The sequence below is a fragment of the Rousettus aegyptiacus genome, unplaced genomic scaffold, assembly GCF_014176215.1.
Source record: "Rousettus aegyptiacus isolate mRouAeg1 unplaced genomic scaffold, mRouAeg1.p scaffold_m13_p_4, whole genome shotgun sequence".
Taxonomy (NCBI): Eukaryota; Metazoa; Chordata; class Mammalia; order Chiroptera; family Pteropodidae; genus Rousettus; species Rousettus aegyptiacus.
Genome location: NW_023416307.1, coordinates 527,207 through 588,154, shown reverse-complemented (window position 1 = coordinate 588,154; position 60,948 = coordinate 527,207). Strand labels below are relative to the sequence as shown.

At 60.4% G+C, this 60,948-nt stretch overlaps 2 protein-coding genes across 4 annotated transcripts; one reads left to right on the top strand and one right to left on the bottom strand.

Moving 5' to 3' along the window:
• Window positions 1-2,088: 2,088 nt before the first annotated feature.
• Window positions 2,089-47,633, bottom strand: C2CD2 (C2 calcium dependent domain containing 2). Its single transcript, XM_016143437.2, has 14 exons — window positions 47,026-47,633; window positions 38,632-38,730; window positions 28,907-29,026; window positions 26,293-26,397; window positions 24,289-24,411; window positions 21,286-21,409; window positions 20,600-20,708; window positions 19,699-19,763; window positions 17,567-17,691; window positions 16,969-17,137; window positions 16,039-16,152; window positions 13,969-14,096; window positions 11,988-12,267; window positions 2,089-5,821 (listed from the first exon to the last, which is right to left on the bottom strand). Exons 1-14 carry the CDS (start codon window positions 47,299-47,301, stop codon window positions 5,610-5,612), a joined length of 2,049 nt encoding a protein of 682 aa, XP_015998923.2. The 5' UTR covers window positions 47,302-47,633; the 3' UTR covers window positions 2,089-5,609.
• A 6,130-nt stretch (window positions 47,634-53,763) lies between these two features.
• Window positions 53,764-57,246, top strand: LOC118601575. 3 transcript variants are annotated; one of them, XM_036218578.1, is made up of 4 exons: window positions 53,764-54,056; window positions 54,300-54,507; window positions 55,710-55,838; window positions 56,919-57,246. In XM_036218578.1, the coding sequence occupies exons 1-4, from the start codon at window positions 53,864-53,866 to the stop codon at window positions 57,019-57,021; spliced, it is 633 nt and encodes a 210-aa protein (XP_036074471.1). In that variant the 5' UTR covers window positions 53,764-53,863; the 3' UTR covers window positions 57,022-57,246. The 3 variants fall into 3 exon arrangements, with proteins under 3 accessions (XP_036074471.1, XP_036074472.1, XP_036074473.1); XM_036218579.1 differs by lacking the exon at window positions 56,919-57,246 and adding an exon at window positions 54,795-54,931 and having other exon boundaries at window positions 55,710-56,422; XM_036218580.1 differs by lacking the exons at window positions 53,764-54,056; window positions 54,300-54,507 and adding an exon at window positions 54,625-54,931.
• Window positions 57,247-60,948: the final 3,702 nt, after the last annotated feature.

Genomic DNA, 60,948 nt, shown 5'->3' with positions numbered 1-60,948 from the left:
AATCATTTAATTCCTACTAAGTGCAAAGCATTGCATGTCATTCTTACCTACAACAGGAAGTATCACACTCGAAGCTCAGAAAAGACATGAGGCATTTGGCGCGAAGTAGTAGAGGCCGTGGCTTTGAGCATGGGGTCGCCAGCCAGCCAGCCTGCCTGGGCTCAAGTTCTGTTCTGCCACTTAACAGCTGTGTGGTCTTGGGCAAGTTATTCAACTGCTGTGCCTCAGTTTCCCAATCTGTAATGCTGGGCTAGATCATAACTCATGGGGTTATCTCAAAAAGTACAGGAGTCACTCTATATAAAGCACTTGGAAAAATTCCCGGCACATAGAAAGTGCTCAATTTGTATTAGTGTCTCTGTGGTCTCGTCTTTTTCTAGCTTTCGTATAAAATACCAAGTAGTTGAAGGCGCCTAAGCACCTGACTTTACTTCGTCAGTGTTGATGACGTCAATGTCATCAGTGGTTCTGAATGTCTGGCACCTCCAGCCCACAACGTGGCAATTGGCACCGTGGACAGTAAGGAACGGCGCCGAGGCGAGCTCGGGTCCCTGTGATGGATGCTTCTAGGTCACGGTGGGAAGAGGGCTGGCCTGCCGCTCTCTCTCCAGAGAGGGCGCTACGGCAGGCCATGCGGCCGGCGTCCAGCCCTCTGCGGAGAGGGATGCACCTGCTCTTTTTGATCCACCGTCTATTGACAAACATGCAGCACCCTGGATTTGTAAAGGTGACTAAAGTAAAAAACAAACAAACAAAACCAGCGTGTTTTCTGCCACGTGCCTCCCCTCTGTGTCAGGCTCTGCCCCCCGACCCCGCGCCTCATGAGTGGGAGAGGGCGGGTGTAAGCTGTGGGTTCTCACGATGCCGTCCGCTGGTGCCCGTCAGGTGGCTCCACCCGAAGCCCAGGAGGATGCCGGCACTTCCACCGGGGAGCCAGCACAGGAGAGAGAGAGGAGGGCCCCAGTTACAAGGCCCAAAGGATGCTGACGGTGCCCTGGGCCATCCTTGGTGGCCACAGCCACTTCATGGCGAAGGCAGGGCTTGAGGAAAGTGAGGGGGGCGCTGGGGGTAATGGGGGACGGCGCACGTTCCAGGATGACCAGGTGGCTGGGGTAGGTTAATGTGGGCAGTGCAGACGGGATTGGCAAGAACGGTGTCCACCGGGAGGGGACCGGCAGGTCAGCTTAGGAAAGCTGGTTAATCAGGACAAGTGTGGCCTTCCAGCAAGCGCGCCCAGTCTCCGCCTGGAGTGTCAGCACAAAGCAGACCCCAGGGTCAAGTCCCTGGCCAGGGCTTTCCGGAGGCACTCGTCCTCTGAAATGCAAAGCTGCCAATCAGTCTGGGCTTCCGAGTGACCCCCCGAACACACACACCTGGAAGGTTGTTAGGTGGGGTCAGGGCAGCTGCTGAGAGGAAGCCCGGGGGATCTGGAGGCGTCTGCTCATTCCCTGAGTGCTCCAGGCCCCCCGACGCCCCCAAGCTTGGCCACGGCAGGTGGCATGAAGCTGAAGGAAACGCAGAGACCGCTGACCAGGGAGGAGGACGTGGCAGGGGCTGTGAGGCCCGTGCGAGCGGCGGACGCCACCCGTCCTGGGCCGTGCTGGGCGCCCGCTCCCGACTCCTTGCTCTGCGCCCACCCATGGGCCACCCCGCAGTGACAATGGGGGCTGAGAGGTGGATAAAAGCTTCCATCTCCAAAGGGCCCTCACCCCTCAGAAGGTCCCTGGGGATCATGCAGGGTCCCAGGGCCACCTGGTGCCAGGCTATGCGGCTGGGGACCAGACCAAGCAGATCCTGACTGGTAGCCCCCATGATTTGCCATGACCCCACAGTTCACTGCAAACATGGACTTCCTAGTAAACGCTGTAGCCCCAGGCCTAAGACAGGGTGCTGAGCGACTTAAAAATCAGGTAAGAAGAATGGCAGGAGGGAGGTCTTTTGCCAAGAGCCAAGCAGGTGGGAAGCCTCTCGCTGGCCCTGTGCCGTGACCGCTGAGGCACGGGACAAAAGGAAGATGAAGGTTCTGAGACCCTCAGAGAAACTCCGGACCTTGGGGCCAGCGGGGGACTCAGCAAAGACAACTCAGCATTTAGTGTTCCATGTGCACATTTATTCCTTGAAAGACCACTCATGTTCCGGCCACCTCGTCCTCAAATGAACCCACCACATGGGGGTGGGGGGTGGGGGGGGCTGGTGCAGGACTGCCATTGGCTTTTAAAGTGCTACTGAGAAATACAATCATTGTCATGTAAATTCATCACTTGATCACAAGCCAAACCTCTCCACATACCTAGAAAACCTTTCATTTTCTTTTTTTAAAATGCAGCCTTGATGTGACATTAGGCAAAAAAAAATAAAAACGACAAGGCTAAACTCTAAACGGTACGTTGCTGACCAGTTGGAAGCTGCGTAAACGGCAGGTGAATGCCTCCTTCCAGGTGGAGCGGGGATGCTGAGGGGAAGGAACCCCGCCGAGGCAACCTGAGTGTCCCTTGTAGGGGTTGGCGGTGCACGGCCGCTTGCTTTGGTGATAGCGCCTTGGCAGGTCTGGGGCAGCGGCGGGAGGGCCTGGCCTCGAGGTCCACGCCAGCGCCGAGACTGATGTCCCAGTGGCTGGAACAAGCATTCTGACCTCCAGCTCGTACTCGGAGGCTGCACGAGCCGCGAGTACTACCCAGGAAACGCGCGCGTCCGGTGGCAGCCATGCCGATCCATCCTTCTCGCTTGCTCAAGAGAAAACGTTTGCAACGTCCTTCTGTCGATGTGGCGGCAGAACCACTCGGAAAACCTAGACGGGCCCCTAATTTAGGATTGGTTAGCAGTGACCGGCCAGGCAGCCATCGCAGGAGTCAAGGGCGGGTCTTGAACTCAAACTTGAGACTCGATATAAAGCGCTCTGTCTAAGCCTTCTGCCTCGCAGCAGGTTTTCAGCCAGAACGACGGGACGCCACGTTGGAATGCGCTCGCACGCGAAGCCCCGCTGCCCTCCTCCACGGAGCACACGCACGTCCGGACACACGCGCAGGGCGGAAGCATTGCACGCCCATCGAAACCGACGGGCGCCTGGGTCCAGACAGACACGTGTCAACATTAGTGTTCGTAAGGAACCACTTGTAAAAGATACCACGCCACAAAAAGTTCAAGACCAAAAAAAAAAAAAAAAAAAAAAAAACCCCAAAAAACAACCACCAAAACCATAAACACAAAAAGCCTTCAAGCCACTTAAAGTGGGTGGCGGAAGCAAGGGACTAAATGATCTACGAATTAGGGTGTTGCGCCTTTGGTGCATAATCTTTATGATACTTAGCCTTACCGACCCTGACTTTCCACAAACCCCACGCCGCTAAAGCGCAAACCTGGACAAACGGCGTGGAAGAGAAACGTTCACAGTATCGACACCACCCACTGCCTCCCTGTGCCACGCCGATGCCCCCTCCTCGTCCTTTTCCTTCTCGTCCCCTGCTACGTGAGCACCCTCTTTCGGCAAAGGCCACCACGGAGACCAAGCGTGTGTGTCTGGGGGACGGGCTCCTGGACTGTTCTCAAATGTCCAATGTCCACAACAGACACAAAGAAACCTGGGTTTCCTTGACAACACTCTGCCTCCCCGAACCCACCTGCTTCACACCCGCGGGAGAGATAGCCCACCTGGACCCTGGAGAGGTTTTAAGTCACCAGGAAGCTGAGGAAGTCGGCCCTTGATGAGGTGTTAAACAGTGAATAGCTAAAAAAATTTTTTTTTTTTTTGGAGAGTGAGGAAACTCAATCTAAAACCCTGGAATAAATTGAGTCCATCTGAATTTCAAAATCAAACAAAGAAAAAAGTACTAAGAACTTCTGATCAGCGTCTGACATTTGGACACATGATATCCTCTTAGAACCTTAATTCGTATGTGTCTGTCACACGCCCCGCCCACCACGGGAACGAACTTCTTCAAGTAAAACAGAACATTAAAAGGACCATCAGTCCCCAAGAGACTAGAATGGATTGCTAACCTTAGTATTGATATAGTTTGTAATGCCAGACGCTATTTTACAATGATTAAAATTGGAATAGAATCTTTCAAAACAAAGTATGGTGAATAAGTTGCTCTACAGTCACTTGTAATTACTGGGATACGTAAGAATTTTTTAATGTGCATTGTAAAGTAGAATTCTTAATGTAGTTTTCTAAATTCTCCCTCTAAAAAAGGAAAAAAAAATCTATAATTTTGATTTTTATAAAGCTTTTTGTTCACCAATGGCTCTATTACCCCCTGAAATATGTTAAAGGATTAACAAAAGCACCAGTAGGAGAGAGCTCGCCCAATTTCACGTCCACGACAAAAGCCAAGTTTTCACGAGCGCCTTTGAAATCTTGTTGGAGAAAATGAATCCTCTTAAACCATCGGAACCTTTCGTCCTAAGGACAACTACATTTTAACAAGCAGATCTCCTAAAAGGGGCACTTTCAGGAGAGGACCGAAGGGACAATTTTGTTGCGCTGACGTGGAAGGTAATTTGAAAGACATTTGGGGGATGTTAAAACTGTACATCGAGTTTATCTTTTTTTTTTTTTTCCCGTCGCAAATCAAAACAGAGCCACGTCAAAAGGTGTGAAGCGTTGACGGTAGAATTTTCAAGGGCCCAGAAAGGACTCTGAGCACACGTGTGCCCCTGGCTGGTAATCTCCCATTCCTAAGGCTCTCACCGGAGACGTAAAAGTTTCCTCTTCCGCCCTAACAGTGCTTTGTTTCGGCCACTGGCAACACTTGGCAAACCGACCTTGGCCTAGAGAAAACCCCGGTCTGTGTGGGCACCGCATTCCCGTAGGTGCGTTCACCGGAGAGGCTCCCTGCACTCTCATTTCAAAAGTGTGTCAGATGGGGAGAAAAAATCCGAGTGTTGAACTGCTACACCGTATTATTAGAGCTTTTGACACTATAGAGAAAAATGTAAAAACCACATTAAGAATTTATATATCTCCCACTTGCAAATAGGCTCAAAGTAAACTTAGAAAAGTGTTCAGCATAATATGCATAGGATATACTCGGTATTTGCATAATTTTTCGAGTTCTATGGCTAATAGCAAAGGCAGATGTCTTCCCACGTTTGTCATAGTGTTTCCATTCCCGTGGTAGTTTCTCTACCCAAATGCGCCCATGTCCCACCCCTCTGCACTCAGGGCCAGCTGCGCGGCTTCATCCGGAGCTGCGACTTCGGAGGGGTGGCCTGTGCACTGTTCCCAGCCTCCGAGTGCTGCAGCCCAGGTGTGGACTCTGGGTAATGCCCGTCAGAGCACGGGGCGGGGGGGCGAGCCCGAGCCCCCGGACCCGCCGCATCCACAGCGCGTGGTGCCTTCCTTCACAGTGTCGACCCTCGTCCCATCTTGAGCTCCAGCCCGCGGACGTGGTGGACGGGGCCGTCTGCCCCGCGTCTGGCGCTGGGTGGGCTCTGCCAGCTGGAGACTCAGGTCGTCTTCCCCTGGAAAAGCTGGCACGAGGCACCAGGCGGCAGCGGCCTGCCCGCCGCACCCCCGCTCTGTCCTGGTGGGGCGCGGCACGGGGTCGGGCGTGGGGTCGGATGCGGGGCGGGGCTGGGCGCGGGGCAGGGCGCGGGGCTGCCGCGGCCTAGGCGCAGGGCTCCCCGTTCACCGCGCTCTTGCTTCTGTGCCTGGACAGCAGCCTCTTGTTGAGGAGCCTGGTGAGCGTCGCCCCCTTCCTCCGCGCCCCCTCGGGCTGCTGCAGGAACACGAGGTCGTTGTGGGACTGGCTCAGGCCGGGGTCCTTCTGCTGCTGCCGCCGGCGGAAGAACAGCTTGGCGCCTCTCCTCAGAAGGCCGCCTGGAAGGGCAAAGCACGGGGGCTGGTCAGGGGGCCGCGAGGCCGAGTGGAAAAGGGAAAAGGGAGTCGCGGTGACTGCCAAGGAGCGGCGTGTCACCCCGCGGAGCCATCGCTGCCGGCGTGGGAAAAACAGCCGGATCTGGCCTGTGCGAAGCCCTGGAGTGTGCGAGATGAAATGAACATGATGAGCAGCAGCGAGCCGGGCTGCCGTTCGGGGCCCGCGCCCCGGGCAGAGCCGGTCAAGCCAGGTGCCGGCAGGCCGCCCTCACCTGGGCCCCTCGCCCCCTCCGGCCCCTGCCCCCAAGTCCCCTTTACTAGGCAGGTGTAAGTGGCAAAGCAGTACCATGGACCCCACAAAAAGATGGCCATGTCGTTAAAACCAAATTAAAGACTTACGACAAGTGCGGTACTGTAGGAAAGCTAAACAGTATTTACTCTTTGGGGCAGCAAGATTTTTTATGGCTCCAGATCCCAGCGTGTACATATCAGGCTGAGTCACGGGAGACGTCGGTAACGTGACTGTCTGACCCGCCAGGCCCCCGTTTCGCAGGTCGGACCAGTCTGCAGGTGGGGTCAGGTAGAGGGACAGAGAACGGGAAGGAGCGAAGCAGCAGCAGCCGGTTTCCGCAGCAAGGATTGCGTCGAGGTCGAATGCGAGCTAACGCGGCCGCGGGGTGAGGGCCCGCCCACCGGTCTGCTGCCACCTCCGGCCCGGCTGGCCATCGCGCTCGGCGGCAGGGGCGGCGGGCGGGGGCGGAGGGCGGGGGCGGCGGGCCTGACTGGAAGAGCTGCGCTGCCAACGTGGCGATCCGTCCCTTCCCCGCCAGACCCCACGGGTCCTTCCACAGGCGGGGCGCCCACAAACCCCGCCACGGCCGTCGGGGGTGGGGCCGTGCGAGCCGCAGCAGCTGCACCGCGTCCGCAGCCGCACAAACCCCCGCAGGAGGCGGCGCGCGGCGGCTGACCGCCAGGTGGGGTGTGTTGGGGCGCAGGACCCGCACCAGCCGCCCGCGGGGTGCCTGCAGGGGCGCCCACTGGTCAGTCACCGGGTGAACCAGATGCCTGGGTGCCGCGAGGGGCTGACCAGGCGACCTCGGGCTGGGGGCCTAGGAGGCATTTCTGATCTCGGGGCGCCTGCTTTTGGTTGGGGCGACGTCCCCCATGGACACAGGACGTGGGGCTCTCACACTGGAGTGGGGGGCAGGAGGGGCTGAGGGGTCCGCCCGGTTGACTTGGACTCTCCGTGCCCCGACTCGAGTCTCCTGGGAGGGAAGGAGCCCGTGGACGTGGGCAGACCCGCCGCCCGCAGGCCAGCTGCCGGCCGGGGGCGGAGCCAGCGGTCAGGCGGTCTCTCCTGGAGGCCCCGTCGCCAAGGCCCTAATGCCAAGGCCACGTCAAGCGCGCCCCTGCGCTGATGGCGCTGGGGGCGGAGCCAGGGCCCAGGGCGCGAGCAGGGGCAGTGCTGTGGGCTGAGCTGCGTCCCTGCAAAATTCACATGGCTGGTCCTAACCTCCAGGTACAACGGAACGTGGCCTTAGAGGTGGGGTCAACGCACAGGGGACTCAGCTATAGGGAAGCGACTCGGGTGGCCCTGTTCTGGTCACTGGTGACCTTATGAAAAGACGAACTGGACCCAGACACACACAGGGAGGCACCACGTCAAGGTCAAGACAGCTCGGGGTGAGGCTCCTCCAGGCCGGGGAACCTCAAGACTACCAGCAACCACCAGAGCCTGGGGGCACCTGGGACAGCCCCTCCCTCACGGCCTTGGGAGGAGCCAACTCATCACGCCTGGTTTCCCTGACTTGACTCATCATGGCTTTCACGGGGTCAGCATCAGCTTCTTGGACAGAGGACAGTCACGTGAGGGGAGGTCTGCGATTCTACAGGCTGGAGTCCTGGACACGTCTCCCGGTGACCTCAGAGGGACCTGGCCCTGGCTAGCAAACGCGGAAGCCTCGCTAACATGGGCACAGGCTGGTAGGCCGCGTCCTTGTGCCCAGCTCGCCTGTGCTGGCAAGGGCGGCCTCGGCGCTGGAAGGGGCCAGACCCGGCCCTGAGGAGCGGCCGGCAGGTGTCCGGTGACATCACAGCAGAGCCCTGCGCCCTGCGTGGACCCGGACGGGCTTCCGGAACGACATGACTCTCTCTCGAGAGGCAAGCTGGTGACGTGGGCAGGACAGGACGCCGTGCGCCCGTCTCCGGGGCCCACAGGGAAGCTCCTCAAACGTGAAGAGCGACTGGCACCCAGAGAGGCGACTCTGCTGTCGTTTCTGAACAAAAAATGTTAACGTCTGCTTAAAAGCGGCCGCTGCGTCACAGAAGGTGCGGGGTGAGCGTGGCCACCGGCCGGAGTGGTCGCGGCCCACACAGGAAGTGAAGCTAACGCGGCTGCCTTGACCGGCGACAGCCGTGTGGTCGGCTTTCTGCGGCCACTGGGCTGGGGCGCCCTGTGACAAATGCTGACCCGGGCACTGCTGGGAAGGCACCTGCTGGAGGAGGGGAAGACCAGCCAGCAGCTGCCGTGACCCACAGCAGGTGGCCCTGGATATGCGGATGGGCTGCATCCAATCCCTAAACGCCTGAAGCACAAAAGCCGGGGCTTCCTGGAGGAGGCGGTGACCTGCCTCGAGGCCCAGCCGCCCCACCGCCAGCCAGCCCTGCAGTCTCCGGCTCCTCAGCCCCCAGAGTCACAGGAGCCAGGTCCTTAAGACACGGAGCCTCCTGGTCTGGTTCTCGGGAGAACCCTGACTGACACCAGGACTAACGGTCTGGCCTGTGCCGTGGGACCGGCCGGCTAGCTGACGGGGACGCTCACGGCAGTGGGGCGGGGCCGCCGGGCTTCACGAGCCTGACGTGTGTGTCCCGGCCCCCCCCCACCCACACCAGCGGGCACGGAGCAAGACTCAGGCCCCCGGAACCTCAAAAGTTCCCCCACAGTGAGACTGGGAGACAGGTTCTGTGAAATTCGAGGCAAATAAAATTGTAAATGGGGAACAGGGAGGAGGAAATAAATCGTTACTTGGTTCTAGCTAAGTTTTTTTAAAAAATCACGAGAAGGCTAAAGGATAAACAATACGTAAAGGAATTAAAAATAATCATTCTAAATTACAGCTTGAATAGATTCGTTCCCTTGTCTTCAGGGACATAAACCGCTCACTGGGGAAGCCGTCTTACTGTCCCACGGGCAGGACAACATCAACCAGAAGTGACCTCAGAAAGTGTAGTGTCCTGCCCCGGGGGCAGCTTCAGGTGTGGAGCAGAACCACGGAAGGGCCGTTTATAAAAGCGGCTGCTCCTCGGAACCGAACAGAGTGAAGGGGGCGCTGCCCGGACGTCCCGGCGAGCGGCTCCGTCCCCTCGGGTCACAGAGGCCGAGTCGAACCTGCCCGAGGAAGCTGGCCGCGGCGTTTCTTAGGAGGAAAATGGGAACACTGGCACCCTAGGGAGGCACAACTACGAAGGGACCGGGGGCCGGGGGTCGGGGGAGGAAGGGGAGGGGACCGGGTCCTCCTCGTCCTGGGATGTGCTTTTCTCGCAGCGAGGCTTTACTAAATTTTGTAAGAAATATAAGACGAAAATAACTTACTGTGCAGGCAATTAATGCTGGCTGGCACAGCGACTCTCTTACGTGCGAGGGACGAGCCCGAGGTGAAGAGGGGAGGCAGCGCGTGTGCGGGAGCAAAGCGAGAACGAGAGACCGTGAGAGCCGCGACGCTTCAGCAGACGCGAAGCCGCTGTGTCCGTGAGGCTTTTTTTTTTCCCCCTTAACGTTTCTCCATCGCTACTTTCGTTCTTAATTGTGATCAGACACACGTAACGTGAACGCCACCATCCGAGCCACCGCGCGGCGCACAGCCCGGCCGCGGGAAGCACATTCCCAGCGACGGGCGGCCACGTCGCTGTTTTGTTACGTTAAAAATAAACCCAAATTTGGGGAGCAGGTTTCCCGCATTGGCTGCGGCGTTACCGCACGCACGTTTGTGAACAGCAACGTTCCAGGATGCTACATATGCAGCCGCTCCGGGAAACGTGGTTAAAACGCCTTGCTACAACAGAAGGCACAGGGAGAATTCAGGCCAAAAAAGAAAAAAAAAAAAAAAGCTTTAGTTAAAAAACGAGAGAAGACTCCGGGAAGCCGCTCCCCATATCATCAATTTTAAAAATTGGGGGCAGGAAATGAAAAACTATTTGGCTCCCACAACACGTGATTGCGGGAGGCTCCGACGCTACCTCGCAGAGAGGCTGAGCGCGACCTCTCAGAAACGCTGGCGAGGAGGAGACGTTGTAAAACACTGTCCGATCCGTCCCTTCCGAAGCCTCGGGCCTGAGCCCGGCCGGGAGAGGAGGGGAGGCGGCCGGACGTCCTCGTGATGGCCTCACACGCCACGCCCCGGAGCGTGAGCCAGGCGAGGCCTCCCACGCCTGCCTGACACCTCGGTGCCCCGAGGCGCCTGTTTTGAGGGGTGTCACCCGCTTGGCCGGTGACAAGAAAGGAGCGGGACGGCCATGACACAGCGAGGAAGGAAGGCGGAGGAAAGAACTCTCCAGAAGGAAAGCAGAGAGGGGAGGAGGTGGTGGGATGCATGGGCCTGGGGTCGGCGAGCGCGGCCTCGGAGCACGAACCGGGAGGGTGGGGTCCGGGCGCCGCGAGGAGGAGAGGCCGCACGCGTTGATGCTGGAAGAAGGGAGGGAGGGGCACCCCGCCCTGCGCCCCGACTTGCTTTCTACCTTGCCCGGCACCCACCTGCCTGCCTCAGGCCCGGGAGAGCTCCCTGGGGCTTGCCCGGCCCCCAGACCAAGTCCAGGCCAGAGCGGGTACCGCCCTGCGGGCCGTCCGTCCCATAACCTGGGCCGAGCCTCACAGACAGGAGCACCATGGAGGTCCCTGTGCAGGCCACAGCTCGCATCCCAAGCAGCTCCCGGTCCCCAGGCTCACTCCACGGGATGATCCGCCCAAGACCCCCATGAGGGGCCGGATGGCGGCCTGCGGTCCCGTCTTCGATGCGCGGGCCGGGGATGGTTCCCAGGGATCCTCCTTTCTGTCTCTCCCCGTCTTTCGACTCCTGCCCCCTCTGTCCCCACTCTGCTCTGGCCAGTGGATGGGTCGCGGGGGAGGGACGCAGAGCAAGCAGGACAAGGTGAGCGAGGAGGGATGGGGGCCCTCTACGGTGGGGTCCCGGACCTGGGAACGGGGCCACGTAATGCTGCACGGGGGTCTCCCGGGCACCGGGCAGTGCTGGGTGGCACCCCGGCTCTACCCGCCACACCCCGCTCGCAGCTGTGACCCTGGAACCTTTCCCCGGACACACGGTGTGCCCTGGGGCACAATCGCCCTGAGAACCACCGGTCTCCAGCACGAAGAACGAAGGCTCAGAGAGGCCACGGCGACGGCCGACCAGGGCTCCGAACAGCCCGGGGGCGCCCGGGGCTGCCTGATGTCTACACTCGCGGGGAGCGAGGACTCAGCACCAGCCACACCTGTCACGCTCTGTGTGGCTCAGGCTCCTGCCTGCGGCTCCCACCCTGACGTCTGCCCTGGGGGCCCCTTACTGCCTGGCGGGAGGCGGGCACGTCCCCACTGAGAGAGAGAACGCCGAGGCTCGGCGAGTCTTGGGGCCTCGCCTCTGCCCCCCGGTCCCTAGCCTCCAGGTCACTCTCATCCAAAGCACCGACATGGAGAAGAAATCACAGATTTAAAGCTCCGGTTTAGAGCTGGCGGAAAACTAGGCGTTTCTCTGATGAAAGGGGCCCCTCGTCAGCACACACACGCGAGCGTAACCTGCTGACTTTCTGGAGGGCTTGTCTCCCCCGTGGTCCCATTGGGTCCCAGCTGGGGTTTGCTCTTAGCCAGAGGGAGAGTCTGAGGCACAGTGAGCAGAGGCGCCAATGTCCCAGCAGGGGGGGACCCGGCCTCCACCTGGCTTTGCTCGGACAGAGGAGGCATGCACCCCAAAGGCAGAGGTGACCCCAGCACTCGCACTCGGAAGGACTCCGAAGGCCCCCTTCCCGACCGGGCTCAGACCTTGGGCGCAGGTGCGTTGGGGGGTTGAGGGGAGAGGCTGAGGGCGGGATGGCCAGGGGAGAAAGCAGACTGGGAACCCGGCCCGGAAGGCAGCGTGGAGCAAGGCCGTCGCTGGGGGTTTGGGCTGCGGGGGGCAGGTACCTTTATGCTTCTTGGCGGCGCCTGGCTCCGAGACGCTCAGGGAGCTCTCAGACAGCTCATCTGTGTCGAGTTCCCGTGGCGCCGCCTCCAAGTCCCAGGGGGCCGGCTCGCAGTCCTGGGGCTCCAGGGCTGGCGGGGCCCCAGCCGAGGCGTCCTCCTCTGGGGGAGCGGAGGCTGCGGGTGCCTCTGGCTGCAACGGGGCCTCCTCTCCACGGACGCTGTCCATGGAGGCCGCATAGTCCAGCATCAGGCCAGCATCGCTGTCCTGACACAGTGAGGTCTGTCGGGAGAGAGGGCCAGCGTGAGGGACGCTCCAGGGACACCCCGCCCAGACCCCCGATGGGTGAGTGCTGTGACGGAGGAGGCCCCGGCCCCCAGGGGCCGGAGGGCTGAACTGTGGAGCGGGTCAGGGCTGAGCTCGTGGTCTGGAGGGTGTCACGGAGGCTGGGGACCCCCCCACCAGCAGTTGGCCCGGCTGCAGGAGCTGTGGGGGGCCCGGAGGTGAGGCGGGAGAGTGAGTACCTCCTTTTCAGGCGGAGGGGTGACAGGGAGGTGAGCGTGGAGCTCCCGGTCCAGCTCCTCTGAGCCTCTGTGCCTACGGCATCTTAAACCAACAGGCCCACGCTTTGCACCCAAAGGGTTTTGCTCGTGTGATAAGCTATGCCGAGGGGCGGGGAGCGGCCGCAGCGGGCACAGAGCGGGCATGTGCCGGTCTGCCGTGTGCTTCCCTGACTAAGGAGCCCGCGGACTTGGAAGGGACCATCATGAAGCGCCGGTAGAAGGAATAACGACTGAGAGTCGGGGGCGTTTAACGCTAACATCCACGCGTTCCTGACGATGCTGAGACGAAGCCTCAGAGAAAGCCTCAAGGAGATGGGCTGCAAGTCTCACATTCGTCCAGGACCACGACACAGCAACTAAACACTAAAGCCTGGGGTCCCGGCTCTCCCGGAGGTGCCAGCGCTGCCTGCTGGATGCTGGAGGGCACGGGACGCCCTGAGAGGCACCGCCCAGCTCCCGGGTGACCCCGGGAGCACCCGCTCAAGGCCACCAGCCAGCTGCGCCTGTGGGGCCCGAGTGCTGGCCCCCCGCACCGGGTGAAGTGGCAGCAGTGGTGGCTCACCCCGGCCCCCCTCCCGCAGCTGGGAGGTGGGTTCTCAGTGCGCCTGCCAGGCCCACCCCAGGGTGCCCTCGAGGTGTCAACGAGCCCTCCTCCTCCCGGTCCCCTCCTGCCATCGAATCTGCCAAGGTCCCGCCTGCTCACACCTCCTTGCTCAGTCTGAAACGTTAAGGAGGAGCAAGGGACTGTCCCGTGGCCTCTCCAGCAGCCCGGCCCGCTTGGTGCACAGTCGGGCTGGCCACGCCCCCACCGCCTGCTCGGGACAAACGTCACTGAGCAGGAGGAGGCAGGCGTGGGATCGGACACGTTCAAAAACAAGCCTCATTTCTAACTGCAAAAGGCAAACACGTTCACTGCAAAAAAAGTCAGAACGGTGTGGAAATGCGTAATGTGGAAAGTGAAAGTCGCTGTCGCTGTCCGAGGACCCGGGGTGGTGGGGCGGGGTCCGTCCCAGAGGGCCGCCCCAGTGGTCCTTGGGTCTCTCTCTTTCAGTAACTTTTCTTTGAATGATTCACCGACCTCTCAACAACCAAAGCACCCCCATCCCTCCCCCACCCCCCTCGGAAAAGTTCACGCTTCCTTTGTAAACAGGATGGGCTTTGTGAATGAAATGCCACCAGTCGGCCCCGCTGGGCAAGGGACAGGGACTTCTAATTCTAGACGGGGCTTTCTGGAGCTGGATCACAAGCCGGGGCCAGCTTCTCCGGGCAGGGCGGGGTGGGGGGTGGTCCGGGCAGGGGCAGGGCTCACCTTGGAGACCCTGATATGATGGTGGTGCTCGGGCGGGGTGGGGGGGGAGATCCGGGCAGGGCAGAGGGGTGGGGGGGGGCGCAGGGGGTGACGGGGACAGACGCGGCTCACCTTGGAGACCCCCGATATGATGATGGTGCTCTTCTTCCGTGGTGGCCTGAGCTTCAGCTTCGAGGACTCGCTGAGCTGCCGGATGGCGACCTCGGCCACAGGATCCGAGCCGTTTAGCACCAACAGTTCTGCGGGGGAGGCGGCGTGGACATGTCAGCCAAAGCCAGGAACTCCGCTCGCGGACCCTGGTCCACAGCGGACGCCCTGCGTGGTCACGCGACACGCACTGCCGAGTGCACACGGGGTCCGCGCGAGTCTGTGTGTGCGAGGTGCGCCCCGACAGAGCTGACGAAAAACTGAGCTGACCAGAGCAGGTCGACACGCAAACGACCTCCGACCCTGGGGAGGCCTGTGAACTGCGAGAGGCAAGTGGGTGGCCACCCGCGGCAGGGCTCAGGCCGCGAGGGGCCGGGCGCCAGGGCGGCGCGCTCCCGTGGCTCTCGGCACACGCCAGCGTCGGGACCCCCGGGCCGTGCAGAGGGCTCTGCGCGCCTGACTGCACCCAGGCGCCCCCCGACCCCGAGGCGGGCGCTCTCCGAGGCCTCCTCTGGGACATGGGGGCACGGCCCGGCAGCCTGGCCGGAGGCAGAGCTGGGATGCCCGCCAGGGGCCCGGGACACAGAGCGGCCGCCCAGGACGCACAGTCCCGCCAAAGTCGAGCCGAAGGGACACGGAGGAGGAACAGCACTGCACGGCACCTGCCACTCAGGCCCGGTGGCCCAGGGAGGGGGACGCCGCGGCCCCGGGGGGGCGGTGACAGGGCCCGGCGGCGGCCCAGGGAAGGGGACGCCGCGGCCCCGGGGGGCGGTGACGGGGCCCGGTGGCGGCCCAGGGAGGGGGACGCCGCGGCCCTGGGGGGCGGTGACAGGGCCCGGCGGGGGCCCAGGGACGGGGACGCCGCGGCCCCGGGGGGCGGTGACGGGGCCCGGTGGCGGCCCAGGGAGGGGGACGCCGCGGCCCTGGGGGGCGGTGACAGGGCCCGGCGGGGGCGCCCGCTGGGTCGTGACCCGCGATGAGGAGAAGGGTCGCGGGGAAGGGGTCACGGGGACAGCTGCGCCGCGCCTCCCGCGCCTCCGAGGGACGGGCATGTGTGTGGCTCCTCTGCCCGGCCAAGGGGCCGGGGTGCCCGCGAAAGCCACTCAGCCCCGCTGCACAGAGGGGGCCGGCGCCCGGGGCCGGCACCCGAGCCCTGACGACGAGCCTGCAGCGGGAACCTCGGCCTGGGGTCTTTGCAAAGGGGCCCGGCCCAGGCGAGGGGACCCCCGCAGTACAGGGCGGCGGACGTACTGCCGGGCGGAAGCTGAGACGGAGCCCCGTGTGCAGGAGTCACGCCTGGGGGGCCCTGCAGCGCAGCGGGGGGAGGCCGTTTCCCGCCCCGCCGGGCAGAGAGGGCGCGGCACACCCCAGACAGCACGGCCGGCTGAGCCCGCGGCCCCGCCCGCTACTCCCGGCCCGTCCTCGGCCTTGGCGACAGCGGAACCAGGCCCAGCGGGTGCGGGGCGGCCAGACAGAAGCCGCCGACCTGCCCTGCCCGTGACGTGGGTCCCACGTGCCAGGGGGCACATTAAACCCCGAAATGCACACTAACTACGCTGTGATTCAGAGAGACATCACGACATCTCATTAAAGATAGTTATTGCCTGAAAATGACCATGAAAATGGGAAACTGGCACCTGGAGTCCTTGGCGGCGGGGGGATGCCTCCTGTTAAACAGGCTTCGCGAGGGCAGGTGGACAGAAAAATCAAGCTGCCTTTCTGACCATGTCGCCCGAGTCCTACCTACTCCACGACAGTCGTGTAACCGGCGTGTTGAACACGAGAAACGGTAACGTGCCGACGGCTTACAAAGCGCGGCGCGAGCCGGGCGGCGTGTGTGACGCGTCCCCCACAACGACGGCAGGGCCCGAAACACCCCTCCCGGCGTTCGGCCAGCTCCGACTCCCCTTTACGCCCTCTAGCTCTCCACTCGCTCCTCGAAAACGCTTCCCGAACCGCCAAGGGGGAACCCGGGCTTCTCGTCGGGTGGGGGGGGGGGCGGGGAGGGCGCAGGACGGGCCGGGGACGCCGTACCTGTGTCCGAGGAAGACAGCGTCTTGCTGACGGGGGCGCTGCAGCAGGAGATGGCCTGGACGGAGATGTCCTTCTCAATCACCCTCACCTTGACGGGCGTCCTGAGGGGAGAGTCTGCCGGGAAGACGCCGGTTACAGGGGCCCCCAAACCGCGTCTGGATCCGGCGACGGGGCGGTGAAACCTCACCTCGCTCCCACCCCGCCGTGCGCGGTCGGGAGGGGCAAACCGTGCGGGTTTGGAACACTCTCTCTCGTGGCTTTTTTGTTTTTCGGGGGGTGGGGTGAGGGGAATTGCCAAAAAGGGTGTTGGAAGCTCAGGTTTACACCAAATTGCAGAAATGTTTTAATGAAGCCAGAATTTCACGGTCTGTTTTTGCATTCAAGAACTGTGCCAGGCTGTCTATCCTGGGAAGATATTTCTGTATGAGCAGAAACACAGTATAAATAACAACTCATACGCTTATGCAGAAGTCGTGCTCCGAGGCAGTGGCTGTGGGGGCAGGCGCAGAATTCAGGGGGCTCTAGACGGGCTGCACATCGAGCCTCCTGGTAGACGATGTTTAACATCGGAAACTGTGCACCGACCTGACGTCTAAGCCAGCGAACTGCCCCCACGCAAACGTCACGGACCACTCCCTCTAACGAGCTGTTCATCTAACACCTAAACTTCAGCTTCAGAATATACTACTGGTGGAACCTTACTTCGGCTTGTCACGCATTTATTTGACAAAATAGAAAGGTGATTTTCTTTAAAAAAAAAAAAAAAAAAAAAAAGAAACGTTCTACACAGAGGTCTCGCTGGGCACGGCGCTCCCCGTGCCACCGCGTTATGACCGGCCGCCCGCAGCCCGGCCTCCCGCGCTCACGGCCCAGGTCTCCCCGGGGAGGGCGGGGCTTGGGGCCCGGCCCAGGGGTGGGTCCCCCTCTCACCGGGGCTCAGCGGGGACGCCCGCCCCGCGTCGAAGCGAGGCTTGGTCTTCACGGCGGTGACGGTGGTGACCACGGTGCCGCACGGCATCACCGTGCGGTCTTTCTCTACCTTGGCGGCGGGCGGCGGGCTCTGCCGGGGCCTCGCTTCGCAGGGTTCCACGAAACAGAACTGCGGAGAAGGCGGTCGTGCCTCAGCGTGAGTGCGGGGACAGCCCCGCCCACTGTGGACGCCCACGCATGTCTCCAGTCACTGTCACTTAGTACGAGAGCGAACCCGGACCGCCCCAGAGCTGACGGGGGGCCGGCAGGACCCACGCTCAAATCCGGCCACGCGACACGTAACGATGGGGCCAAAGGGTGGAGGAGCAAACGACGCAGCACAGCCCGCTGTGGGGTGGACCGCGCTCCCGGAAAACCCCGTCACGCGGCAGGCGGCTCGGCGTGGTCACGGGCAGGAGGCGTCCCGGTCAAGTCCACGGACGCACAGCGTGAAACCGCGGTTCCTCCCCGACCGGCTCCTCACCTCACGCCAGAGCCAGACAGACAGACAGAAACGAAGACGCGTCTAAGCGGGTCGGGCTGGGACCTGGACACCTACCTCCGCGGTGACCGAACCCAACACCGAGCTGCCCGCCGAGGGCCCGCTGGTCAGCGCGAAGCTTTGTGGCCCGGAAGGCTGCTTCTTAAACAAATCTAAAGGGACAGTGGTCATCGCCAGCAGAGCTGAAAAGACAGGAGACGAGAAATGAGCACCATGACGTCTCCACGGGAGGGAAGGGTCCGCGTGAGCTGCTGCAGCCGGGGCGAACTCCCGATCGGTCCCGTCCGCCTGAAACCACTGGACAAATGTCACTGTCATAACCACGAAGGAAGCCAGGAGAGGCGGTGAGGACGGCAACGTGTGGCCCTGGCCTGGAGCAGAAACTGAACGGCAAAGGGGCTCTAAGGCAAGTGACCTCACGGGGCGGCCGGGTCACGGCGGGCAGTCACGCCCCAGGCACACGACTTCTCCAGTGACAGGCTCGTCCCTGCCCTGAGCCAGCCCCCCACCCGCGTTTCTGGGCGTCGAGGTTCACACACCTCTGAAATGCCTCCTTCAGTCCCTCCAGCACCAAGCCACCCTCCAGGGCCCCCCGCAGGGCACGCGGCCTTAACCACCTGCAGCGCGGCCCCGCCCGGCACCCCCTGCACGTGCTCCTCCTCCCTCAACTCCAGACGCATCAAAGACGCTGCTAAACTGTCATTCTCTAGAGCGAGATTGGAGATCTTGCTCCCCGGAATGTGTCGTCAGCGCGGCTCAAGTTAAATTGCATAGAAATTCTCTACGGGTCTGGATGTTTCTTACACTGCCGAAAAGCAAGTGCCGCGAGGGACACGGGTGAGTCGGCTGGTGGGAACCGGAACACGGGGGGGGGGGGCCCGCGGGGCCGCGAGGCGCGCGCTCGGGGAGCTGAGAATCGTGCCGCGGACGCCTGAGAGGCTGTCCCTGCTCACAGGAAATGAGGCGTCGAGGGGTGAGGGGCCATGAGGCACGGCACTACGCTCACAGTCCACACGTCTACGTGGGTGCGTGGAGAGGGACAATACGTGAGAGCGAGCACCAAGCGTGAACACGAATAATAAAGGAAATGGGCAAAACGTTCAAAATATATGCGTCTGAGTAACGGTTCTATGGCTCTTCCCTGGTTTGTTTTTTCAGGTGTGGAATTTCACAGTCCCTGTTGGGCTGGGCAGGCGTGGCGCCCCAGGGTGGACTAGGGGCCGGCTTCCCTCAGCGGCCGAGCCTGTGTCCCCACACCTGCCCGCTCTGGGGACCCCGGCTCTTATCTCGGGAGCAGCCCAGGTATCTCAAGGCTGCCAGTCATGGGAGTCACCGCAGAATTCTGGCCAATAACCAGAAGTGTGAGCATCTTGTTCCTGGTGTGAGAACATCAGGAGATGACCCAGTGGCTGGGCTGCACGGCTGGATAAGCATGTTACGGGTTATTCCCCCCCCCTTTCGATTTTGGTGTGTTTATTGGGATTTTTAAAAAAATCTAATAAACATTGAAACTACCGACTCACACACAGGTACAGGTGGGGGTCCACATTCGCTTTAGCGATTTCCCTTCTGTTCTCTTGTACCTGAAGCACGTGTCCGACTCAAGCCACTGCGGCTTATTTTACAAGGAAAGGACAGTTGAAATGCAGAGACAGGACGCAGGATGGAGGGGCCGGGGCAGGGGGCGCGGGAGGCGGCGGTGTTTAGGGGGGACGGAGCCTCATTCTGGAGATGGGTGGTGGGGTTGGCTGCACAGTGGCGTGGACACACTCATGTCACCAAACCACACTCGAAAATGGCTAAGACGGTAAATGCTATGCCACGTGTATTTCACAATAATAATAATGATGATAATAATAATAATGATAATAATAATAATGATGATGGTCTATTAAGGCTAAGAGGTTTGAGAATTGCTTCTCTAAGCCAAGAATTGTTTCATGAAAGATTTTGGATATTAAAAAACAAACCAACTAAAAAAACCCATGGAACATACTTTCCCAAAATGTATGACCTTGTTAATGACCGAAATGGATCTTCAACCAAACATTCCCACGGGGAGACCCGGAGTGGTATGGGGGGAGGGGCTGGCCTCCTCTGGGTCTCCGCCCTTCGCAGCTTCCCAAGGCCATGGTCAGCTGGCGGGCCCTTCCAGAGAGCAAGGCCTCATCTACCTGGTAGCCACCCACCTTCCGAGGGTGTCCCATCCTCTGAAATCTGCAGGCACAACTCCTTGGACTTGGCATTCAACTCACTGTGGAAAGGAAAAAAAGCTGTGAGTCCTCGAAGGTGCTTTGTCACGCTTTGAAATAGCTTTTTTTTTTCTGATTATAAAGTCATCATCAATATTTTAAAAACTATAGAGACATATAACCAAAGGTATAAAGATTATCTGCAACCTCACTATTCAGAAGTGGTTACTGTTGACATTTGCTGACTGGCCTCTTAGGATTACCCGACAGAACTTTCTGGATGATGACAGTGATATAGGTGCTGTCAAATATGGCGGCCACGAGCCGCATATGGCTTTTGAGAACCTGAAATGCGGCCGATGCAAACAGAGGGACTGGATTTAATTTTAATGACTTGAGATTTTAAGAGCCACACGTGGCCATTAGTTACTTTATCAAAAGGGGACTCGTATAATTGTCTAAACCCCAAATACAGACATGATACACCTCTCTCCTTCTTTGTAACTTTTTTTTTTTTTTTTCACTTATGATACCACCTGCCTCTTTCCAGGACAGTAACTACAGGGCAGCATCACTTTTAATCGGCTGCTCGTGTTCCAATGTCTGGCCCTGCCGAGACTTAATTAACCCAATGCTTTAACGAGCCCACCCGACAACATTCCGCCTTGTCAGGACAGGGCCTGGGGACGCAGGTAAGGAAGAAGTCAGCATTAAGAGCTACCTTCCCACAGAAGCTCATGTTTGACTTAAAGGCGCCTCAGAGGCTTGATACACTTTAGGAAATTGTTGTAAACATTGTTTCTGGTCTAAACGGTGCTACTAAGTGATGCTGGGGTTTGGCGGTCTGCACCAGGTGTGGCTGGGGACTCCGAGCCCACGGGGACCCAGCTGTACGCACAAGGTGAACTCCTCGTCCCAGGTGAGGTCCGTAGTGTCTGGGGGGAGGGCGCTGGACAGCTTCTGCACCGGCTCGTTCAGCTGGAGCATGCACAGCAGGTTCCGGTTGCCTGAAATGGAGCAGAGGGCCCCACTGGGCTTTTACTGGGGTTTCCTGATCCCTTCAGGCCATTTTTGCATATAAAAGAAAGGCTGAATAAAATGCCTGCGGTCTCGGCTCACCAGCTTCAGAAGGGGCCTATCTTTCTTCCATTTCCACTCTCAAAGCACCCTACTTCGGCGCTAAAGATTTTTCTACCCTCGTTTAATGTCCAGAACCCAGACTGACCCCAGGTACCCTGCTCCCCACTCAGTGCTGGCCGCAGGCACAGGCTCCCGGTGGCGGACATGCCTTGGGGATAACATTAGTGCAGCAGAGGTGGGGGCCCCACTTCTGGACAAGACTAACCGCGTATGCATGACCTGGCTCGTATTTTAACGGTCGTGTTACGACCTTCAAGGGCTCCTTTTGGCTCGAAGGCAGTGATCACACTGCAGACCCAACTGGAGGGAGCCCCAGGAGAAACCGAAGGCCACTGAGAACCCACGGGTGACCCCTCCACTCGGGCCGTGCCACAGGCCGGTCACTGCTGCCCCCGGCCAGGGGCCTTGCCGTCGCCCGGGGGCTCTGGCAGCACGGCCACCCACCTGGCGCTCCGGCACCGTCTAGCAGCGAGGCGCGGACATTCCTCACCAGTAGCTTGAGTTCATGAGCCCTCGGAGGTTTGGGAGGGCAGGGGTCCTGAGGGGCGGAGGAGGCGCGCTGGAGATCCTGCAGGAGGAGAAGGAACGGTGACCTGCGGCAAGGCCGAGGACGGCGGAGGCCGGAACCCCGCCGGCCCTGAGACAGCCCTCCCTTGTCATGGGAAGGCAGGGCACCACCCCCAGCATCACCCCCCTGCCGGGCGCCTCCTACATCCACGAGAAAGAGAAAGCGAGCAGCATCAGGGTCGGCCAGAGCGGCTCCGGCTCCCACCGCCACGCTGAGGCCAGGGGCTCCCCGCTGACCCAGGCCGGGAGCTGCAGGGAGCAGGGCGCCCTCTCCAGGCTGCAGGCATGTCTGCAGCCCGCCAGCACCGGCCGTGACACCAGCCGGACGTGAGGGGCCACGTCCCGCCTTCGGGCTGACCGCTGTCCACGTGGGGGACACCTAAGCATCGTCCAGGTGTTGCGCTGGCGAGGGACAGGCAGGCCCCGCTGGGACCAGCTTCGGGCATCCCGTCCTTGGACCAGCACGAAGGCGCTTCCAGCAGAAACCCTCCCGAGCCTGAAGGTCCCGCCCTGAACCCCGCCTTTCTCAAAGCAGCTTTCTCCTGAGAGCACCCCCCGCCCCAGTTACAAACACGTGGGGGCCTAGACAGGCTTCTCAGAGACGGCACAGGACTCCACACTGCGAAAGCTTTCAGGGAGGGATCTGACCTCAGAGTGCCTTTTGGGGGGACACTCGCTAACACCTGATGGGACACGCGGGTCCTCTAGGTCACTGTTCTGAAGCAGGGCCTTGCCAGTGGTGAGCTGCGAGGACAGGCAGCAACGGCGAGGGCCCCTCGGGCCCCGCCCGACCCCTGGACACAGCGCTCGCGCGGCTGGGATGGGCTCCGGACGCGGTCCTCAACTGTCTATGTGCGTCAACGCGACCGCCGCCCAGGTGCCCGGGCATTCGGTCAGACGTCGTTCCGGGTGTTTCTGTGAGGCTGTTTGTGGCAGAGACTCATGTGTGAGCCAGCAGACTGAGTAAAGCAGCCATCTTCCCAAACGTGGATGGGCCTCGCCCCGTCAGCTGAAGGCCGAAGAGAACAAAGGCTACCTGCCCAGGGGAGAGGCAGTCCCTCCTGCCTGCCTTGGCTGGGGAAACCAGTCTTCTCCTGCCCGCGGGCTCGAATGGAACACGGGCTCTTCCTGGGTCTCGAGCCCGCAGACCTTCGGACTGCGAGGACCCCGCAGCTTCCATAATCAATTCTCTCTAGGGATTTCGCGTAAAGAACGGCACCGCTGTGACGGAGGCTGACGGGATGTCCACAACCTCCTGGCTGTTTCCCTGGAAACGCCGACCACATGTACGACACACATGCTATTTTGATACATAAACTCCACACGTTTACTTAAAAAGCATCATTCCACTCAGGGTGGTTTCGGTCTCTTTCTCGTCAATGAGAGTGCGTCTGAGTTTATTTGAACCCAGCTGATGACGTGCTGGGAAGCGAGCACTCAGACGCTCCCAGGAGCTTGGGTCCTTTTATCTTCTGAGTCTATGCATTCTGAAAATACACTATTTTCTCAAGTTCCTCAAACGTGGACATTAAAAATTTGTGATATTCAAAACAGCCAGGTACCGCTGACCTGAAATACACCGGCATTGCTAGAATGTCTGAGAGACCAGCCAGCCGAGAGGAAGGCCTGGCCCGACCGCCTCTCTCTGGGGGGGCCGAGCACCCCGACCCGGCCACTGCCCCTGGGAAGCCTGGACGGACAGGACAAGCCCCGCACTCTTCCCGCCTGTTTTCCTGCGGCTCCTTCCTGCACCCCCAGCGCCCAGAGCTCAGCACGACACACTGCGATCGACCGATGCCTGACGAACCGAGCAGATTTTGTCTGCGGACGCCACACCCTAAGGGCCCGCCTGCCCTAACGAGACCCAGACGCCGAGAGCCCGCGTCCCGAAAATCATTGAAAAGTTTTCAAAATGACTTCAGCAAAACCCGATAAAAAGATGGATAGCCTACCACGCCCCGGGATGATCCTGGAAACATGCATGAGGAGCACCCTCGGGGACTATGCGGGCATGCTTTGCATAATCGCAGTGAAAGCATGAGCTCGTGATTGGGAGGCTTCATCCACCTTAGGCAAAGGGAGTTGGACGGGTCCGCAGTGGAGGTGGGAGAGACCAAGCCCGGCAACCCTCTCCAGGGCCAATGTCCTGGTCGAGCATTTAGCCACAGAAGCAGCACCCCAGCCAGGCGTGGAGAGAGTCCCAGAACCGGGCGGGGAGAGGCGGGAGGCATGGCGAAGGGGGCCACACGCAGGGGACCCCCTGTGTCCACGCTGCCCACGGGAGGCAGATGCTACTGGAGGCCAGGCCACCGGGCCGTGCCCGGCCTGGGCTCAACAGAGTGTCCGTGCCGCGTCTGTCCGTCACTCTGCCTACCTCGTGGCCACGCTCTCCCTGCTAACTGGGTGTCCCCGGTACCTAGGTCCTGGAAGAGGAGGTCTAAGACCACAGGCTCGCGGGGGACAGTGAAGTCGAGTTTTAGCCCCTGAATGGAGGAGTCTCAGGGCTAATTAGGGACAACTGCCTCCTCCTTCCAGCCCATGGAGATGTGAGGCCCTGTGCCCTAACTGGAGCTTCACCCCCGAAACCATGGTGGTTCTCAACCAGAGCTGGTGGGATCTCGCTGTCACAGCGGTGGAGGAACGCTGTAAGCACACGCTCTCTCCAGGGAGCTGGCCGTTCCCTGCTGGGGCCCTGCAGCCCCCACAGCCGGCGAGCCGCCCCCGCACCCCGCGAGCCGTCCCCCCACCCCCGCAAGCCGCCCCCGCACCCCGTGAGCCACCCCTGCGCCCCGCAGGCCGCCCACACACCCCATGCACCCGCACCCTGCGAGCAGCACCCGCACCCCGCAAGCCGCCCCCGCACCCCGCGAGCGGGTTTACCTGCGCGTCCCTCCTGTCCACGGGCCTGGCGCTCAGAACCACCGCCGGGGAGGCGGGACCAACCAGGTGCTTCAAAACGCCCCTGAGCGCTTCCGACACTGCGCGCACCTCCGCCGCCCGGTCCTGCCGAAGAGACGAGTCGTCACCGGCTGGTGTGGCGACGGCGCATGCGTGCGGAGGACCGGCGACCGCCCGCCGTCCGCCACGCCCCCGGTTCCCGCCGAGTGGCGGCCGTGATTCTGGCTCTGCCACCGGCCGCGCCAGGCCTCCGGGGTCCCTCGTCACCTCTGGCGTCAGTGCCCTGCTGTGGGGTCCAGCCCACCCCCGCCCCACGGAGGGGTCACGACCCTTCCAGGACTGGCGTTCCCCGGCTCCGCGGCCCTGCTGGACGCCTGCCCACCTGGGCTGGGGCCGATTTCAGAATCTGGTCCATGGTGCACCCAGAGCCCCGGGCTGGCCAGGCCTCCTCACGACAAACAGACCAAACCGGCCACTTACTGAAAATCGACTCTCTGCCAAGAACTGTAAATGAGTGACTTTTAATAGCTAACGTGTACATCGCTTTTTGGCTGTGCCAGGCTTGATTCTATGTGTTTATACGTATTAGTTTAATACGTATGAGGAGACTGAGGCACAGAGACATGACTTAACACGTGTAGGACACACAGCTCCCGACCGGGACCAGGGAGTCCAACCCAGGTGGCTCGGGCTCCAGGGCCTGCACCTCCGACCTCCCGGCCACCGCCTTTCTCCTCGATGTGCCCTTGATACACGTATTTTTTTAAACTGAGGTGAAAGTCATATAACACGAAACTAACCATTTTAAAGTATGCATTTCAGTGGCATTCAGTACATTCAAACTGTTGTAACCCCATGACTTCTAATTGCAAAATATTCTCATTGCCCCCCCAAAAGTAATCCCCATGTCCATGAGCAGTCACCCCCCCTCCACACACACACAGGCCCACCCCAGGAGGCCACCACGGCTTCTTGTCTCAGTGGGACGTCTCACGGTGGGCGGGGGGGCATGCCACACGCCAGCTCGCACGTCTGGCTTCTCACACCGAGCATGATGCTCACAGCGTCACCCACGTTCTAGCAGGCGTCAGAACGTCACCCTCTTTGGTGTCTGAAGGACATTCTGTGACATGAACGGACCTCATCTGGTTCATCTATTTTTATCTTTTTCAACCCTCACAATCCCTCCTCACTTTACAGAGGAGGGAACCAAGGGGTGAAAGATGAGTTTTGGGGTGCTCACATCTCAGAGTCCATCGCTATACTTAATAGGCACCCCCTGGGTAACTAAACAGCCAGGCCAAAAATTAGTTTTGATGTATACAAGCTAAAAGAATTATATATCAAACTCATTAGTCTTTTTAAAAAAATGTGAGGATAGCTAGATCAAAGCATGAAAGGCTAAAATATTTATAGACAAATTAACTACTGAATTCACATGTTTCTGCAGTGGGGACATCTCCGCACTTGAGTCTGAGAGAAGGTAGAGTGGCAAGGAAGTATCGTAAACGCCGCCGCGGGGGAGGCCTCGGGGGCCGCGTCTCTGCATCGACCTGCCTCATCCTCTTTCCAGCAGGCGGGAGCGGTGACCCCAGGGCCCAGAGCGCCCACCGCCGGCCCCCAGATTCGCTTCTCCAGGCCGCCCGGGCCAAGCCAGGGAGACAGCGGAGGCCGCGCCCTCGTGAGCCAGCTGGACTCGGCCCCGGCCGCAGGCGAAGCACCTCGGGGCGGCGAGCGGATGGCCGCCAGGGGAGCTAGGATGTCAAGGAGAACGTGGGCGGCTTCCGCAGCTCGGCCTCAGCTTCGCCAGTGCTTTAAAACCGTCCCGGCCCACCTACCCCCACGGGGCGGGGTCGGCTTCGGGATTCCTAACGGGGCCAGGTGACTCCAGGTGCGGGCCCAGGTGCGGGCCCAGCTCAGGTCCGTCACGACCCCCACGCGTTCGCACACACACACCGGTCGGGGAATCGGAGCGTGAGGACGGACCTCTCCCGGGGCTTTGGGCTGCACCGTGATGTCCACTCCTGGCTCGCTGAGGAACGACCACCCGATCTGAATGTCCTCCGTCTCCTCCTTCATGCGGAGCTCCAGCTTTGAAAAGAAAAAACACGGGGTACTGCAGGGCGGCTCCCTCCGGCAGTCACACACGTGCGTCTGTGAGCGTGTGCACGCGTGTGCGCGTTTGTGGGTTCACTGATTTTCTCAGACGACTGATTTTCTTAGCCTCCCTTCCCATCCTGTGTGCTTTCGAGTGGAAGGAGGGTCCCGAACCGCCTCTGACCTCCGCCTTGTGTCCCTCCCCCACCCCCCACGCTTCCTCTGCCTCCACCCACCACTCAGGGAGGAACCTCAGGGTTGGCGGGGTAGGCCAGATGTCGTGAAAACTCTGCTGTCTCCTTTGAATGGCCAGTTCTCTGGACTCTGTACGCCCCTTCTGAGAATGTCACCAGGGTGTAGAGGAGAAGCCACAAAAGGCAGCTGGGACGCCTGACCCAAGCCCGTGCTCCCCCGTTCCCCGCGGGCTGTGCGCAGAGCACAGTGCGATCCCCATTTGTCGTGGCAGGAGAACGCCGCCCCCCAAAGATATCCACACCTCAGTACTGAGAACCCGTGAACCCGTGAGCAGGGCGCTTTGCAGGTGTGATGAGCATGAGGCCCTCGAGAAGGGGGATAATTCCTGGCGAGCCCAGCGGAATCATATAAGCCCTTAAAAACAGAGGAGGAAAGCAGAAGACCATGCCGGAGATGTGACCTGAAGATGGAGGGTTCCAGGGGCCACCTCTAGAAGCGGGGACCACCGCAGCTGACGGCCAGCAAGGAACCGGCCCTCAGTCCGGCCACCGTAAGGAGCCGAATTCTGCCAACACTGAGCAAGAAAACATTCCCCCCAGAGCTTCCAGAAAGGAAGGCAGCTGCCGACGCCGGGACTTCGGCTCGTGCTGGACACCGGAGCTCCAGAAGGCAACGTGATACATCCGTGCCGTTCCGGGCTGAGCTTGTGACCGCCGGTCTCGGCAGCCACAGCTCATACACCGGCCTCCACTTCTCGGCCAGAGACAGACGTCTCAGCTCTTCACGTCTGCGTCCTCCCCGCCACCCGACAACAGGGAGGGAGGGGACGGCTCCCGACTGCACTTCCGAACGCTCAGGATGCTCGCCTCACGCTGACAAGAGGTGAGAGAAACGATGCCTCCCTCGTAACTCTAGGACGAGCAGACCTGAACTTCATTGCCACAGGTCCCCGAGTCACCCCCGCCAGGCACGGGGTGACGGCGGCGAGCATGGCCGCTGGCCCCTTTCTGCACCTTTGATCTGGGGGACAGGCGAGGCGGGACTGCCTCCGGCCCGCAGCATGAATAATTCCCCGATCTCTAGCAGTCGCCTCAGCGCGGGGAGGGACCCCGCCGGCCGCTTTCACACTGTGCCAGAGATCGAAGATACAACTGCGTTACTTGTGTCCGAGCCACCAAAACGACGCGCAAAACCCATCTCAGATGCGACACGTTCTCCGTTAACGTCTGGGGTCGTTGCTGGACTCGCTCAAGTCTTGAAACGAGCATTAAATGTGTCCCAGAATTTGAGGTTATTTTCTGGTCACACTGTCCTAAGAACTGGGGGGAGCGGCAGGCATTAACATCTGACTGGCCCAAGAGACACCGAACCTCTTCAACTCAAAAAGGGAGTGTGACTGGGGTGAGCCTGAGGGGATGGGGTGAGTTTCAGGGAAAAAGCCACTTAGGTGAGCAGAAAATCTTGTTTGCTTATTTAGAACTGTGTCTTTGTATGAAAAGTATTTGGAATGTCATCTTCCCTGGTGGCTGGGAATCCTGTGGGCCAAGCACAAGGACAGAGGCGAGGAAACCGGGGCACAAGGGCGGTGACCCCTAAAACAGACCCGGAAATGTGCAGTTTTTACATGCCAGCTAAACAGGAGCCTCAGTCAGTGGACGTGTCAACGTGAGAGACAGTTATCTGACGGTTCTCCCAGAAGTTTCGCTAGTAAGTCTGTTATAATTACTACGTGTCTCCATATTGTTATGTATAATTCTGAATAGAAATATGTAATCACATATATGTTATAAAGTTGTATATTACATATGTCTATTTTAATGATTATAATAATAAGTCTATTATCTGAAAAATAATGGCAACAGCCATCTTTTGACTTCTAAAAATACCAAGGGGTCTTTTAAAGTCGAGTCTTTCAAAAACCAAAGCCCGGAGAGCCGCGGCCCAGCTCCCCGGCTGTCCTCACAGGCCGTGGGCGGCGGCGGAGGTCCAGAGCCGGAACGGGCCCTCTGCTCCTCGCCCCCCGGTCCTGCCAGCCGACAGCACCCCGACCCGATCACGCGCCCGCGAAACACCGCACCTCCCGTTCGTTATACGTATGTGTGTGTGTGTGTGTGCGTGTGCGTGTGTGTGCGTGCGTGTGCACGTAACATGCATACACGTCGCATACACTTTTTCACGTCCCAGATACAATACGGACAGTTCCAGTTTGAAAATTATGAAACAAACGGCAAATAAAAACGGGGCATCCGCAGCCCCGTGCTCACACCCTGCTCCCCTCCGCGGCCATGCGCCGGCCCCCCAGCCTTACCTGTAGATGGCACGGGGAGAGGCGCACACGGTACTGCTGGCGCCCCGAGTCCGCGGGCGAGGCTGGTGCCGCGCTGACCAGGAACCCGACGGTCTCGCCCACCACGTGACAAGACACCAGCTGCAGGAGGACAAGGCGACAAATGCTGAGGGACTTTCTGAGGCAGAGCTGAGGGGAGGGGGGGTCTGCACCGCACCCCTCTCCATTTCAGTTAACGAAGTCACCGAGACGTTGTAAGTCAGCAAAAGCAAGAACTTGAGAGTTTCAAACTCGGGGAAACGATCCAGATTCACGTCTTTTCTATTATGCGTAGTCTGAAATCTAGAAACCATATTCCCAGTCTTGGCTTCCTGGCGGTTTCTCAGGGGCAACTCTCTCTCTCGCCCACACGTGAAGGCTTTCTCTTTAAACACGGCTTTGTTCCATTTCTCCACACCAGCTGACTTAAGTTCCCCAGACGTTTCCACGTTCACACACGTGAAAGCCGTTAGCCACCCTCTCTCACTGGCAACGAGCCTTCAAGAGAAAATGTCATAGATGTTACGAGTAAAAAATAACAAATGTACCCAAAATACAAGAAATTGTTTCTGTCCAAGTAAGTTGTAACCCATTGCGGTTTTCAAAGATGTGGGGATAATTCGAAATGAATTATGAAATATGATTTAGGAAGCATGAAACAGCTCTGAAATCACACAGCCTTAACAGAAACAGAATTATCTGACGAGCTCGTTGAATGTCCGATAGGACAGGATGAAAAATCACACCAGGAAGGAACCGGGCCACACTCCCAGTACGAGTCACAAAACACTGGAGGGGGGGTGACCGTGACGGCCGCTGCCACACAGAGGAGTACCCAGTGTCTGCCACAGAATCCCTCCAGGGGAGCGGTCCACAACGACGGGCGAGCCAGCCTCCTGGCAGAAGGCCAGGCAAGCCCAGGATGGGTGACTTCCAGGTGGGGTGCCAGGTGTGCACAGCCTGGGAGAACAGACGATGGTGGGGGGGACGGGCAGGTGGCCAGTGTCTGCGAGTCAGACAGGACAGGACGGACCCCGCATTCCCAGGGGAGCTGCCGACCGCACACGGGAGGGCGTCGCTTGTGAAGGAAGAGAAAATTCTTTAGGTCTCTGGTGGGTTTGTGAGAATCTCAAATATCAAGTAGAAAGATGATCAAAATAGTTCCCGTGCCGGGGCCTGCTACGCAGGAAGTCGGGCTAGCACGTACTCCCCGCCCCCTTCCCACCCCTGGCCAACCCCTCCCTCCCCGCGACCAGCATCCTCCCACCCAGGGCCCCCCTGCCCCCTCCAATAAAAACCGACCTGCAAGCGGGGGTCCCCCAGCAAGGGGTCAATTTCCCAAGGTCACCCTAAAAGACCTCAAAGGCGCAAATCTAAAAAAAGAAACCCCTGCCTGTCCTCGACACGGGCAGCTTCGGCCCTTGTCCTCGCCCGTCCTCGTGAGTGGCTCTCAGAGGGCCAGCTGACAGGGACCGGTGACGAGGTCTTCATCACATTATTGCATCTCGGGGGTTCACAGAGGTCGGGACAAAAATGTTTGCATAAGGACTGTCGTCTATTCATTTTAAAAATAAATGCTCTATAAACAACCCTTTTCAGAGGAAAAGTATTTTGATGCCAGATGAGTTACGCGCACAAAGGACACAGCACCGAGGAGAGTCGCTGTGTCTCGGCAGCCCGGGCCTTCTTTTGTGCGTAACACACACAAAAAAGCCGACGACTGCGTTACTTCTCTTATTTCTTTGGAATTTCCTACACGAAGCTAATTAGAATTTTGCCGAGAAAACTGACAGCTTCCTTAGCGCCCCAACTCCAGTAGGGAGCTGGTTTCCCTTTGATCCTTGCTTCTAGAAGCTTCCCCACTACTCCGGTCTTTGCCACACAGATGGCTCAGGTGCTTGATTAAAGCCAAATAAATAAACAGAAAACCAAACAAACGGACTTTAAAAGGCTTTAAAAATTTCTGGAATGTCAGACTCCAAAGGTTCCAGTCACCGTTTAAGACATGTCAAGAAAGTAAGTGAGGTCACTAAAAATGGGACATCTACAGGTTCCTCTCACAGATGCTCCCAGGGGGTCTTCTCAGCCCGATGGCTGCCCGACCCTCTACATGAGACCCGTCACACAGATCGACTGCGTCTTGGCTTCCCTTCCATGTTTGGCGTGAAACGCTAATTAAAACGACAATCTGATCCTGCCGCGACATTTCACTATGGCAAACGAAACGCTGCCACCGTCCCCAAGAGCCCAGTGGGAGGGACAGTGACTAAAGCCACACCTTTTCCCAGCTAGCCTCTGCCTCTGCCACCTGAGAATAATAATGCCCCATTTGTCAAATGGACGAGAATAAAATGGAAAGGAGGTTTTGAAAATAAGTAATCTTCTTTTGGTGCATTAAGGTGTTATCCGCAACGGAGATTAAATTCCCTCAATCCAGGCAAACAGTGGCAAGGCCTCGCCGTCCCAAGGGTCCCCTCTTGGAACAGCAGAAGACGGGGGTCACCTGGTGCGAAAGTACACACGCCCTTCCGGCCAGTTAGCCTTCCTAAGTGGCCGCCATCTCTCTACATGCTGATGAGCAGGCAGAGGCCGTGGCCGGGACCCGAGCCTCCCTAACCCACACGCACCGCGTTCCTGGGGAGTCCGTCTGAAGATGCCAGGCCACCTGTCAGAGCATCCAGATGACCAGCCTGCTTCTCCCCTGACACCTGGGCTTCCCTCTGAGCAGTGTGAAGAGATACTGGGTACTTAAAGTTATAACAATGCCTGCCATCGGCAGGGAGACCAAGGATAGACGGGAACCCCAGAACCGCACCCCAAGGTGCTAATGCTTGGGAGTGAGCACCGCTGAACACTGGGCCGCGAAGCCGCCTGCTTTACGGTCGAGATGTTTTTTTCCAAAGCAAAGAACTGCTCGATTATACAAATCGTTTCAAAATCGAGCAGTAGGAGGCTGAACCGCGCATTCCAGATAAATCCCGTCTCTGCACAGAACAGGGCGTGTGACAGGCGGTGGGCTACGTGGTGAGGGTCCCAACGAGAGAACTTCACGACCTCAAGGAGCGTGTTGACGTGAGAATGTCCGAACTCGCGGGGAATTTCTATAAAAATCTGTTTGAGCCAAACCAAGGGTACACCCGGAAGCAAGATCTCGACAGACTGAGAAAAATGCTTCCTAGGATGGCAGTTGGGAGCTTCTCCTTTGCACGTGTGAGGAAGATGACTTGGAGGTACGGATCGGGCTGGCGAGGTGGGGATCGGGTTACAGGCTGGGGAACAAGACCTTGTGCTCTCCAGGGGTCTGAAAAGAGGCGTTTCAAAGGCGTGTTAAACTAGACGCACAGAACCAAGGGACAGATAAACCTTTCACTAAAGAAGTTTCGTGCCCGGGGCGTGACTGCCCACCACGACCGGCCCTGTTAGGTCACCCCGCGAGGTCACCTTCCACAGCACCCCTCTTCTATCCACGAGCACCCAGGCTGACAAGTAACGGGGTCAGGGCACCTCTGGGTCACTCCCAGGACCAAGAGAGAAGCAGCCGAGGGCATCGCCAGGCGGCGAGCACGTGCGCATCGACCGCGCCACGCCTGCGCCCGCGGAGCAGGGGGCGGGGGCGCCGCCTTCCTCTTTCCGTGCTCTTTCCCGGCGTCGGGTCCTTCGATGCTCACATCCTGAGCAAATGAGCCTCACCACGAAGCGGGGTTCCACCGTGCGCACGCGGGGCCAAGGACCTCGGGCCGGGCCCTCGCGAGCTCCGCGCCGGCTCGCCGGCCAGGACGCCTCGGACGACCTGGCGTCCGGCTGCACCTCCCCCGCTCTCCTCTCCGGTTCAGCCTCCGTCCAGCTGCCTCGGCGCCTTTCTGCCTTATAACACCCCGGAGAACTGGACACGATTTAATTCCTCGTGTCTCCAAAAGGACTAGGAACACAGCCCAGGAAAACGCATCGAAGAAGGTTTATGTCATGGCATAGTTTTCACTTTAATCAGCCTCCGTAATACCCCGAGGGAAGAACTCCAGAAGGAAGGGGGAGGGAAGACCCTTCGCCAAGGGTCCGAGCTCCCAACGGACGCCCCTCCCAGCCCCCTCTCCGCTAACACGGCGCGGGTCTGCTACCAAGTACCGTTTCTGCGCTGGACCAGAGACTCCGTTTTAACAGTAAAATCCGACAGAGCAAAATATTGCCAGAACATCTACAAGGTTACTTCTACTTAACCTCTCATTCACAATACACGGCTGACAATGGGTTTTTAGATGGAACTGTTTTTAGACGGAACTGTCCCCTGTGGACTGAGGTGGAAAGTGCTAGAAGCAATGTGGCAGCCAAGCCCGAGGAATGCTGGGTAGTTATGCTAATTTATTGTGCCTGAGGAGTATCCCCCCCCCCCCCCGACCCCAGTGACAGTCTTTAGCATGAACACCGAGGCGGGTTCCATGACGCTGCAGTCTGGGACATACGTGATGTGGTTCAACACGCACATTCTTCGCCTTCGGAATCCGGGAACGTGAAGTTCTCGTTCATCGACTCGTACACGTAAAGAAGGCAGGCAAAGCGTGTCCTGTACGGTGAAGGGCAGGCGGGCGTCGGCTCTTTCCCAGGCCGGCTGTCAGTGCTTCCCATCCGGGGCCAGGTCGACCTGTCCCGCCAACCCCGGAGGCCCACGCTGCGTCAACGACACACACGGAACAATGGCTTGCCCGAGGGTCGCTGCACCTGCCTTCTCCAGGCGAGGGCAGGCTGTGCTGCTCAGTCCTCAGTTCTGTACACGGTCACCTGAACACGCAGGTGGCCGTCCCGGAAGACCCCGTCCCATTCCGGGGCTGCCTCCACCTGGGTCACAGAGGGAGGGGTCTCTCCCAGGAGGAGCCTGTGTCTGCCCTCGGAAAGATCTGGTTCAACACAATTTCACAACCTGTTGGCATGTTAGCATAAATACCAGGCTAAGGGAGTACCTGGAATTTCAAGTCATGCAAAAAAAAAAAAAAGTCAACCGAGCATCCTATGTGCAACTAGAAGGACACACAGGGCCGATCCTGAGCCAGGCTTCCCCTCCAAACCGAGGGGCCCCCCATGGCCGGGAAAGAGCAGAAGACACCCCAGGAGCTCGCAGAGCGTACGTCAGTGTGTAAGGGTGTAGCAGACAGCCTTCGACAGGAAAATACCACGTGCGCACAATGCACAACGCACCCCAATGCCGGCTGCGGGGTTCGCCCGACACACAACGATTCTGGGCAAGTCCGTGCGATTGCCCAGCCCCGCGTTCCTACAGCCCAGCTCTGGCTCTGCGGAAGCAAAGGCCGGGGGTGCCTTTCGGGCCTCCCCTCCTTTCTTCACGCGCCTTCCGTGGTGAGGGTGGGAGCGGAGGCTTAAGTGAAATAATAACAACAGTAACAATGATCACAACAACAACAATAATACAAAACGTAGGCACTGTTGGTGGTGCAGTGGTTGGGCTTGTTTCTGGGCGGCCGACAGGGTTCAAATCCAGCCTCTCCTCCTTAGGAGTCCTCGGCTGCCTCAGCCAAGACACTTGGCCTCTCTTTGCCTCAGTTTCTTCCTCTGTACAGTGGGCAGGATCCTTGTCTGGGCAGCGGAGTGTCTGAGCACAACGAGAATGGACACGTAGCCCAGGGCTGGTCGCCCCAACAGCAGCAGGGGAGCTGCCGCGCAGGCGTCCAGCGGGGAGGGGGCTGCTCGGTGGGCGCCCTCGCAACCTGCCGGGGCGGGGTCAGCACTTTACAGAGAGAAGCTCCCCAAACGAGCCCGGATCCAGCCAGTGTCTCCTGGGCTCCCCAGCGGCCCCCACGCTGAGTGGGTTAGACCTTCCCCTACGCCTTGAAATTACGATCAATTATTCATTAAAAGCCTCTATTTATTTTCAGATTGCACTGAACACAGAGATTAGTGCTTTTCACACGACACCTGGCCCCGCACCAAGAAAGCCAACATCGCTCGTTTTCCAAGATTGCACCCGGCTTTAAGGGGCATCTTTCCACATAAACGTTATGTTCAGGGACACTGACCCTGCTCCCTAAATGAAGTGCACAGCTGTCTCGGTGAACGCCCACCACAGTGCGACTCCCCCCAAACCCCGATTCACGATCGCGGGGTTTCCACGCTCTGCCCGCTGAGCTCACGCCGGCGTGGAGTCAGGCGTGGGACCGCAGGGCCCGGGGGCGCGCGGGGAGGGGCTGTTGCTGCATCGGGCAGAGGCGGAGTGGCCCGCGAACCACGCACACCATCGAAACGAAGGTTTCCGTTTTCTGGGTCACACATTCTGGAGCGAGCCTCTCCCAGGGCGTGAGCAGTAGTGCGTGGGCGGCAGGTGCTCTGCGTGTGGGCACGTGAGCGCCACCTGGCGGGAGGCGGTGCGAGCCCCTGGAGAGGGGTCTGGAGGGGACGGCTCGGCAGAGGGCCCCGCTGCCCTGCTGCCCGGGACGCCGGCCCGCCCCTCCGTCCCCAGGCGGAGCGGGTGCCTGTGCACGACCAGCCCCGGTGACAGGCGCCCGCAGGGCTGCAGAGACGCCCTGCCAGGTGGCAGCTCCCCATGGGAGTGTGGGGGGGGGACGCCCCCGGGGAAAATGCACGACCCCTGCAGGGCTGCTGCTGGCCATCTCTGTCCCGGCTCCCAAACCCATGGAGCCTCCCAAGTGATGAGTGCGTCCCGTGTGCTGGTCACCAGCAAGACAGAGACAGGAGCGGAGAGGGCGGACACCTGCTTCCGACTCGGCAGGGGAGAGGCTGGAGGGTGCGTTCCGTCACCGATGGCCGGTGATTTAATCAACTGTGTCTACGTGATGGCGCCCCACATAAAACCCCTTAGAGAGCTTCTGGGCTGGTCACATGAAGAGGTGCTAGGAGCGTGGTGTGTCCAGGGTGGGGGATGGAGGCCCCTCCCGGCCCCACACCCGGCCCTACACCACCTCCGTCCGCCTTGCCGCTCCTGAGTCCTGTACCGTCGACGGGCAGGAATAAGTCAACGGGCTTCTGGGAGCTGTTCTAGCAAATTACGGAACCCAGGGAGGGGTGGGAACCCCCAACTTCACAGCCAATCGGTCAGAAGTACAGGGGGCCCCAACTTGGGACTGGCCTCAGGATGGGCCCTGAACCTGTGGGGTCTGCGCTACCCCAAGGGACCGTGTTGAAATCGACATGAACACTGGACTGGTGTCCAGGGGGCGGAGAACTGGGGGTTGCAGGGAAGAGGAGACCCACTGTGGCAGAGGAGACGCACTGTGTGTGTCAGAGGAGAGAGACCCACTGTGTGTGTCAGAGGAGAGAGACCCACTGTGTCGGAGGAGACCCACTGTGTGTGTTGGAGGAGAGAGACCCATTGTGTGTGTCAGAGATGACCCACTGTGTGTGTCAGAAGAGATCCACTGTGTCGGAAGAGAGAGACCCACTGTGTGTGTTGGAGGAGACTCACTGTGCCGTGAGCAATCCCAGCTCAGACGGCGGCCGACGGAGCGGAGGCCCCAGGGAGCCTCTGCGCGGTGTGGGAAAGTGGGTCCGGTGGAGCTGAGTGTCGGTGATGCCTGCCGGCCCGCATCCTGTGCACGTGCTCCAGCGGGGGCCCCTGTCCACCCAACTGGTCAGCCAGCTTGTCCAACGGGACAGCACTAGCCATAGCACGATGGGGCAATAACACGTTCTCATGTCCTCGTCAAGCCAAGAAAACATAAAAGTCAAGAATTGTGAAGAAACTTATAATACAAAATCAGACTATGTGTGTCTGCGCAGATAAAAAGCCTCCAGGAGCACACCGTGGACAGCGGTCAGTGGCCCCATCCGGGGGAGCAGAAGGGGGTGCTCAGTGCGGGAAACGAGAGGGCAGGCTTTAAAAAATAAAGTTTATACACTTTCAAACTCCTTCCAGCTTTTTAACAAGCGCGCACGGTTCTGTAACTGTATTAAAACGCAGTTTACACAGCCACTGTCTGAGGCCGCTTCTCTGGCAGTCCGCATCAGGACCTTTAAAAGCGGTCCACTGCTAGTTCCAGCCCCCGTTCCCTCCTCTCTGCCTCCGGGCCAGCCCTGAGCCCTCTGCCCTCTGCTATCCCTTAAATGGGACAGTGTCAGAAAACAGCAAACCGCTCCCACGAAGGGGCACAGTGCCTATCTGCCTGTAAAGCAGAGCTCGCGCGCGGCCTGGGGAGGCACTCCCCACGCAGGGCGGGGTCGGGCCTGCAGGGGTCTGCACCTCCGCACCCCCGGTCTGTGAAACTCAGGCGCTGGACCACCTGCTTGCCCAGCCCTTCGGCTCTGCGGGCTGCACTGGGCTCAGCATCCTGCTTGTTGCCATCAGTTTCCTCCCATGGCCCCACTATGTTCCAGAGACTCCCTCACCCCTGTTCCAGGGTCATCTCCAGGATGGGCACGGCCATAGGGAGAGTGAGCCCTCCTGGGCTGCCAGGGCAGAGGGGGCCAGGACGAGACTCTGCAGACTGCGTCCGGGACACCTGGTCCAGCCAGGTGTGCATGCCGGCAACCGGGCAGCCCCACGCCTGCCCTGGACGGGCCCGAGCTCATGCTGGGGGCAAGGACACAGCACACACACAAGTCCACTGCAGCTCGGTCACGCTTGAGAAAAAGAGGGAACAACCTGGTTATCCATCCACAGAGGATGCAGAGAGCAGCGGTGGGGCCCCCAGGACCCAGGCTAAAGCTAACAGACAGAGACACCTCCGTCAGCCTGGGTGACCCTCGAAACCGCCACGGCCTGCGAAGCGAAAGCCTGTCGTTAAATTATACGGATAAAGTGATGCACGTTTTGAATGCTCAAGCGACACCCTCGCTGAGACGGGGAAGAGGGGGGCACGCGAGGGGCGGGGGGGCGGGGCTGGCAACGCTGCTTCTCCTCGGGTCACACAGGCGGGTCACACAGGTGTCCCTCCCTCACCACCTGCTAAGCGGCATGCATTCAACTTACTAACACAACGTGTAGAGAATCAAGGGTAAGCTTCGTATTTACGAGAAAGTATTTTTTAGGACACTTTCCCGGATACTTTCCATTAAAAAAGTCATTAAAATTATTCATGGTATTTGACCAGTGTAATAAATAATTTCGGGCTGTGAGTTGCTAGCAACTGTAAAACGAACTCTACATAATATCTAAGTAGCTCAAATCTATACACAATGTTGCAGAATATGTACACACACACCATACCATTGGATACATGTCATTGCGATATAATTCACATGCCATCTACCTCACTCGTTTAAACTACAGAATTAAGTGTTTTTAAAAATATACTTCACAGAGTTGTACAAACCATCACTGCCATCACCGTTAGAACATTTTCATCACCCCCAAAAGAAGCTCTGCCCCCAGAGCAGTTACGGTCCAAGTCCGCTTAAAAACCACACCCACCGGCCCTGGCAACCGCCCGTCTATCTGTCTCTGTCGATTTTGCTTATTCTGAACATGTCGCATACACGGGGTCACACACGTGGGGCTTTGTGTGTGGCTTCTCTCAGTTACCCTGTCTTCAAGGCTCATCCACGCTGTGGCACGAGTCAGAGCCTCATCCCTGTACAAGGACGAATAATACTCCATCACACGGAGGGACCACATTTTGGCGGGCCAGGTTTTTTTAATGTACGGATCTGCATTTTCCATACTTCTGAGACAGAATAAGCTCCCCCACCGGCTCTGAACGGGCTCCCCGCGGTAAAGAAAGGCTGGCCTCAGGCGACAGCCTGCTCACCTTGTCCTGGGCCGAGCTGGTCACGCTCGAGACACGCCGCACCTCCAGCTCCAGGGGCTGCTGCAGAGGGTCCTCCTCGAAGGCCAGGAGCAGCGGGCCCTGGAAAGAAGACACTCGGTGAGCAGAGGCGTGCGTGCGGTGCGCCCGCAGCTGAAACGCCGTGAAGTCGTCGCTCTGGAGCCCCGAAATCTAAGACAGCGCACTATGGCTCCCCTCAGTCAGGTCTGTGCGACCACGTGGCAGTGACGGTCACATGTCAGCAGGTCACGCACCTGCAATTCGGCCGGGGCCGGCTTACTCTCGGGGGCGGGGCTCGGTGTGGGGAAAAGATGGGACGCGGACGAACGCAGGGACAGAGCCGCAGACGCCGGGCTGGCCGCCCCGGCTCCCCGGGGGGCGCTGGCACCGGCCTGTGGGCGCGCGCTCCGGGCCCGGGGTCCGGCCGAGCACGGCGGCTCTGAGGGCACGTCACCCCGCTTCTGTTTCTGGGAAGGGCCTCTCCCCGCTCCCCGTCCTTAAGGCGCCTCCTTCTCTTCGCCCGCCGCCCGAAGGGTGGGTGGCAGGGACCCCCAGGGGATGGCCGCCTCTCCCTGGAACTTGAGATTCCTTGGCTGGAAATGAGCCAGCCTGGTGGCTGTGCCCAGGGAGAGGGTTCAGGCCCCCGAAGGCCAGCTTCGCAGACCTCGGGAGCCGCCAGCTCCTCCCTCGGAGGAGGCTCCTGGTTCAAACTGTCCTCAGCTCTGTACACCGCCCCCCCCTCCAGTAAACTCGGTCTATACTAGGTTCCTGCAGTTAACAATCTCCAAGTGAGATGTGCAATTAAATTAATATGACCCCGAGGCAACAAGACAGAGACTTTGTAAAAGAACAAATCAGGGCTTGGAGAGCCAAGCAGGTCCTGCGCTCTTAAAAACAAATTCCCTTGAGAGGCCAAACCCTTATGCAAACAAGTCGCTGGAATGAAACTTCCTAAAGGCTTCCTGACCTGTGTAGACCGTGCCTCACAGTCAAGCCTGTTCCGATCGGGCAGTTCAAGAAAAACTCCCCTCCACCCACCCACAGCTCCCACAGCTCCTCGTTCGTGGAGGGCCGGGTCCAAGCGCCCGCCCGACTGGGCGGGGGTCTCCTGGCAGCACAGTGCATGTGGGCCGGAGGAATTCCCGACACCCCCAAACGAAGCTAAGAGGCATGGACGTTCCCATTTGCATGCTTCTAACCTCGCCCTGTTTTAGCAATGCCTATCTCACCCCCAAAAAATCAAGGGAGAATTAAATCGAGAGTGATGAAATCGCAGTTTCTGGGGTGCTCCACGGACATCCTCCACGGCGGGCACTTGTTCTGACGTGACCGGCTGCTGGCCAGGGGCCACGGCAAGAGCTCGGTGCTGTCCCGGGTCCGTGCGCCCGGCCGGCCGGCTGAGGGCACAGCCCCCAGGACGGAGCCCCGTGCCAGGCGGGGAACCGAGCCATCGCCGCAGTGGTCCCGGCCGCTGGGCTGCACGGCGCAACGATGTGCCTTCCCTCCCCGCTGACAGCCACCATGGCCGCGAGCAGCCTGGACGTCGCCTCCAGCCCCGGGCATCGGTAGCTGCTGTCTGCGCCCTCTTACCCACAGCACCTGAAAAGGTTCTGCTGGGAAAGGTAAGACCAAGGGGTGGTCTCCCAAGGAAAGGAAGTGTCCAAGTAAAACAAGGATTCTCCTCCCACTGCCTGATCCTCAGGTTTCGGGAAGCCCAGCACGTGCACCATGCCCAGCCACGAACCCCCAGGCCCGCAGGGCCCGCATTCCAGACGCGACCCCACTCACACTAAAGCCAGACGCACAGCCACGCGGGAAAGCAACAGGCAGGAGTTGCCGGGAAAATACTGGCCAAGGACAGCCAGGCGGGGGACGGGCCCTGGTGGCCCCCCGCACACACTACACGCCCGTCCCCGTCCAAGCTGTGGAGCTGGCACGTGGACATGCAACCGGATCAGCGGCCGGAGCAGGGACCCCGCAGGGACCCGGACACACGTGCGGACCGAGCCCAGGACACGGCGGGGCCCCAGGTCGCCGGGTGAGAGGAATTCTCTCCTCAGTGAGGATGCGGCGGGGAGCCCCGCTGGAACACACGAACCTAACTGCACAAGCGCCCCGAGGGGAGGGTGCGCACAGGGCTGGGCCGGGGCGCTCTGGGAAACGGCGGTGGACCAGGCGCGAATGCCGTCATCTGGGCAGTGAGTGCGTTTCTCACGGGGTACAGGCTGGCGGTCCAGAGAGCACTCTGTGCCCCTGCTAGAGTCCAGCGAGTCGGTGAATACGGTCCAGACGGTAAGTATCCAACGCCTCCCTCGGGGGGGGGGGGCTAAAAATACGGGGAGCAGAAGAGGAAACAAACTGAGCTGCTGACCTGGAGCCCAGGGGGTCAGTCTAAGGCCATGGTTTAAAGACACAGACAGGTAGCAAGACGCGAAATACGGATGCGTGCGCACGGGGGAGTTGCTGTGCACACGTATGTTCCCCAGCTCTGCCCACTAGTAGGGTCTAGAAGCGAGGAGACCCCCGCAGCAGTGGGCACAGCTGACGCCCGGAGCGCGGTTTCGAAACACTTCTCTCGAAGAAGGCATCGGGGCCGCCTGTGGTGGCACCATCAGGAAGGAAGTGCTGTCTGTCTGTCTGTCGTCTGTCTGTCATCTGTCTACCAGCTGCCTATCATCCAGCCATCTAGCGTCGTCTAAATGGAGGACCACGGAAGGCTACTTCTGAAAGGGCTCCTCATGGTCAAGACGGGAGCAATTTAAGCTTCGAAACGAATAGCGACAGGACTGGATTAGAACCCACAGAACAGGATGCTCGCGAGTCCACACTGATGTAACCCACTACGTGTACGGATGGAGGAGAAGCGGCGGCTCTTTCCTGCAGAATTCCAATGAGCACACGCGGGAGGAGAGCACAAAACAAAACGGACAAGCAGGGCTTTTTAGAAGTAGTCGCCGTAGACGCGTCACATAGACTGCTGCCAAACTTGGCGAGCGGAAATGTGAGGGATAACAGGATTTGTGCAGCTTCGAAGTCCCTCCCCAAGGTAGGTGTTCACTCCAGAGGGAATGACACAAGACGAGACATGCGACGGAAAGAAACCAGCAGAAACCACTTAGCCAAGGGATCAGGGCCGCCGTCCCCAGCCGTAAGTCACGCTGACACGATGAACCCTGGGATTCGGCACACAGAAAGGGCGCATCACTGCTGTGCTTTGTATGACCTCGCTCCAGTCAAGGTCATGAAAAACAAGGAGAGACCAGGGAACTGTTCCAGGCTTCGGGAGACTAAGGAAACGCAACAGCTCAATGCCACTTGGGACCTGCAGGGGACCCTAGAACAAGAAAAGCATACTCGCGCCACACCAGTATTCAGATAAGGTCTTCGAGTTTCTTAAAGACCATTGCCAACGTTAGTATCTGATGCTGTTACAATGTTGATTTCTTACACTGTTACAATGTTACCATAAATTATGGTAACCTTGTGCCAATGTTAGTTTCTTGGTTCTGATCCTTGTGTTATGGTTACCGGAGGCAAGGTGAAGAATACATGACAATTCAGAATTATTTTTGCAACTTTTCTATAAACCTAAGAGCAGTAAAGTGTGTGTGTGTGTGTGTGTGTGTGTATTAAAGAGATTTTACAAGAGCGCAGCCCACCTTTATTGATTATATCTGCTGAATGCCTCACATAGGTCTCGTTTCATCTGGAGTCGGTTCTGTTTTCCAGACTGAACCCAGAGTTACTCTCTTCTACAGATGACGCAGAGAGGTCAGGAGTTGCCAGAGGCCACACCGCCCCAGAGCTTTCAGCCTAAGCAATGAGCACACGGCTCTTCCAGGCTCCAGAAGTCCCCTCCCATCTCGGCAGCCCACGAGGGCCAGCGAGAGTGGAAGTTAGCTTTGGCTGTGTTTTCGTTAACACAACACCCACTCTTCCTTCCCCTGGATTCCTGTCTCACGGGGAGAACGGGCGAGTGCGCAGAGCCACCTGAACTGGCGCCTGTCCCTGGGTTTCGTAGCCACAATTTGCAAAGTCATCAGTGAGCCTCTTTAATGTTGATTCTTTAGAAGTGAAAAACAAAGCACATTAAACGGCTTGTTTTGCCCAGGCTTGGCCAGCTCCCAGGCGGGGAAGGCCTGTGTCCAGATGGGGTGATGACAATGTCACTGTTTCTCGCCATCGGCGACAAGTGTCTAACAGCCCCTGCCACTCGCCCCGACCCCGGTGCTGGGCACTGGGTGGGTGCGCTGTGCCCGGACAGACAGGGCTCTGGCCCCGCTCACAATGTGGGGAGCTGATGAGGCGCAAGTGACCACAAGGTGCCAGTGTGATGTGGGGACAAGCGCAGGCTGCCGGGTGGGGGTAGGGCCGCATCCTGGCTGAATGGGAGTGTCAGGGACCTTTGTGCCGAGACCTGAAAGGTTTACAGAAGTTAAACAAGGAGGAAGGTTAAATATGCACTCAAGACAAAAGAAATGACCCGTGGGAAGGTCCTGCTCGGGAAAACCCTGAATGTTTGGGTAACAGGGGACTGGTAGGGGTCACACAGAGGGAGCGGGGAGGGGCCCGTACAGAGCCCTTCTCCAAGGTCACCTTCACAGCCTTACCAACTGACTGCTCATGCTGCGGCCACTGCCGCTGTTGGTCAAGCTGTTCGGGCTTCTGCGAGCAGCACCCAAAGCTTCCCGCGCGCCAGGGAAACGGAAGTCCCGTCCCTTTGCTCTTTAAGTCGCGGCTCATCGTATGCAAGTTCGAGCCACCAGAAACATCTTCTGAGTTCACGCGGGCTCTTTTTTCCCCACAAACACCGTAAATCGTCCCACAGTCTCCGTCTTTTGCATTCAGAACATTCCTCTGGGAAAAAATCCCGGGGCAAAGGACTCGAGGAACCAACCGCCTCGGGGGAGCCCACACGAGACAAGTCCAGAACGCGGCCGGACAGTGTCGCCCTGGGGACGGAAGTGCTGTCCAGACCACCAGCGGGGGTCGCGGGCCACAGGCGCCTGGCTTCCCGAGCCAGCGAACTCCTGTGGGACCGGGGACCCGGGGCCTCGCGGGCGGCTGTCGGGGGGCGAGGACCACCGCGGGGGCGCCCGCCTGTCACCGCGGCCGTTCTGTGACTGTCGGCGGGAGGCAGGGCGACTAAAGGGAAACCCCGGCTGCCACCTTTGGGTGACAGGGTGTTAGCGCCCAGTCTAGCGACGGAGGCGGTTAATTCCAGAACCCTCTGTCCTCCGTGAGCCGTGCTCGGATCAACTGGAATCGGGTGCTTGTGGCATGAGAGTGGAGAGGGGTTGCTGGGTGGAGGGGACCCTGACTGCCGGCCGGCTCGGGGACGGCGTGTGTGCAGTGGCCCCTCGCTCGTGGGAAGCTGGCTCGGGGACCCTGGGGGGCACGGGGCACGCTCCCGGCACCCCCACCTCGTCTGAACTGGGCGGGGCGGCTCGCGCCCCGCTCCCCGAGCGCCGGGCGAGGCAGCTAAGATTTCCCCTCGTGTCTCTGTGGCTCACCCTCCTGTCCGATTTTAAAAGAGTGTGGAGCGAGGGTCAGAGTCGCGGGGCCCAACGCCGCGGGGGGCCTGCGCCACCACGGTCACGCATCGTCCAGGGTCGAAGCGGACTCCGCACGCTGTCACGCCACCCCCGGGCCCCTGGACAAACGGCCCCCTCGCAGGGATGGCGCGGGAAACGATCGCACCCGTTTCTGCTCTCCTGCTGGACCTCAGTGAAAGGGAGCATGCGGCCTCAGAGTCGCATTTGCTGCCCACAGGGGAAGGTGACCGCAGTGCAGACAGACCGTGAGGTCGCGGCCAAGGTATGGGCCCCAGCACGTCTCTCCAGCTCACAGGCCTCAGTCTCCCCCCAGAGAAGCGAGGCGCTCAGCTAGAAAGAAGACTTCGGGGTTCCTTTCCATCTTAAAATCCAAAGCTGAGTGAGACTTAGAGTGGGAGGGGCCACCGTCTCCACTGGACAGAGACATCCACCTTTCGCGAAAGATGCTGGATATGATTCAGTCACTTCCGGTGCGTCCCCAACCCCCGAGTGACAGGCTGAGGAGTGGTCCCCTCCCGTGCCAGGACAGGGCCGGGCAAGAGGGAGCCACTAAGTCCTGGCACTCCGGGCCGAGAGCGGGCACGGAGGGTCAACCCTAATCCCGGATTAATGGGATCAAGTTGGAGCGAGGGCAGAGACAGTGCGGGGCTGGCTGCCAGGGTCACGGCGCCCACTGACGAGACGGCGGCCTGCTCAGCCCTGCTGCCAAGGGCGCTGCAATGGGACCGCCCGGGACGGAGGAGCGTGTGGGGCGCACTGGCGGCCGGAGCCCCGTTCCCCAGATCCTACCTGCCTGCAAAACCTTCCACTTGAATTCAAATCCAGCAGTGCTTCTGGGCCCTGGGAGAGCAGCGCCTGATGCCAAAGTCGGACCCAGTCCCTGTCCACGCCAAAGCGGCAGGGAAGGCTCCGCTGCTCTGAGCTTGAATTTGAACCGTGCACTGTGGCCCCGCCCAGACAGGCGTCTGGAAACACGGAGGTCTGAGGCTGCAGGCATGGTCAACGCAGACCCGGAGCCGACAGAGCAAACGAGCCGGAGCCCTCCTTCCAGTCCCCGAAAATCAGAGCCCTCTCTGCGCACCCCCCCCCCCACCGCCAGAGCCCGGCGACTCCGCGAAAGGTTTTCTGCCCAAACCAGCGGCTCCCCTCACTGTTCTCAGCTTCCCTTGACCAGCCAGACGTCCCAGAGAGGCGTTTCCGCGGAGCGTTGTGTCTAAGGCAGTCCCGTTCTCTACGCCAATCGAGACGTGCCAAGAAAGGGGGCGGATGCGCTAAGCAGGGCCCCCCAGCTCGCGGGGGCAGGGTCAGGCCTCTGCACCCCGGACTCGGTCAGGAGGCCCGGAGTGAAAACCCAGGAGGGTCATCCAGGTCGTTGATCCAGCACTCTCTTGCATTTTAGGGAGAGTGAGGACAAGGCTCAAGCCCACTCACGCCACCAACCCAAGCGGATTCAGCCCCAGAACCTGGCCTGTGGTCAATCAGGGGTCAGCGCCAGCAGCTCGGTGGGCAAGCAAATCTAGTTTGCCCCGGGAGTGAGGACGCACGGCTTTAGGGCTCCCACGAGAGACGAGGCGTTTCCCCAGAGCAGGAGACACCCAGTCCGGGCAGCTGGGGCACAGATTCTAGGTACCGAGACAGACGGCAGTCGACGGGCCTGTATTAGTCCAAAAGGAACGGCATTTTCTCAGTCGTAGAGAACATAGTCTTTCAAGCTATTAAGTTTACGCTCACTTATATACAAAGTTTTCTTGTTTTTTTAAACCCATGGCCCTGTGAGTCAGACCACGTCACGAAGACCAGGCAGAGGGTCCTCTGTGGAACATTCCAGAATGGATGGGTCCAGGCATGCAGCATTCACTGTCCAAAGCCAACAGCCACCGGCCTCTCCATCGAGCTGCACGAGCAGCCACGGGACCATTGGCGGGAGCTGGGAGGCCCCTCCCCAAACCCACCCGCCCGAACTCCTCCTTCGGAATGTCCGCAAACAGTAGATATCAGGAGCTTGTCGTTAAACTAAGATGCCTTAAAAGCAAAAATAAGTCACCGCGTCATTAACCGCGGAAGAAACAAAACCACAGGGCGCGGGGGGGGGGGGGGTGGCGGGGGATGGCAGCAGCTAGGTCACCAGCCCCTGGACCCTGGGGCAGCGGCCAGCGAGGTTTCCGTCCGGGCTCCACAGCCCACGGGCTGTGTGACGCTCGGCAGGTTCCTGAACCTCTCAAGGCCTCAGGTCCTCACCTGGACAGGGTTGACCAGGTCTCAATTCTGGGACTTGCGAGGATCCAAAGATAATGTATGCACCAACAGCCCCCAACACACTGTCCGGCAAGGGGCTGGCCCGCAAAAAAAAAAAAAAAAAAAAAAAAGTTGCTGCTTTTACACACCAGGGAACGCGAACCTTTTGGAAATGCATTCTTGGTGAAGTTCTGCCCTGTAGATGGAAGCCTATTTGGGTCACGGTTATTCATCTGTCAGGAGCAAAAGCAGAAAGTCCCCAACTGGGAACGGAACGGCCTGGGACTCCAGGAAGGGCAGGTGTGAGGGAGAAGGGGGCTGCCCCCCCAACAGCTGGGACCCAGCACGCCTCACCTGGGGCGAGAAAGGTCCAATCATTTTGTCTTGACTCCCTATCAAGGATCGTCATCTCTCTGGGGTCCTTTTCCTAACTTTCGAGGACTTCCCGCTGCGGGGAGGGCTCCCCCTGGGACGGGTCAAGGGCTGCCCAAGGCTCCAGCGACAACTGTGCCTTGACGGTCCGGTCGGCAGCCGGCCACCAGCCCCCCGACCCCGCAGCTCCGCCGGCGCCCTCACGGAAACTCACCCCTTCCCGCCTGGCCTCGCGGTTCAGGGCGGCCACCCAGGCGGCCTGCCACTGGCTCCTCCAGCTGCGGAGCGTCAGGATCCAGGAGAGCAGCACGTCCGGCCCGGAGCGCTCGTCCCCGCCGGGTTCCGCCGCCGCCCGCCGCAGGGGCCGGGGTCGCGCCCTGGCCAGCGCCCACTGCGCTAGGTACAGGCCCACCGTGCCCAGGGCCACGACGAAGAGCGACACCAAGACCAGCCACTGGACCTCACCGAGCCATGAGCCCAGGAGGGACATGGTGATGGCGCATACCCGGCGCGCCTCGCGCCAACTTCCCAGGGCAGCCCAGCGGGGCGCGGGGCGCGCGGCCGGCCGGGGGGCGTGGAGGACTCCGCGGGCCCGGGCCGGGGCCGGGGCCGGGCGGGGCGAGCAGGAGGAAACGCCGGCCGGCGCACGGCGGCCACAGCCCGGGCCTGCGCCCCCAGCCCCGCACACCTGGCAGTGGGGACGCGGCGGCCGGCGTCCCCGACTCGGCGTCCAGGCAGTTCCCGGCACCGCAGCCGGGCACGCTTCCTCCTGCGCGCGCCGCCCTGGGCGTCCCGCCCGCGGCCCAGCAGTGGCCAGAGAGGCTCGGGCCGGGGGCGGGGGAGGGGGCGAGGCGGGGCCGGGCCTGAGGGGGCGGGGCCTGGGTGGCTGGCGCCCGAGCTGTCCCCGCCCCCTTAAAGGCCCCGCGCCGCACCCCCAACGGCCTCTGTGGGTACCGCCCCCGCCGCACCCCGGGGCTCCCGCCCCGCCCATGCGCGCGCGCCGCCCGCCTCCTCCGGTGACTTCCCGCGGGCCGCGGCGGCGCGGTGGCCCGTGCTGGGCGTGCCCGGCGCGGTCCCGCGGCGTGGCGACGCGAGAGCGCAGTGCGCTCGGGACTTTCCAATTAGTCAGCTGGACCCCAACCAGGCTGCTGCAGGCTGGCTGGTTCGGCTTCCCTGTGCGTGTGTGCGCGCGTGTGCATGTGTGGGCACGCCTGTGTGCACCTGCGCGTGCGGAAGGGTGATTTTTGGGATCACCATCTGCCCTCCGGCAAGACAGTGTCTGGTTTTAACTACTTAGAAAGTCCCTAGAAATCCACGACTCACGCCCAAAGTCAGGAGGGCCTGCGGCCTCACTGGCTGCGTATGGATGCGTTATTTGTTGAGAAGCATGTTCGCACTCGTGTGTGGCAGGCCCCCTGTGCCCCTCACCATTGTTAGGGAATGCAACGTAACGCTAGCTGGAGAGCCCCAAGACCTCATGCGAGGCCTTGGCGTGCTGTGCTGGCGTGTTCTGCAGCCGTGTGAAGGGTCTTGACTTTGAACTGGCTTCGCTAGACCTGGACACGTAGCCGTCTGTCACCTGGCCAGGGTCTGCTGATGGGCCAATGTGCTTGGGAACACCCGTGGGGATTTGGGCTGGGTCACTGCCGCAGAGAGGTCCTCAGGGGACCCCCTCGCAGCTCCCTCCCTGACGCTGTGCGGGGTTAAGGGAAGCCTTAGGACCTGGCTCAGGGGGAGTTTGCTAAAACAGGCTAGTTTGGCAGATAGGAGATTAGGATCTAGATCTGGTTCACAGGCTAGTGGCGATTTTTTGACACCTATTTGTGCAAAATCCCTGGAACAGCAGAGCAAAGAGAACCACTGAGGACGCTGTGGTGGACCCGGCCTGGGTGCCACAGATGAGAGCCAGAAGCAAGGTTGGCGCGATGACTCGTGAGAACTGCGTGTGCGCGTGTGTGCGCATGCGCATGCGTGCAAAGGCCCTGAGGCCTGCGCATAGCTCGGGACGGCTGAGGCGGGCAGGGCAGCCGGACAGCAGCGGGTTGGAGGTGGTCAGGAGCGGGGCAGAGCCACACCTACAGCACCTGAAGTAATTGCATTTTACAAATACCACTCCCAACAGCAGGTGGAGGCGAGTCGAAAGGAAGTGGAGGGGTCAGAGAGCCCTGCGAGACGGCGGCCCCCAGGGTTCATGAGAAGGGTTTAAATTAGGCCTGGCGCATGGCGGGGGCGTGGGGGGGGGGCGGTGGGGAGATGGGTCCTCGCGGGAGAGGGCACCCCTTGTTCAGAGGCTGGAGGTCAGGAGAGGCAAGCCTGAAATCGTGGGCCAGTGAGCAGCAGGAGGCGAAAGAAGTCTACACCTGAGCGCCCCGGTTTTCTTTGAGAAGGAGGAAGGAATCCGGAGGCGGCTGGACCCAGAGCCCTTGTGGGGATCGAGCAGGAAGCTGGCAGGGAGCCAGAACCATCGGACCGCCCAGCCAGCTGGGCTGGGATGGGGGTGCGGATGGGGACGCAGCCCTCGTTAGGCCAGTCTGTATTAGAAAGTGGAAGGAGAAAGACCCCATCAGCTTTCTGCAAGTTCCCAGCTCGGGGACACCAGCTCTCCCCTCAGCCCACAGGCCCTCGACGGGAGAAAAGGTTTCCTTTTCTCAGAAATCGCCTCTTATTTGGAGCAAACATTAATTATTTTCTGATCCGTAGCCCGATCTGTGCAGCTGAGTAATTCGAGTCCTGCCGGCCAGAGCACCAGGGACAACCAGACACCTCAGGCGCGACGTCTCCCGGATCCGGCACAAGTCCGCGTGTGCACGTGTGTGCCAGCCGCGGCCGCGCTGGCGGTTACGACACCGCCCGTCCTGTGAGACTGGTGAGACCGGTCTCGTTCCTCACGGCCTTGTCTCCGGGGCTCACCTGCTTGGCTCATCTACAGGCTCGTAACAAACTGTGAACTAACAACCACCCCGGTCTGGCATTTTTACAAAGGAATGTCCACACACAGGTATTGAATTGCTTCTGTGTAGAAGCAAATGATGGGAAAATACCTAGGCTTACAGGAAGATGCCGTTGGCTGAAACATGAAGAATGGAAACATCTCATAAATGTCGGCCTTCATTTCTGCTCCCGGCCCAGTGTCTTGGGCTCCCAGTTCCATCCGTCCAATGCACAGAGGGCACCAGGTGGCTCAGCCCCCTGGGAAGAGTGGCATTGCCCCCACCTTGGTGACACTCCCTGCTCCCAGCACTGCCTCCCCCTCCACCCATCTCTCTGCACCCAAGGGGCCGGCCTGCAGCTCTGCCTAGGAAGGATGCTTGTTCTCGCCCGCCAGACTTCCGACAGGCCGGCCTCCAGCACGCTCCGCTCTGCGGTGGGCGTTTGCTGGTTTTAACGCCTGTGCTCTGAATCCCCAGTGTTCTCACTCTGAGCTTCTGTGAGCAGGCGGAGTGGGGCCTGGGTTCCGTGTGCTGGCCATCGTCCCCAAGCTCTCACACCATGGTGATGGTGACGGAACCAGCTCGCAGAGGCCCGAGAGAAACCATGTATTCATCAACTTATGGGGCCCACCAGAAGCTGCCACCTTCCTGGAATATTCCAGAAGACATCGCTCTGAACCTTGAACCAGGTGGTCCCTTGGGGGCAGAGAGGAAGCAGCAGGAACTGTTTCCAAATTCCTCTTCAGAGCCTTCTCTAGTAACTGCTTGTGGGACTGGAGCACCGGATGTGTGAGAAAAGCTCCCTTGTCCTGTTTTTCATTTTAAATATATTTCTAAACTGCTCTTTGTGTAGACAGGCATCGCTTGCTGGGTGATCTCCGCCCACTCGCCCAACCTCCGGGTGCCTCTTCCGTCATCCAGGACGGAGTGTGTTGACGTCTTCCCCAGCCTGGGAGAGTCTGTGATGATGTTATATTTTTAAAAATCAATAAATGTACCCAGTATCACCTGCGCTTCCTGTCTGTAAACAAAGTTATACTTACTGATACTAGAAATTAGTCATTACCAAAATCAAGGTATATACGTAAATACTAGTGAAAAATTTTGTTACATGTGCAATTTATTATCATAAATTTCCAAAAGAGGAAAGGAGGGGGTCTGGGACATTTGTCATCTGTCTCTGACCTGGAGGACACCTTCTCCCCCCTGTAGCAGTTTGCACGATGGCAGCGATGAAGCCGCTGGTGGCGATGATATGGCCTGAATTAGACCCCGATGCCCTGACGGGCCAGAGCCCCGGTCCCCGGCGTGGCTGTGACAGATGATAAGAACGGATGACTTGTGGATACGAGCGGTCAGCTTCCTCCAGTGGCCTTGGAGAGGAGACATTCCGAGAATTCCCTCCTAGCAAAACACTTTTCAGCTTTGGCTCCGTGCCCTCCGCAGTGGGGTCCGTGGGGACATTTGACCCAGTCTCCTTGGCTACGATCATTTCCACCATGGCACATGCTCTGGGTCGCTTTCCTGTCGTGCCTGTGGGGGGATGCAGGGAGCCCACGACCCAGTCGAAGGTCACCCGCAGCCAGAGCCGGTGCTGCAGCAGCTGGTCCCCGCCCCCCTCCATGAGAGAGGCCGCGGACGCGGCTGCCTGACTTGCTCGTGGCGCCTCCCCTCCAGGTGTCTCGGCTCAGCCGTCCTGCGCAACTGCAGGAACGCGACAGCGCAGCGTCCACGGGGCTGGGAGGAAGTCCCCGCGTCTGCAGCCCGGGCTGCACGGCCGCTGTCCCCGGCAGGAGTGACCGCGATGGAGCTGGAAGCACCGTCCAGCAAGCCCCGTCTGCCGGGGGAGTCACTGCACATCCTAGTGGGGGGGGGCACGAGTGCACCCCGCCTGGCGGGCAGGGGGCAGGTGGACACCGCCGTCATGGCCGGCCGCACCCGCAGACGCTCAGGAGGCGCTGGACGTGATGGGCGCGCTTAGTTGTCATGGAAACGCTCGGAGGTCGGCGCCATCATTTTACGGGGGAAGAAGCTGAGTTGGGAGAGGCTGAGTCGCTCGTCTAAGGCCACAGGGCGAGACAGTGGCAGAGCTCGAGTCTGACCCCGGGAGGCCTCGCCCCCAAAGCCCACGTTCATGCCATCAAGTTTCACGAAGCAAATTCTGAAAGAAGAGAAGCGTCGAAAGGTGGAGACGGGGCGTTCCCAGGCCTCGTGGCTTTGGGCCGAGCTCCGTCTAGAGAAGACGAATTCCCCTTTGTGTTCTGGGAGACGTGGAGTCTTTCGAACCCAGAGGGGAAGGAAGTTCGTTTAGAGTTCATCTGAGGGACTCACATGGAGCTTCCGCTGGAGATAAAGATGAAGCCCACCCCGGTGCCAGCCGTGGAGATGGCCGGGACATCAGGTGACCAGCCCACTGAGGAGGATCCGGAGGCCGCTGCCTCAGGAGGGCCCTCCAGGCTCTTCCCAGCCAGCAGGACATGCCCTCACGCCCACCCCGAGGAGCCTGAGTCACGCCGGGGAGGCGGCCGGGAGGGTCAGAGGCAGGGCCGCCAGCCTGCTGCAGGCAATCGGGCCTGCCAGGAGCCTGTCCCCGGCCGCCCGGTGACGCGGTCCCTGGAACTCTGTGCCCATTCCAGGCTGAGGGAGGAATGTGACCCAGATGGCAGCCACCGTCCCCTCCAGGTGTCTCGGCTCAGCCTCCCGCGTGAGTGCCCGAGAGCAAAGTGGTTTGGCCGTTCTGCCTGCGCCCAAGGCTGGGATCGACCTCATACATGAAAATATTTAACCTTGCATTTTCTGCGTGCTGAAAACGTGCTTCCCGGGAGGCCGTCGCCTAGATTAGGGTTTCCCTGACTCAGAAGAGCGCTGACACCTGGGCTCACTCTGTTGGGAAGTCAGATGTGTCCACCCTACAGGATGTCCGGGTCGCAGAGGCTGCTCGGGCGGCGGTGGGAGCCTCTGCCGTCGAGTTACCTTGGCAGAACTTTCCCGAGGATGCATCGGAGGCAGCATCGGGGGTGGCGGCCGTGGGGCTCTGCTGCTGGGGGGACCCCGGGCGCAGAGAGGGGCGCTGCTCCGAGCTCTCAGAACCTGCTGGACGCGCCCATGCCATCCCACGGTCTCGGCCATTCCCAGTGCCGACCTGGGGACCACCCGGGGTCGACGTGGGGCTCAGCTAGAGAAGGGGGTGCTCCTCCCAGCCCCGGAGCAGGAGGGAGGGCCACAGCTCCGCACCAGTGCGGGACCTGGCCGGACACAGTCCCTGGAGGTCACGTCCTGCCTGCGCTTTGGCCTAAAATTGTTCTTCATGTTATATGCTGCTGTTGTTTTTTTTTTTTAAAAAAAAAGAAAAAAAACACGAAACAAAACAAAAAAAAACACCCTTGCTGGGCACGAGGATAGAGTCAACTAAACATCTGGAGAGAGATTTCGCCTCTTTAAGAGTTAAAGGAAACTACTGCTAAAGGGCTTTAAAAATAAGTCAGCGGTACCCCACCCCCTCCTACAAATAACTTGTGTGCTCCCTACGATGATCATCATCTATTCGGGGGTGGGGGTGGGGAGAGGGGGGAATCTCCAAATCACTCAGTAAGACACCGTGAGCAGAGTCGCTGCTCTGGGAAATACCCAGGCCTGGAAACGACTGACTGCTGATCAGGAGAGGAAACACTCGTGCCTCGTTTGCCCCGCACTTCGCAGGAATTCCTGTAACAGGTAACTTTCCAGGCACAGCGAGGCCCGAGGCGGGCGGAGCGCACCTGGGCCCAGGTGTCCTCCGCGAGCTTCATGGGGCACGTCCGCACAACGGCCGTGCAGTGAGAGGAACTCCGCCCACGAGCTTGCCGCAGTGTCTCGTTTTTCACTGATTCTGATGGAGTCATGGTCTCCCCATGGAGGGGGAGCGGTGACCTCACCCGTGAGCACCTGAGGCCACCCCAGGCATTCGCTAGATGCATCATTTCCTGGCAGAGTCACCATCCGGCCAGCTCCTTGTCAGGAAGCCCTGCTGAGTGGGGGTTTGGGGGGAGAGCGAGCCAGCAGCGCAGGGGTACACCACCCGGGACCTCGGTGTCCCCTCCTGGCCTGGTCCACTGCCTCTCCTTGAGGGCAGGGGCCACGAAGATGAGTTGGAGCTGCGGGAGGAAAGCGGCCCAGCTCCTCACCCTCCCAGCTCCTCACCCTCCGAGTTCCTACCCAGGCGGCTGGAGGAAGGCGACTGATGGCCCCAGCAGGAGGAAAAGGTCCCTCCGGCCCCACCCCGGCCGTTTGTGGGAACGCATCACGATCCTGTCCCCGTGTGTTCACACTGCTCCAGGTCTCGATTATCTGTGCATAAGCTATTTTAACTATACTTCTGTGTCCAGCTAGAGGGGAGGAAGTGCCCTGGGAACCACCCTCCCCCACAGGCCTAGGATCCCCAGAAGGAACGCTGGCCGCCTTTCAAATGCACAGGGAATCTTCGCCCCGCAGCGGGGGGGGGGGGGGGGGTCAGGGGCCCCGCAGGAAAAGGAAAGGAAGGCCAGGCTACTTCGTCAGCGCCCTCCTTGCCCCGACGCAGGAAAGGCCAGGGCGGGCTCAGCAGTCTTGGTCACGAAGAGCAGGTGTCTCAGGCCAAGTAAAAGCGACCAGACGGCGACCGGGGCGACGCAGCCCCGGCTGGCGCGAGCGGCCGCGCCCGAACCCCCTTCGCAGCAGGAGCCTGAAGTCGGGCGAGTTCCGGACGTAGCAGGGCCCGACGCTTACCGCCGACACAGCCGGGGTGACAGGTGAGTCCCCAGCCTGACGACCCTCCACTGCCCTCTCCCTGGCTGGGAACAGCCGCGTCAGGACCAGCGACCACAGAGCACCGCGCCTCGGTCCCGGGCACGATCTCCGTCGGACACACCTTCGGGGCCGCGATGTTTAGTCCGAGTCGTCGTAAAGGGCTGGCCGGCTCCCCAGGCGAGACCACGCGCGGTCATCCAGGAGGAAACCTCGCAGCTGCTCGGCGGCGAGAACGCGCGCCTGGGGAGACCGTGGCCCTCTAAACGCCAATTGTCCTTTTTTAAAAAAGGTGGAAATACAGAGTCCTGCAGGATCGAAGGCACCGCAGATGTGGTGGCCAGAGCCGTGCGAGCGTGGGAACGCGCCCTCCCCGGGGACAAGGGACGGCGGGGCCGACCTCCGCCTGCGCATGTCCCTCCGCCTCCCGTACGTGGCCCTCCGCCTCTCGCACGTGTCCCTCTGCCTCCCGCTCCGCGTGCGCGTGTCTCGCAGCCCTCCGCCTCCCCACGTGTCCCTCCGCCTCCCACTCCGCGTGTGCACGTGTCCTTCCGCCTCCCGCTCCGCGTGCGCATGCCCAGCAGCCTTCGCCTCCATGTGTCCCTCCGCCTCCCCCACGTGTCCCTCCGCCTCCCCCACGTGTCCCTCCGCCTCCCCCACGTGTCCCTCCGCCTCCCACTCCGCGTGTGCGTGTGCACGTGTCCTTCCGCCTCCCGCTCCGCGTGCGCATGTGCCTCCCGCCTGCCGCACGTGTCCCCCCGCCTGCCGCACGTGTCCCCCCGCCTCCCACTCCGCGTGCGCATGTACCGCAGCCTTTCCCTCCCGCACGTGTCCTTCCGCCTTCCGCACCGCGTGCACATGTCCCGCAGCTTACTGCCTTCCGCCTGTGTCCCTCCGCCTCCCACTCCGCGTGCGCGTGTCCTTCCGCCTACCGCTCCGCCTGCCGCACGTGTCCCTCCACCTCCTGCTCCGCGTGCGCATGCCCAGCAGCCTTCGCCTTCATGTGTCCCCCTGCCTGCCGCACGTGTCCCTCCGCCTCCCGCCAGCGGGCCCTGTTAGCGGCCGCGCGCGGGGGAGACAATGGGGCATGCAGGGCTGGGGACACCGTGGACACAGGCAGTGCTCGCCGCCCCCCAGTCTCCACAAGGGGTCCCTCCATGGCGCCCAAGTGGACGGTGCCAGTGACCGAAGTTCCTCCCCCTCCCAGGCCACGCAGAGAGCGAAGCCCGGGAGACGCTCCCTGCGGTGGGTGTGTAAGACCCGAAGAGTCTTGTGAGCTGGCGACAAAGGGAACACACGTTTGCGATGGGAACAGCTGGGCCGACCAGTACCGAGGGTGAGGGACGAGCGTCGCAGACCGGGGCACATCCGAGGAGGCCGTCAGGGACACTGTCCGGTGCACGCGGCCAAGTGGCAGAGCCAGCACTCTCGTGAGCTCTGTCCTGCGGGGAGGGCCGGTGCGGGGTGAGCTGGGAGGCGCCTCCGTCATCCTGCACCAGCCAGGACGCCGTCCGTCCCGCTCCGTTTCTAAGAAACGTCCGGGAGAGGCCAGTCCACAGGCAGAGAGCAGAAGAGCGCTTCCCAGGGGCTGGGCACAGGGGCAAGAGTGACAGCTGATGGGCACAGGGGCTCTTCTTGGGGAGAGATGAAAATGTTCTGGAACTGGCTGGTGGTGACGGCCCCAGGACAGTTTGAGGGCACCGAGGGCCACCGAATCACACACTTTTAAAATGGTTAAAATGGCCAGCCCTACGCTGTGTGTTCTAGCACAGCTTAAAAAAAGAGGTTGACCGACGGACACGACAGAGTGAGACGGCGTCCCCGGAGTTCATCTTAACCACGTCCCTTCGGCTTTTCGTAGGGTCCAAAACGAAGGCGATTTGCTTTCTGGTCTTTGAAAGACACAGGCAAGGGGGCGTTGGTCACACGCCTGGCCGAAGGGTCCTGGGTGGAAAGCGGGCTCGCTGGGCTTGTCCCCGGCTTGCGCTGCGACGGCTGGTGCCTCTCGCCACAGGGAAATCCGACCACAGCCCCTTTCCAGGGCCTGCTCTGCAGTGGTTTGGGGTCAGTTCTTGGGTTTTAATTGTTCTGGTCTATATATAGCATGCGTTTCTAAGCTCCTTTGTAAGATCTACATCGAGAGGTGCAGAAAAAGAAATAAACTTAAAAATCAAAGCGTTTGGATGACTGTGAAAAGTAAAATCCAGGTAGGAGCAGGTGAAGGGGTGCCCGAGGCCCTCGCAGCTTCACGCACCTTGTTCTAAGGCCTCAGGGGCATTCGATATTCTCTCGCCCAGGAGAGGAAGGAGACCACAGAATGCTGGGGGGGGGGGGGAGCGGGGTAGAGGGCGATGCTATGACAACGACCTTCAAAGTAAAACTGCGTGATTTTTTCCCCACATCTTTACATCTCCAGGTTTTTTGAGGAAAAGTCGGCGTCTGCTGTCCCTTCTCCGTTTACAGTCGGGGTCCGTCACCGCCGGACCAACCCCATTCCCGCCACCTTCTCGGAGCTGTGACCCAGGCCGGCCTCCCCGGGCGGGGACACCGCCGGGCTCGTCCCCACACACCTCTGAGAGTGTTCCCCAGCGCCCTGCTCCGGGCAGGGTCAGGAGGGTGCTGGGACCCCCCCCCCCCCACGGCCCTGGCCCAGCGCCCTCCCCGCTGCGTAAGTGGGTCTGGCTAGTTTTTTCCCCGGCCCCGCTAGAATGTTTTTCTTTTTCATTTTGGCGTCGCCCACGATCTAGTCGATCGTCTTCCCGCTTTGATTTTGTCTGCAAACCCGGTCAGCGCCGGTGCGCCTTCCAAGTCTCGTTCTAGAAGTGGGTGCCGGCCTGGACCAGGGCGTGCGGGAGGAGCTGGCCTCCGGTCTCGAGGCCGAGTCTCCAAACGGCGAGCGACGGCTCGCAGTCACGTGACCTTGATCATTTCTCAGGTGTATCATCCTGACAGCCAGGGCCAGGATGAGCAGGAGGCTTTGTCAGCACTGCTCCTGCGTCCGTCCACCCGGCCGTTCATGCAGCACCCCTCGGGCTCCCAGCTGCAGCCGGCACAGCGCCAGGTGCTGCGGCCTGTCCTGGCCCCGCCCGAACAGCTGCGGGCCCCGCCTCCAACCGCCCCCACCTACTTCCTGCCTCCGCGCTCTGGCGCCCAGCTGTGCCCGGCACCTGCAGCTCTGCGCCTCCCTCGGCGGCACCAGGCGTCTGCGGTCTGCGCCCCGTGTTTCCTGTCGCCTCCGTGTGGGGCTGGTGCCACCATTCTGGAATACATGCAGACCTCGCGATGACACCATCGGCGCGCTCTGGGGCAAGCCTGGCCGGCGGTGACAGGGCAGGAGGGCGGACGCTCCCTTCCCGGTACCCCCTTCCCAGAGACGCCACTGCCCGTCCGCAGAGGCTGCCAGCAGGAGCCCGGTGCCCAAGGCATCGCTGGCGCGATGTACCTGCCCATGTACCTGCCGGCGGGGCGGGCCTCTTCCCAGCCCCTGCCAGACCCCTGGAGTCGCTGCCGAAGGTGAACCAGCAGGGGGCGAGCTCTTGTTAGTGGGGAGATGGGCGGAGGCCTGCACGAGGGGCTCACAGTGCAGTGGGGTGGACAAAGGTACCCCCAAATCATTCGTTATCATGTGACAAGTGCTAAGCCGGGTACAGGGAGGAGGGCGCGGGCCCTCAGGGCAGCCGTGGGTCGGGGTGGGGGTGGGGGTGGGGGGTTGACCTGGTCTTGGGTGTGAGTGGGAACAAATGAGGCGGTCACTCTGGTCCAGGGCCATGGGCTGGGGGGCGGGGCAGACCCCCCCAGGGCGGTGGGGGGTTGGGGGGTGGACACTCCGGGCAGTGCCCGGCGGCCGGGGAAGGAGAGTGGGCTCCTGCCGCATGGCTCCTGCTGGGTCTGGCTGGGTGCGGGCGAGCTCGCTTGGACCCGAGTGAGGCGAGTTTGGAAGAGGAGGCGGGGCCTGGTCAGAGTGTCCTGCGGAGAGGCCGGTCCTTTCGAGGGGGAACTGGCCGAGGACTCGGCCCGGAAGGGGCGTCGTCAGGCTGCACGTCACACGGAGCCTCGCTGTCTCGCGTGGTCCGGGCCCAGCCGGGAGTCTGGTAGAAACGCAGGGTGTCTGGCCGGCCCCAGGCCCGTGGAGTCCCAGCCTGCATTGTCAGAAGAGCCAGGGGACCTCGGGGCACGTTCAAACTTAAAAGTCCCGTCCCAGGACACTTTGCGGGGGACGCTTCCGACCGGCATGGGGCGGGGCGCTGTACTCCGTGAGGCGGAGGAGGCAGAGGGTTGGGTGGCACCTGCTAAGGACTCCGGCCGGGCGAGACAGAGGAAGGACAGCTGGCAGGTCTCGTCCCTGGGTGGGCGACCCACTCCGTGGAGACGCAGGGCAGGGGCGGCTCGCGGGGAGGTGGACCCTGGGTTCGGCCGGGGACACGCTGCATCTGGGTGTCTAATGCTTCCCCACCACCCCCCATCTCTGCTCGCCTGGGCCGGGGACAGTGGACCCGTCGTCACTCCCACAACCTCGCCAGCACCTCTGCGGTGACTGGCCGGGGCCTGAGGACCTGGGCCGGGCGCAGTCCTGTCCGAAGGGCTCTGTCCCCCGGCTACAACGCCCACCCCGTCCCGCTGAGCATTTTTAGTTTGAGTCCAGCTCTCTTTGGTGAGGAAATCCAAAGTGAAATCAGAATGGGGGTACCCTCCCTTTTCCCCCCAGCTCCTGGCTTCACCTGGAGACAGCCTAGGAGGCCCAGGTTCTGTCCCTGGCTGGTCGTGTGATCTCAGACGAGTCCCGTCATCTTGCGAGCTCGGTGTCACCTTGTTGAGATGGGGAGTGTGTGTCTCTGGGGCCCCAGCTCCCACGTCCCCACCCCCCACTCGTCTCCCGAGCACATCTGCGTGGTGCCCACGAGGGTGCCACACCGACCTGTCCCACGGACTGCGCTCCCTGCTCTGGCTGATTTCTGCTCCCATCTTTTCTAAAATTAATTTTTTAAGAGCTGCTTCTGAAATTCCTTAGTCCGCCTCTCATTTGAAGAGACACGGTGTGTTCTGTGGCCCCTCACCGCTCCACGCTCGTTAGACCCGCAGGTTCCAGGCTCTCCGAGGGCCACAGTGAGCGGCTTAAGGTGTCGCTGCTCCAGCCTTGGTCCTGGGCCCCGGCCGGGGCCTCACGGGAGTGTGTTCCCACGGGAACCAGGATGCGGGGGGCCTGGGCCCTGCCCAGACCCGGGGAGGCAGACCCGCGTCGGCAGACCTGCGTCTTCACGGGGTGCGCAGGCGGCTGCACTCCCCTGGGAGTCTGCCCAGCGTGGCTCTCGGGCGGCTGTCCTCACCCCGGGCTGCACGTTCACACCTAGTGGAGCCACCGGAAGAGACTTTAGTTTTACTTTTCGGACTTTCACTGAAGGCTGCGTGTGTAAAGAAAAGTGCGTGCGTTGTGTGTTCAGCTCCCCGAGTGTTCACCGATGGGCCGCAGCCCTGCAACCCAGGCTGGGAACCCAAACGTGACCAGCGCCAGGGACCCCGCAGTCTCCCTTCCGGGCACTGCCCCTCCCCTCCGAGCATGAACGACGGTGACTTCCCGGGGCCCGGGGCCCGCAGCTTTTGTGCGTCGTCTGCCCCTGCCGTCGACCGGCTGTGGCTTCTCGCCCTGTCGTGTGTCGCCGTAGCTGACCCCCCCTCACCGCCGTGCAGAAGTCACCGCCCGACCCTCGCGCTGACCGCAGCCGTGTGGTCGCCTCTGAGGCAGGACGGCTCGCTTAGGGACACGCCCTCTCCCTCCAGGATGGTTCTAGAAGTTTTCCTTAGTCCCTTACTCAGCCCTCTCCCTGTTTTGACTCTGAGCTTGAGACAAAAGCTAAGGCCAAGGAGACAAGACAGATGGCCTGGGGCCGCCTGCCCCCTCCAGGTGGCAGGAGAAACGGGGCAAAATTGGGAGGCGGGATGGATGGCCTTGGACATCCCCTCCCCCCAGGGCGAGGCTCGGAGTCGTTCCCTCGGCCTCTGCTCGGTGTTGGCTCAGCGTAACCTTATGACATCACCTGCGTGGCAAGTCCCACGTCCCCACGCCCTGCCCCCAAAAAGAAGCGAGGCGCAGACGGCCTGGCTCCACCCTCCGAGCTCCGCGCACCTTGCTCTCCAGCGTGTTTTCTCTTTAATACACTTGCGCTTCCCGTGTGCTGTTTGTCCCGGCCTTGAATTCTTTCTCGCAGCATGAGACAAGAAACCGGGCCCCAGAGCTCCGGGCCGCGTCCCTGTTGGACCTCCGTCCCGTCCAGCTCCCCAGCAGCACTTCCGGATGGGGACTGTCGTGGACAGGGCGAACAGTTCCCACGGTGACTTTGACGTCGGCCAGGCTGGAGAGCCAGCGGCTGCCACGATGCCTGTGGGGACAGGCACGCACCTGTGCAGCGGCCGGGCCGCAGGCGCCTTCCGCCCAGCGCGCGTCACGATTC

Bases quoted from the DNA above. Each gene is read 5' to 3' on its own strand.
- C2CD2 (XM_016143437.2), bottom strand. From the start codon at position 47,301: ATGTCCCTCCTGGGCTCATGGCTCGGTGAGGTCCAGTGGCTGGTCTTG. The intron at 24,412-26,292 runs GTCCGTCCTCAC...TCTCTTCGGCAG, and splicing joins AGCCCAAAGCCCCGGGAGAG to GACCGGGCGGCGGAGGTGCG. The intron at 20,709-21,285 runs GTGGGTGGCCGT...GCTCCATTTCAG, and splicing joins AGACGGTGCCGGAGCGCCAG to GCAACCGGAACCTGCTGTGC.
- LOC118601575 (XM_036218578.1), top strand. From the start codon at position 53,864: ATGAGTTGGAGCTGCGGGAGGAAAGCGGCCCAGCTCCTCACCCTCCCA. The intron at 54,057-54,299 runs GTCTCGATTATC...GCCCCGACGCAG, and splicing joins GTGTGTTCACACTGCTCCAG to GAAAGGCCAGGGCGGGCTCA. The intron at 55,839-56,918 runs GTGAGGGACGAG...TTACATCTCCAG, and splicing joins TGGGCCGACCAGTACCGAGG to GTTTTTTGAGGAAAAGTCGG.